Source organism: Saccostrea cucullata, unplaced genomic scaffold (assembly GCF_032062105.1).
Source record: "Saccostrea cucullata isolate Sc308-1 unplaced genomic scaffold, CSIRO_AGI_Scuc_v1 ctg969, whole genome shotgun sequence".
Classification (NCBI taxonomy): Eukaryota; Metazoa; Mollusca; class Bivalvia; order Ostreida; family Ostreidae; genus Saccostrea; species Saccostrea cuccullata.
The window spans coordinates 108,283-180,371 of record NW_026932596.1 but is presented as its reverse complement, the minus strand read 5'-3'; the positions used below and the strand labels follow the sequence as shown (position 1 = coordinate 180,371).

General features: G+C 32.3%; 3 protein-coding genes and 1 long non-coding RNA gene across 4 annotated transcripts in view; 3 read left to right on the top strand and 1 right to left on the bottom strand.

Annotated features, from left to right (window-relative positions):
• Window positions 1-2,604: 2,604 nt before the first annotated feature.
• LOC134235548 (uncharacterized) lies at window positions 2,605-3,736 on the bottom strand. The gene is made up of 3 exons (XR_009985428.1): window positions 3,239-3,736; window positions 2,997-3,098; window positions 2,605-2,894 (listed from the first exon to the last, which is right to left on the bottom strand). It is a non-coding gene; the product is annotated as an uncharacterized LOC134235548 (long non-coding RNA).
• A 34,647-nt stretch (window positions 3,737-38,383) lies between these two features.
• On the top strand, window positions 38,384-48,668 carry LOC134235556 (multiple epidermal growth factor-like domains protein 10). Its single transcript, XM_062717692.1, has 9 exons — window positions 38,384-38,567; window positions 41,870-42,109; window positions 42,191-42,274; window positions 42,391-42,546; window positions 46,667-46,807; window positions 46,990-47,130; window positions 47,728-47,859; window positions 48,347-48,408; window positions 48,600-48,668. Exons 1-9 carry the CDS (start codon window positions 38,384-38,386, stop codon window positions 48,666-48,668), a joined length of 1,209 nt encoding a protein of 402 aa, XP_062573676.1.
• LOC134235541 (receptor-type tyrosine-protein phosphatase alpha-like) lies at window positions 48,601-64,928 on the top strand. The gene is made up of 18 exons (XM_062717686.1): window positions 48,601-48,720; window positions 48,865-48,953; window positions 49,705-49,874; window positions 50,051-50,138; window positions 50,249-50,320; window positions 50,592-50,630; window positions 50,826-50,923; window positions 51,585-51,713; window positions 54,934-55,079; window positions 56,979-57,114; window positions 60,481-60,630; window positions 60,866-60,959; window positions 61,217-61,287; window positions 62,369-62,503; window positions 62,712-62,831; window positions 63,159-63,307; window positions 63,766-63,901; window positions 64,593-64,928. The coding sequence occupies exons 1-18, from the start codon at window positions 48,716-48,718 to the stop codon at window positions 64,662-64,664; spliced, it is 1,899 nt and encodes a 632-aa protein (XP_062573670.1). The 5' UTR covers window positions 48,601-48,715; the 3' UTR covers window positions 64,665-64,928.
• Window positions 64,929-71,445: 6,517 nt separating this feature from the next.
• LOC134235555 (multiple epidermal growth factor-like domains protein 10) overlaps window positions 71,446-72,089 on the top strand; it is a 6,454-nt gene continuing 5,810 nt past the window's right edge. Inside the window, exons 1-2 of the mRNA XM_062717691.1 lie at window positions 71,446-71,464; window positions 71,898-72,089. The exon at window positions 71,898-72,089 is cut by the window's right edge and continues 48 nt beyond it. Coding sequence (XP_062573675.1) covers window positions 71,446-71,464; window positions 71,898-72,089 — 211 coding nt within the window. The remainder of the gene's footprint in view (window positions 71,465-71,897) is intronic.

Genomic DNA, 72,089 nt, shown 5'->3' with positions numbered 1-72,089 from the left:
AGGTAGTGTAGATTCAAGTTTCTTCAAATTATGACCCCGGGGCCAAAATGGTGATCAAAGGTTTACGTAGGAATATAAAGGGGAATCTTTTAAAATACTTTTTCAAGTACTTCAAAGCTATTATTAGTGATATTTATATGGACTCATCCTCAGATATGTAGTGTAGATTTCAGTTTGTTCAAATCATGACCCTTAGGGATAGCGTGGGGCCACTGTGTGGGATCCAAGTTTTACCCTAAAATATAATTCAAAAATCTTCTTCCCAAAAAAAGCAAAGCCATGATTAGTGATACAAGTATTTATATGGGGGCATTTACAGGTAGTGTAGAATTAAATTTGTTCGAATCACAACTCTCAAGGGTAGGGTGAGGCCACAATAAGGAATCAAAGTTTTACATAGAAATATAAAGGGATAAATTCCAAGAACATGAAAGCTATGTTAAGTCAAATTGCCATGTAAGCATCCTTATGCATTGATCAGTCACGGTAGCCTAGTGGTAGAGCGTTCGCTTCGTGATCGGGAGGCCCGGGTTCGATTCTCGATCGCGGCGCCGCGTCATACCTAAGACGCAAACAAAGGTAGTGACTGTTCATTCGCCAAGCGCTCGGCACTAGAAGTGAAAGTCACGGGTCTTTCGGATATGACCTTAAAAACGTAGGTCCCGTGTCACGGTAGGCGTTGGCACGATAAAGAACCCTCACTGCTCAATGGCCCTGAGTGCCGAGTATAGGTCTAAATTTGAAGCCCTTCACCGGCATCAGTGACGTCTCCATATGAGTGAAAAATTCTCAAGAGGGGCGTAAAAACAATATACATACAATCCTTATGCATTGAAGATTTAAATTTGTTCAAATCATTGCCCTTTGTTGTAGAGAGGGAAACAATATAATTTGGAACCAAATTTAAATTATTACGAAGTAATATTTAGGAAGAAAATGTTTTAAAAGCATTCTTATCAAGAACAGCAAAGTCATATGCTGTATCGATATGAAGGCATTCTCAAGTAGTATTAAAATTGAAGCCCCCCCCCCCCCTCAATAACCTTTTCAATACTGATCTAATTTGTGCTTTTTCCTGCCCGATGTGCTCAGGTGAGCGATATGGACCCTGGGCCTCTTGTTTTTGTAATTCTATCTCACTTGTAATTTAGAATGAAAATGTATAGCGAAAAGAAGCTATCACGACCATAAGCTTATTTAGAATAAATGTGTGGTAAAGTCCCGAATAGCCAAATAAATCTTGTAAAAACGTTGCAATTTATCTTCAAAGTAGACTGCAGAATTATATCAAGATTAAAAAAAAGTTGAGCAAGGGCCGCTACTCTACTTTGTCTACGAAGCAGCAAAAAAATATTGTAATAAACAGTTTATATGGATAATGAAAAACCAGCTTCAATAATGTAGCCCTCTCCGATCTTTTTTAATCTGATGTTTTGCCTTTTTTTTTTTTTTTTTTTAAATCTGATTGGGCTACAATACCACAGCATCTCCGCAATGGTGCAAATATATATTTTAATAAGGGGCGACTACAGGCAAAATAAATTGTTTTTACATTCATTTTACTTCTGAAAAGGCGAAAGTTTTTTTTCACTATGAACAACATAGCCCGCTGCTTGTTTACCTGTCACTCTCATCAGAAGCCATGGCAGTTTTGCGCGATGCACTGAGACTTGCGCTTGAAAACAATAAAAACTGTAATACTTATAATCTAAGAATGCATAAATTATCATATGTCATATCTAGGCATTTTCTTCGATAACCGTTGGAAATGCAAAAAGGAAAAAAAATAAATAAATAAATTTCAGACACCAGAAATATGATTCTTCATAACTCGCTTACAAGTCAGACATAGAGTTTTAGACCAAGTAGATTTTCGGAGTTGCTAGATGATATTTCTGTATGGCATTCCTAAACATTATAAGATTAAACGTTCTTATTTAAGAATTTATCTATGTGTAAACTCTGCCATTTTACTCACAAACTGAATAAAAGTGCGAAGCGTTTATTTCTCATAATTCCAATTACGAATTTTTTTTAATTATTTCACTTTGAGGCCACCATACAATCCGTAATCTATGTATCACGTAGGAATAATTATGCCGTAAAGAAACTTAAACGAGATAAATATTGATAAAATTCAACTAAAATTGTCAAAATAATCAATAAATAAACTTTTAGAAACTTATCGAATGAAGTTTAAGTCAACAAATATCGTAAGTAAGAGTTTACTTCGAAAAAAAAAAAATCGTCTTTGACCATGACAATAACGACAACGCTAAGATCGAATTTTTGCATACCGAAGACGCCCTCAATTTGCACAGATTTGTTCGAAGATTGAGGAAGAATATAGGCCTTGGACTTAAAAATTTGAATTTGATGCTGATAAGACAAGAGACTGAGGAACGTTTCTTTCCCCTATCACGTACAACTATACATGTACCAACTGAACTCATTTGTTTCGAAATAGATCGAACGTCGAGCGATTTTTAAATTCACACTCATGATCCGACAGTGACATAAACATATTAGGCCATTTTTTTTTATTAGTTGTTTTACGGATTTTTTGGGGGAAAATGTCCATTGGGTGGCTACAAAAAAAAAAAAAAAAAAAAAAAAAAAAAAAAAAAAAAGAAGAAGAAGTGTTCAATGTTCAAAACTTTTAATATGCAGAATATAAAGCAGTTGGGGAAATCAACCTCAGAACATTGCACAGAAATGTCTTTCTTGGCATTCCTCACTAAAAGAGAACGATTCGAGCAGAGAGACATATTATGTGAACAATGCTAAACTTTTCTGTGTATGTCTATGACTGGATACAGGTGTCCTGTCACTGCTACGTCCACATTTCCACATTGCCACAGAAAGACACACTTCAGCAAATTTTACACAACCCCCTGTAAAATAATAAAAGTTTAATCAAATTCAGATAATACATTTTCTTAAACAGTATAAAACTTAAAATTCAGTGCACAATCAATGGACACAAATAAACTTACTAGAATGATAAGTCATCCCCATTGGGTTTCACATTCCTATGACTCTCATACAAACATTTTTTTGTCTAAGAACATCCTGATGAGTCAGTTCCTTTTCCAAATCTAAAATTTAAAACTTTAAGAAACATTTCTTTCACATCTTTTGTTTCTCTGACGACAACACGTCTTGCAGATTTTTAAAATACAGTCAAACATGTGCTTTTAAAAATGTCTTAAATAATATATGAACTGTTTTAACTAACCATTAGATATAACTGTTCAAAACTTCGCCAAACCCTCAAAGAAAAGTTATGGGTGTCGGATGGAGTGCAAGTGACGACATCAGATTTGTTGGTTTTGGCTGTAATTTCCTCAACCACCACACTCCATTCGCTGATCAGATAACATCATATGTAGAATCATCAGCAGCCTGATCAGCTCATAAAAACCGTCATACATTTATACATTTACTACTGTTCTTAAAACATTTATATTCTGTTTTGAAAAACCTAAAATGTTTCACATGGCCGTCACACTTTTTTCATCTCTGACAATAAAACGCTTGCAGAGATTTTTTAAAAGGGTCGATAGTAGAAGCGTTTACATGATTCTGATCACAACTTAGTAAAATTCAAACAATGTACGGTCATTTCCGGATTTTTTTAATATGTTTGAAGTAAAGTTCGATCGGCGATTATAAAAAAAGGATTGAATGGAATTTTTATTTTTTTTCCAAAACTTAGAAAAATGGGGTCGGCGGATCCGTAAAACAACTAATAAAAAAATTTGGCCTGAAGGGGATCGTCGTTCGGTCCCGTTTGTTGACTGTTTGACTGTTTGTTTTATTTTATTTCAAGTTTCTTGTAATCAAAATTTAGCTTAAACAGACTAGAAGTATAGCGAAGTAGTTTTCATTGATTTTACAATAGCTAGAATCTTGGTCAAGAAAGTAGTTCTGACTTTTAAAAAAAATATATCAATGTTTAAACATTTTGTTGAAGTTGCTCTCGTCAAATCAAAACTTTGGAAATCAATAAAGTCAAAATTGGTATAATTGATAAATTAAACTATTCCTTGTGACATTTTTCGTAAACAGCGATATTTAAGCTTAATATAAGGTAGTACTTAAAGGGTTCCGCTACCTAAAGATCACTTGTTACAGTGGCTGCAACTTTATTGTTGACAATTTACACGAAAGATCACGTTACAGGAAAGACTCCGCACGATTAATGAACGATTAAACACGAACGATCCTTCACGCACACGATTCTACACGTTGCACGATCTTACACGATTGCTAACGCAAAAACACGATTCTTTACTCAAAATAGTTCAAAATATTTAGGAATCGATATGTTCAAAACGGAATACGACTTAATACTAATTTTAGATTTCAAACAATTATCAATACTATTTCATTGACTTTTAAAAAAAAATGAAATGGATATTTCTGTAACTGAATATATGTAAGACTTAATATTTTAAATTATAAATAATTATTAAGGTAATTCTCCGACCTAAGAAAACGATTTTTTCGTTCTATCAGAAGATTAACCTGTACATGTATTTGGTCCGTGAAATTTTAATTGACTTGGATTTTATGATAAGCAGAAAGGGGGATACAATTTTTGTTTAAAAAGGGCAGTATGAAATAACTTAAATTATAATGTATATCCGTATGTTTCCTTTGATTCACTGTTTGTGAGTCTCTAAAAATCAACTTGCCAATTATTTAACTTTATTTATTTGCAGAAAATTAAAAATTAATTAAAAGTAACCTCCAGAGATAAACACAGATAATCAAAAACCCCAAAAATCATGCCGTGTGCATGTAAACTCATCGACTAAATATCTATGTAAGCTTTGAGAAATGTTTATTTATTTGTAAAAATATTTGTTTTTGATGTATTGATTTTAAAATTATCTAAACCACCATTAGCAGTAAACAAAAAAGAAAATCAGATTAGAATAAAAAAACGTTAAAGATCTAAGTTCAGTTTATCAAAATATTGATCACGCTGTTGGACGAGAACGTAATATTGTACGACATACTTTATTATTTTGTTAATTAGTTTGTTCTGTTTTCAATTTTTTTTTAAAATTGCGCTTCATTCATTTTATTTGAATTAACATAAATAAATAAAAAAAAAACAAACAAGGAAAATGCTTATTTTACAAATAACATTCCGATAAAAATTTACAAAAAGAAATTTACACGATACTAAACGCACGATCTCGCACGATTGAAACCGCTAACGATTGGGTCTGATACACGCACGATCTTGCACGATTCTACATGATTGGTTTGTCAACAATACCGTTGCAGCCACTGTAGCTGTCTGAAAATAAAATCCATCAAGGTTACACTTTATCATGGCGGATAAATTCAACTTGTGATGTTGACATGCACGAAAAATGAGCTATATTTGGATTGATTTGTACATTTATGTTCGGATTGATTTATGTTTTGCATAACTACATTTTTGAAGTTCAGGTAAGAAATGCTACAGATGTAATTGAATGGCCATTTACTGATAATTTAAGCCGAACTCCGTGTGGGAGTGAATCACTCCAACACTTGCACCATTATGGAAATCCTAAGGATGTACAACCCTCTCCCAAATCAAAGTACTGAAAGAACTCATGATAGTTGAACATGTTAAATAAAATCTTTGATCTGGAGGTCAAGTGAGTGAACAATATTATTATTACAGAGAAATGTTTCAGATTTTTGTGTTGCAACAATTTTGAGATACACATTCAGAGACATTGAATACCAAACATTCATTTGCCATAATGCTTGCCTGCCTTCATTAATTTAGTCATTTTTTATACCAGCTGCTTGAAAAGCGGGAGGGTATTTATTAATCGGTATGACCGTCCATCCGTTTGTTATCCGTTTAGGTATAAAAATCTTTTATCCGCAACTCCTCTTACACCACTGAATGAAATTATCAGAGAATCTTTATTGCCTTTGTGCACCTTCTATTACTTTTTCATCCCACTGTCCTTTCTGACATATTTTCTTTTATCAAATAAATTCTGCAATATGACTAAGGGGGATTATAGTCATTTTGCATAATTTATTTAATTTGCATAATTTATTTGATAAAATAAATTATGTCAGAAAGGACAGTTATGATTAAAGATAAAATTCAACTTTGAATTTTAGTCAATCAATTTTTCCATTTAATTTAACATATACAGTGTAATATGATATTTGATATTATCATTTTTATTGTTTCATAGGAATTAGACAATCTAGATTTTATTTCATGATACAATTTGAAATGTAAGTAAAGAAGTTGCTAATAAGTATTTAATTTCACAAAAAAGGAATGTCTTGAAGACAAAAATGAATACATGTAATTGTCTAAAATAAATAAACTGTGTGAATATTTGGCATGAGGGATTAGTAAACGATTGAAGCTTTTATACACACAATTAGGTAATTTTGTTGGAAAAAGAGTACAGCAGTAATTTGTAGATAGATGATGTGTTTGTTGTGCAATTCTTTATGGTTTCTTTTATCTCTTTTTGATCTATAGCTAGGTCAAATTGCTTTCACATAAAGTAGAATCCATTAACCTATTGTTAGGGATTAACTGGTTAAGTGACAGGTCAAATACTAAGGTAATGGTCATGTCGAGTGATTTTTTCAAAGTACGGGTTTTTCGCGATTATTAGAGAGGTTTAGCAAGCTCACTTGTACGTGTACATGTACGTATATACTACAAGTTAGAATTACACGTACACGTTAACATTTTTTTCTTGTTAAGCAAAGTATAACTTGTACTTGTAAGTCTTTAAATGTTAAAGTGGTTTACTTTTAAAAATCATCTAAAAAAGCAATGATTTTAATATGTATATCACCGTTTTACATAAATATATGCATGTACTTACATTGTATGACAAAAAGATTGTAAAGATTTCTTAAATTTTTGATCAGTTAAAGCCTATTTCGAAAATCTAGATGTTGTGATTTTAACTCCAAATAAACTAATAATTTGAAATTACTGATGTTAAGTTCTTTTTTTCAGCATTTGCATTAAGTATTCAGGTTTTAGAAAAACGCACAATTTTTGAAAAATAAACAGCAGTTAAAGAAATTAAGCCACAAGTTTTAACTTACGTGTACTTGGCAATCTACACGTTACCTGAGTAAGAGGATACGTGTAGAAATTCGTCATTAACAAAAGTGATGACGTAATGCACAGTTTGCTGGTGCTACACGTACACGTACGCGTACACGTTGGTTTGCTAAACCTCTCTTATAATACAATTTAACAAAGAAAAATAATTTGATTGGTTAAAAATAATTTACGGCAAGAGTGGGTCTCCGAATGGAATTGCACCCGTTCCTCAGCCATTCTTTTCGGAGACGTTGATAAAGTTGTATCGTTTTTAATATCTCATCCATGCTTTGCTTTTCCATTGTCACAAGTGACATTGTGTCAATGTTTAATATTAGCTATTGTCCAGGTTTTGGTAAGAGTTATCTGTATTTGGGCATTAGGAGTTATCGTTTATTTCATTTACGCACTATTGGTCACTGGGTTGTACTTGTTGCTATTTATATCAACGTATACTCGTCGAACCCGTTTGAGTAGTTTGGTCAGTTATTTATACTGGGTGTTGGCTAGTGTTTGTCAGAAGAGGTCTGGACGCCGTGAGTTACCCATGCTTAGTGATCTTGGGTGTGCCTTTTATATAACCCATGCTGTGTGAACTTGGGTGTGTTTTAGCTGTTTCCCCTGCTGTGTGATCTTGGGATTCAGGGATGTTTTGTAGCGGCGTTGAGAGCAAGACCTGGGGGCCGACAGTATAATTTTTATCTGTAAAATGCCACAGCTCAGTGACCAGAATTGTATATAATCTTTATTCGGACGGGAGGATTTGTTACGTAGTAAGGCTACTTAGGATATGGTGGACCGGACGGGACACTATGGTGGACAACATGGACAATATGGTGGACCATGGACGTGGTGTGGAGTGTGAATTTGTCCAGTGATGACCATGATTGAACTTTTGGCCGGTTTCATGTTTATTGTACATATGTAGATAAATTTATTGTTAATTTTTATAAATCTTGTTGTTTCTTGGTACACAGGAGGTCTTCCAAAATATTATTTATTTTGGTTAGTAAATTCTATAAAGAATCCATCACAACTTGAGGTCAGTTGTGACATTTTGGTGGCAGCGGTGGGATAGACTTCCTGTTACCAAATATACCTGCATTATTTTCACGTTTTGTAGAAAAAGCTTTGATTGAATATTATTTCTATTGTTTGAATTGTTTTTTTTTTGGCAGGTTTTGTACAAACTATTTTTTTCATATGCATTTTGTCATTTTCTTATTTTCACATTTGTTGTTTGTTGTTGTGTTGCATATTGTAACCATGGAGTATTTACAATTAGGAAAAGAGTTAGGTTTGCAAGGAACTGAGTTACAAGAGTTTGTTGACAGAAAAGAGAGAGAATATTTTGAAAGGGCGGAAAGGGCAGCAGAGAGAGAAGCGAGAAAGATTGAGAGCGAAATTGAATTAGAAAAACTTAAGAAGGAAACTGAATTACAAAAATTAAAAGCTGGAGAACTAGCTGTAGGTCCATTGGGTCTTGCTTCTCAATCGCTTGCTAAGTTGCCAAAGTTACCTCCATTTGATGAATCTAAAGATTGTATTGATTCATATTTACAGAGATTCGAAAGGTTTGCTTCGTGTGCTAAGTGGGAACAGTCTTCATGGGCGATTAATCTTAGTGCTCTCCTGAAAGGTAAAGCTCTTGAGGTTTATTCTAGACTTCCAGTTTCAGAGGCTTTGAACTATGGTTCCTTGAAACAATCGTTGTTAAGGCGTTTTCAACTGACGGAAGAAGGGTTTCGTGTCAAGTTCCGTTCCAGCAGACCAGAACAGGGTGAGAATCCTTCACAATTCTTTGCTAGGCTGAACAATTATGTAGAGAAATGGTTGTCTTTAGCAGATAGTCCTAAAACATATGACGGTCTTAAAGATTTGTGTTTAAGAGAACAGTTTTTGAACAGTTGTAGTAAGCAGTTGGGAATGTATCTTAAAGAAAGACATCTAAAAACCGTAGAAGAAATGTCAAATCTCGCAGACCAATTTATTGAAGCTCATGGTTATACTTCATTCACTAAAGACTTTCAAGTTTTTCAGAAGCAACCATCAAGCACTTCTAGCGTTCAGAGTAATAGCAATGGATCCATTCAAAAGCAACAGACGTACCAAGGATCACTACAGCAAAAAGGTGAACGGAAATGTTACATCTGTGGGAAAAGTGGACATTTGGCAAGAAATTGTTTCTCCAAGCAGAAGATTCCTCGAGCAGTACCTACTTCGCACAATACTCACAAGGCTGCGATGTTACAGAGTCAACATAACTGTGAGTTGAATTGCATAAAATCTAATAACAATTCTAGTTCCAACTTACAGAATTCTGCTGAAGTAAGGACGGACAACGCAATATCGCATCAAAATCAGCCTCACATAGGATCAGCATGCATCCCTCAACATAAACTGTTGCAGTGTTGTGTCACAGATGGACTTGTTAAACTTGCATGTGGACACGTATTACCTGTTATTGGAGGTGTCTGTAAGGTTTGTGAAAAGATGCCCGTTGCTATGGGTTATGTTGGTGAGAACTTTGTTAAAGTGTTAAGAGACTCAGGTTGTAGTGGTGTTGTTGTGAAGAGAGATTTGGTTACAGATGATCAGCTGACTGGACAAGTGCAGAAATGTGTTTTGATAGACGGCACAGTTCGTACAGTAGAGGAAGCTTCCATCTATGTCGACACTCCCTATTTCACAGGTAATATCAATGCTTTATGTATGAAAGAACCTGTTTACGATCTTATTATAGGTAACATCGATGGTGCCAGAAATCAGACGGATCCTGATCCACAGTGGTGTAGAAAGGACGAAAGCGAAGGGTGTAGTCAAATTCTTCAAGCTGTACAGACAAGAAATCAAAAGAAAAAAGAAGACAAAGGTATGAAAAAGCTAAAAGTTACAGATTTAGTGGATACTGATATGACAATTGATCAGATGAAGCAACTTCAGATGGACGATTCTTCCTTGAAAGTGTATCGTGAGCATGCAGCGACTGGCAGAAAGAAGAACATAGGTGAAAATATAGAGACATGGTTTAGTGTTGAAAGAGGACTGTTGTACAGACATTATCATTCAAAAAAGGTTAGTGATCAAAAACTGTATAAACAACTTGTTGTTCCAGAACCTTTGCGACAGAAAGTTATGAAGATTGCGCACGACAGTATCCTAGGCGGACATCTTGGTACAAAGAAGACTCTAGACCGTATCATGTCGAATTTCTATTGGCCTGGAATCCAGGGTGACGTGACGAGATATTGCCAATCATGTGACATATGCCAAAGAACATTTCCTAAGGGCAAAGTGACGAAGATTCCGTTGGAGAAAATGCCACTTATTGATACACCATTTGAACGGGTAGCCGTAGATTTGGTAGGTCCGCTTTCTCCAATTACTGACAAAGGCAATAGATACATTTTGACTGTTGTAGATTACAGTACTAGGTATCCAGAGGCGGTTGCATTGAAGAACATCGATACAGAGACGGTGGCAGAAGCGTTGGTAGAGATATTCAGCAGAGTTGGCATTCCAAAAGAAGTACTGTCAGACATGGGTACGCAATTTACCTCCAACATCATGAAAGAGGTGGGTCGACTTTTATCATTTAAGCAATTAGTAACAACTCCATACCATCCAGCATGTAATGGACTAGTAGAAAAGTTCAATGGTACTTTGAAGTCAATGTTAAGGAAAATGAGTTCTGAAAGACCAAAAGACTGGGATAGATATTTACCAGCATTGTTATTTGCTTATCGAGAAGTTCCACAAGAAAGCACTAAATTTTCTCCATTTGATCTTGTTTATGCACGTAATGTTAGGGGACCTATGGCAGTTTTAAAGGAACTGTGGACGAAGGAGGAGAAGGATCCGGAAGTGAAAACTACTTACCAGTATGTGCTTGACCTGAAGGAGCGATTGGCAAGAACGTGTGAGCTGGCTCAGAGAGAACTTCAGAAGTCCAAAGACCATTACAAGAAACATTATGATAAAAGGACAAAGCCGAGATCATTCAAGGTTGGTGATTTCGTTCTTCTTTTGCTTCCAACAGACCATAACAAACTTTTAATGCAGTGGAAAGGACCTTTCAAAGTAGTTGATAGAAAAGGACAAACTGATTACCAGATAGATATGAATGGACATATTCGTTTGTTTCATGCAAATTTATTGAAGAAATACAATGTTCGAGAGGAAAGGAATACAGACTCGCCAACAACTTTAGCATCTTGTGTCGTTTTGGAATCGGAAGAAACAGAGGACTCAAGTAATGAACATTTGTTACATCTTCTTCCAATGAAGGCAACAGAATCATTCACAGATGTCAAGGTAAATCATTCACTGTCATCAGATCAGCTTGAAAACATAAATGATGTTTTACATGAATTTCAGGAAGTTTTAACAGATCTACCTGGTAGAACGAATGTTATCCAGCATGAAGTTCATCTCACTACCAAAGAACCAATCAGAAACAGACCATATCAGATACCGTATGCAGTCAGAAGTGCAGTCCGAGAAGAAATACAGCATATGATTGACATGGATATCATCGAACCATCAGAATCACCGTATGCTAGTTCGATTGTCGTGGCAAAGAAGTCCGATGGTAGCCAGAGAATATGTGTGGATTTTCGTAACTTGAACAAGGTAACGATTTTTGATCCAGAACCAATGCCAGATCCAGATGAAATCATGACTAAAATAAGCAATAGTCGTTTCTTTTCTAAACTTGACTTATGTAAGGGATATTGGCAGATTCCAATGAGAGAAGAAGATAGAGACTTAACATCATTTTTAACACCAGATGGTTTGTACAGGTTTAAAGTAATGCCCTTCGGTATGAAGAACAGCCCAGCTACTTTTAATAGACTCATGCGGAGAATTCTAAAAGGTTTAGAGCATACTGATAGTTTTGTTGATGACATTCTTATTCATACAGAAACTTTTGAAGAACATATTACAGAACTGAGAAAAGTGCTGGAGAGACTACAGAGAGCGCAATTAACAGCAAAACCATCCAAATGTGAGCTAGCGCAGACGAGACTAGAGTACTTGGGTCATGTTATTGGAGGAGGTACCTTACAGCCAACCAACAAGAAGCTGAGAGCTATCCAAGAAGCACCAAGGCCAGAGACAAAGAAGCAGGTTAGATCTTTCCTTGGTTTGATTGGCTATTACAGAAAATTTGTGCCAAACTTTTCCACCATTGCTGCTCCTTTAACTGATTTAACCAAGAAAGGTGTTCCAAACAAATTTGACTGGAAACAAGAACATGATAATTCATTTAAGAGTTTAAAATCCATGTTGCTTTATAGTCCAATTCTCAGATTACCAGATTTGACGAAGCCATTCATCTTAAGAACTGATGCATCTAATCATGGAGTTGGTGCAGTACTGATGCAGAAGCATGATGGACGTACATTTCCTGTTGCGTACGCAAGCCGGAAGCTGCTAGACAGAGAACAACGTTATTCGGTGGTGGAGAAAGAGTGTCTTGCTGTCGTATGGGCTATACAGAAATTTCAGTCTTACTTGTATGGAAGAGCGTTTGTTGTGGAGACAGATCACAGACCACTACTTCATTTACAAAAGACTAAAGCTTCAAACGGCAGATTGATGAGATGGTCTCTTTTTCTACAAGCGTTCAACTTTAGAACTGAGGTTATTAGAGGTGTAGATAATATTGGAGCTGATTTTCTCAGTCGTGTTGTTCCTGAGTAAGTTCGTGTTCATAAAGACTTTGTTGTGTACATAGTTTTCCATTTTTGTCACAAAATTGCATTTTGTGTCTTAAGAAGGGAGGTATTGTCACAAGTGACATTGTGTCAATGTTTAATATTAGCTATTGTCCAGGTTTTGGTAAGAGTTATCTGTATTTGGGCATTAGGAGTTATCGTTTATTTCATTTACGCACTATTGGTCACTGGGTTGTACTTGTTGCTATTTATATCAACGTATACTCGTCGAACCCGTTTGAGTAGTTTGGTCAGTTATTTATACTGGGTGTTGGCTAGTGTTTGTCAGAAGAGGTCTGGACGCCGTGAGTTACCCATGCTTAGTGATCTTGGGTGTGCCTTTTATATAACCCATGCTGTGTGAACTTGGGTGTGTTTTAGCTGTTTCCCCTGCTGTGTGATCTTGGGATTCAGGGATGTTTTGTAGCGGCGTTGAGAGCAAGACCTGGGGGCCGACAGTATAATTTTTATCTGTAAAATGCCACAGCTCAGTGACCAGAATTGTATATAATCTTTATTCGGACGGGAGGATTTGTTACGTAATAAGGCTACTTAGGATATGGTGGACCGGACGGGACACTATGGTGGACAACATGGACAATATGGTGGACCATGGACGTGGTGTGGAGTGTGAATTTGTCCAGTGATGACCATGATTGAACTTTTGGCCGGTTTCATGTTTATTGTACATATGTAGATAAATTTATTGTTAATTTTTATAAATCTTGTTGTTTCTTGGTACACAGGAGGTCTTCCAAAATATTATTTATTTTGGTTAGTAAATTCTATAAAGAATCCATCACAACTTGAGGTCAGTTGTGACATCCATATTACAGATTTGAAAAAAATAATTAGAAATTGTTAATTAATAAATTATCAACATATTTCTTTAATTTCTGAAGTTTACAAAAATTGAGCTTTCATTAAATATCTATAGACAGAAAGTTACATTATTTTGAAAGTATTATATTGTGTTGAGATCAGGGCATTTATATTTGATATATAGTTGATTTTTTGTTTTTTTTTTTTTTTTGTTTTTTTTTTTTAGAGGTTTGATGTATTTCTGTAGTTTAGTTGTAAATAGACGTGTAGGTTTAAAATTCGGTATGTTTTACCGCACATTAGTTTTATGCCGGAAATATAATGTCTTAGTTTGTTTGACTCTACTATTATTATTGAACTCTCCAGTCGAGGGAGGTAAATTTTAATGTATCCAGTATGAACAGATGTTCCGAGTTTTAGTATTTCGGTTGGAAATAACATTGTTTAGATTTTTATAATACAGAGTGAGTATTTCTAATATTGTTTAATCACTCTATGAGTCACCAGATGTTAGGTAGGTTAGTGCACGCTTATTTGTAATGCCTCGAGCAACTAACAATCATTTATTTTATTGTGCCTGGTGACTATTTATTGTACATTCTATTCGGAGACGTTAATAAAGATGTATCGTTTTTAATTTCATCAACGCTTTGCTTTTCCAAATTACAGCGCAGCCAAGCTTTAACTGGACCTGATGGCTGAAAAGCAGAACCATATTATCTAAAGGTCTCTCACTACGCCAGCGAGTTTTATAAATTCCCAAAATAAGTGCGGTCACCCAAAAGGGAGACACGACACTACACATATCTTGGGTTTCCTTTTGCCAAACATTGACACTGTCATTATATTCATATTAGAGGCGGTGATCATTATATAATTCACTGCTCACAGTACCTCTAGTTCATCTTGAAAGTCCAATTTGTTATATATTTTTCCTTGGTACCTTTACCCATATGTTTTGAAAATTTCAGTTTCACAGGAATAATATCAATGTTGATAAAATTGTGATTTTCACACAGCATCCTTTTAAGAGATAACAGGTTTGTTAAATAAATCTTTTCTGTGAATATAAATGTATTTCAGTTAGACAAACATTATATATGTGGTACGTCAGAACTTAATTTTTTTTAATATTGTGAAGAAAAAAGCAAAACCAAGTTAAAAACACTTATTTTAGACAAACATAAGAACATTGGTATATGTGAGATTTTGTGTACATAGAAGTTATCTGGTAAATTTATCTGAGGTTTTTCTTTTATTAAAAAAAAAGATATACTTCATTTTGTTGTTTTTAATCGCGACTCTACGAAAACGTCGGTGTTCGTCTTTGGTTTTAACATTTATAACAGAATACTAGATTAACCATTTTTTTTGCAGGTGATACTGCTGATTTAGTAATAACTACGAATTGTTCTAAAGTTTTTATGCATTAATGAATTCATTTAAACCAAGAAAATGTTCATGAAAAGTTTGAATAAATTATGTGCACTGGTAAAAAAGAAATTGTAAAAAATCCAAAATCCGGGACCGTTGGGCGTCGGGAAGACTCGATTTACCGCTTGCCGTCGTATGTGGAGTTGTCGATCGTATCTCTTTCAGTGTTTATAGATGACGCTACACTAAAAATGAGTTCCATTACGAAAATAATTTTGAGGTTCATTATGATTTAGTTTTACTTTGAACGAAATTTAATAATCAAAATAAGATTACGTTATCATTGCATTAACTAACATTTCAAATTATAAAGATTAGATCAATTCAGGAGAAATTGACATGAACTATTTGTGGCGGATGTTTATGTAAATTACTGCGGATGTAAAATGCGTAATGACCAAGGGAGACTGAATATAGTTCAACTCCCAAATAGGGTGAAAGGGGTATTTTATTGCAACCAATGTTAAACCAATAAATGCTTATTTCTAGCTTTTGGTGTCTTTTTTCATGCAAGAGTTCATTCAGTGTATTCTTTTTCTCTCAACGTACAAGTTTAAAAATATCAATTCATACAATTCTGCATATCATATTTTTTAAAACAATTTTCAAAAAGACTTTTATCTGTTGATGCAACGAATCAAAGAGATTTAAATTAATCAAACAGTCCCTAATTGAGCTTAAGGATTTTTTTTTTTGAGTTTGACATTTGAGGCACAGTATTTCTTGTAAAATGCATTACTTTGCTAATAGCAAAATCCCTTAGTCTTTTTCTTAGCAGGTCGAAAGTGGATTTTAAATGTTCCTTTAAATAAATTGGATGTGAAGTGTCATATAACCGCTCCATACCTAGCACTTTTATGGTTCATTGATGTGTTACGTCCTAATCGAGACGATATTTCCTATGAAAAGTTCTAAGTTTTTCTTGATTGCTTCTTGATTGAAATGAAGACTTTATTGTTAATACATGTATTTTTTTAAATAAGAACCTTTTTAAAATTCATTATTCTAGAAAACGCATCGCCCAAGTCTGGAATGATATAAGAGGGAATTCGGAAACATACATGAACAGAATGAATAATAAATCAGTACCGGACGATGATGTACATAACTATCAAGAACTTGATATATCTGTAATAAAAGAAAAGGATTATATTAATTTCCAAATTAAAGGAGTCTAAATACATGTATGTTTTTGTGATATAAAATTCTTACATGTCGCTGTTTTTTTGTTTTTTTTTTTTTACGTAAAACCCTTTCCGAACTCATTGTCTTTTTCTCAGCTGATATATTTTGTTGCACAATATAATGTATTTTGTATTGTATTTTGTATTGTATAAAGGAGTCTAAATGTATGTTTTTGTGATATAACATTCTTACATGTCACTGTTTTTTTACGTAAAACCCTTTCCGAACTCATTGTCTTTTTCTCAGCTGATATATTTTGCTGCACAATATAATGTATTTTGTATTGTAAAGGTACAATGTACTTAGACACAAATACGAAGCTATTATTTTCTCTATAATCTGTATATTCTCTATAATTTTTGGTGGGTTTGATTGACACATCCTAGCTCTTTCACAAATTAATTCTATTCCCAATCCTTAGGAACAGTGGCAATCTCGTTGTCTATGAATGAAAATATTAATACTATAATCCAGAAAATTCAGAGTATGTTCGAAAGCGAAACACACACACAATATCATTGTCCGTCCGCAGTTGTGGTAAGCAGACTGTGACGATTGAACGCATCCGGTGAATTATAAACATCAACAGTAACAGAACTCGTGCCCTGTTTAAAAAAAAAACTGTGTACATAATACAAGTGTGCTCGATTTGCTAAACTCTGTACTCAACTCTTATTTCGGAATGACGATACTTGTGAATGAGTTTTGCTTTTTAACATTTCTACTCTGAATAAAATTATTTTTCTGGATAACAATTTTAATAGTTCTTATTAATACACAACAAGATTGCAACTTTTCGAAAGGATTAAGAATGAGGTTCGAATTTGTGAAAGTGCAAGGATGTGTCAATCAAACCCGCCCAAAAATTTGAAGTTTTTATAACTTTTAAATGAAATAAGATTTTTAATTAGTTTTTGTGTGAAACTCTGTACTCAACTCTTATTTCGGAATGACGATATTTTAGAATGAGTTTTGCTTTCTAACATTTCTACTCTGAATAAAATAAGATTTTTCATTAATTTTTGTGTGAAATGCTATTAAAATATGTAAGTTGTAATATTGACTTCAAATCTGTGTCCAAGTATCTTTAAAGGACTTGATTGTCTTTTGTGGTATAATAAGTATTAAATATTTTGTTTTAACAGTATAGTTTTATATCGATAGTTATGATGTTAAAATTTTGCTTATATGATATATCCTTTTTTTTTTTATTTTACTTCGATCTATTTTTATTATTCATTATTTGATATCACTTTTTCTTTTATGACTCATATCAGTGCATTTGTTATATTTAACTGTTGCTAAAGTCATCTGTACATGTTTTGTCAAAATGTCTTGTCTTGCAATTTGTACAATTCATATAAGTTGCCTGTAAGTGTTAATAAAATTTAACTTATTAAACAGCGCTACACGTTCTATGAAACATAAAGGACAACGACAAATTAGGGTTAAGTAATATCGATATCTTTCAAAACTGAGTGATTTCATGTGATAAACATGATGTATTTTATTTTTATATTGTCAAATTTCCTTACATATGAAGTTATAAATCTTCATTACTTGGACACGGGGTTTATATCTTTCAGTTATTTCGATACCAATAGCATGCTCAACGTGTGAACAACTTTCTTATATGACGTAAATTTTTGACAAAAAAGTTGTTGCAAGGATAAAGTTATATATTAAAGAATATCAGCAGTCCTGTAAAAAGTCATCATTTTGTTACTTCTACGATAGTAACAATGGCCTTGTAAGCATACTGAATTTATAATTTTGTCAAATACTGTCTGACGTTTTTTTTATACTAATTGTTAGGCAAGATATTATTTAAGAAATAAGGTATCATTTTTAAACATCTTTTGGGATATAAATACGGGTTGGTCACGAGATTAAATTCCATAAAGCCCTTCGGGCTTTATGATGAATTTAATCTCGTACCAACCCGTATTTATAGCTCGATAGATGTTTTGAAATGATACCTTATTACTTATATTTACATTTGTAACTTATTCATACTTTATATTTGCCTGATTGTGACTTTTAATGTGTGAAATGCATTATTTTGCAAACCCAACGGTATATATGTAATCAATTCAACGCACGTCGACCATTTATGACGTCACTGAGGAATGACGTCGAAAGTTTATCCATACGCACATCTATTACCTCTTGACCCCGTGCATGTAATTATACAGTTATAGATACGCATTGCTTTTGCTAGTGTTAAATAATGGAAAACATTTGCAAATGTATATATATATATACCGATCATGGCAATGAGCACACAGTGGGTGTGGCCAATAGGCACTGGATGCTCACTCCTCCATAGCACCTGGTCCTATCTCTGAGGTTTGGAGGACCATATTTGCCCTGCTCGGATTTTGCATAGTTTAATAGAGTTATGGGGCTCGTTTCTCAAAAAGTCGTAGATTTTGGCCTAAGTTAGTCCGACTAAGAAAGTTACGCCAAAATTTTGACGGGCCTAAATCACGTTTCAGAAAACGGCGTAAGACTAGGCCATAGCCTAAGACCTTTCCGCTAGGTGCTAAGTCAATCGCATCATCTCGGGTCTTCGAATGTATTAACATCACCGGATGTTAAAATTTACACATATCCCGTTTGTTCAAATATAGGATAGACTGAGTTAGAAGTCCCATCTATAGTATGTTTAAGGTAATATAAATACATTGAATAAAGTTAAACTCCATACGCCACAGATAAAATGTCTCCATGCATTTATTTTAAAGATCGTGAAAAGGGAGGGTTGTAATGGCGTCTACCATATACATTGTACATTCGAGGTCGTTTTTCCGCTAGTCGGAAAGACCCGAGAAGTTGCGATTGTGTACTCAGTATGCGCAGATCGTATTCTATTTGGTTTAGAGATAATAACATGTGGCGGATCACAGTTGAACCTGATTACAAAATATAAACGTGTATACCCGATATTATGGAATAAATAGAAATTTTCCTAGTAAAATCCAAACATAGCAAGGGGCTTGAACAGTCTCGCAGCAATATTTTCGAAAGTCAGGAGGGGGGGGGGGACCAGTATCTCAGGGAAGTTTTTCTCTAGTTAAGAGAGAGTGAAGTAACGGAGCCTCCGACCCATAGGCGTACATTTACTGTGAAAAAATTTAACAATTTTGAAATCTTATCAAAATGATAATTATCAAATCATGGATAAGAGAATTTTTAACAAAAATTATCAATTGTCTTAAATTTATAATAATAATCCATTTATTCAATACGAATTAGACATATACCTGTAGGCATTTCAGCTGAAACATGTACCTACAGTGTATATTTATAATACTAGTATTGTATTTTGGACACATAGTATTACATTGATATCGACATACATGTAATAATTTACATGGTCCAAGTAAAAACACTTACATGTACATAAAACACTTGCAGTATCAATGATGACTTGCAAATTTTTAAGTTTAATTGGATTTAAATCTATAATTCTTGTAAACCATATTACAGGCAAGGAATCTAGTAATTTTTATACATTTTCCTTTACAATATTTTCAAATCAGATTCATTTAGATCGGGAAAGGTACTAATTTCAACATCACCATCTTTTCCTTAAATATATCTATTCCTTTTCATTTTTTATTGAAGATATGTTCATACATTTTTTTTAAGATGAAGAATGTTTTTGAAGATGTAATCTAGACTTAAAGATATTAACAAGTTGCGATTAACATTCACAATAAAACATTTTAATACACTTTATTATTATCATTATTTTTTGAGTAGTTTTGTTTCAAATATAAAATAACTTATTTTTCTGTTAAAAAGTCTATCAGTAAAACCCCTTTAGGCAAAATTCGTCCGAGAAACGGGATAGATTATCAATTAATCAAAACCACCTTTACAAAAAAATAATAGACCCATCTAAGCATCTCACCTCCCGACAGTGACTCCAGTGAAATAGGAATGAACACGCTTAAGGACAGAATACTTAAATTATAATACTGGAACATTTTACAAATTCAAATTTTTATGTTCTATTAATATTGTATTTAATTAAATGCAATTAAAAGAGAGAATTAAAAATACATAAACTTAAGTAAAAGTACATTAACCTGGTTGATGGCATAGTTAATGAATATTTCTCATTATCTAAAATACTAGTATAAACAAAGAATATCGTTTGAGGGTTTTATTCAAACATTATCCATTTCAAACAACAACACTTATTCAGGACCTAAAGCATGTAGCATCGGTTTTTAAAATTGATGGGGAAGGGGAGGGGGGTGGTGGTAAGTACAAATAACAGAGTGATCAAAATATTCCGCCGAAAAGAGAAATGCTGAAAGTGAAAGTCCATAAATTTTACAGCTTTATTTAAACAGAAAACACATTACTGCAATAAAAACGGTAGGGTTGCTCCCCGCCCCCTCTGCTTGCCTGTATTTAAAATATAAATACCGGCACTTCTTTAAAAAATCTTTCCCAGAGTTGTATTCAAAGTAGTTACAAATTTCTAGCTCAATCCACCTTTTGTGCAAAAAATCTGCATCTTCAATGGATATCACTACCTTTCTAATTTCTTACATAAAACAGTATGCTGTATAATAATTTTCACGATTGTTTGCATGTCATATAATAATGTACATGTACATGTATATGAATGGGTATATATCGTATTTCCGGTTCCGGTTTTGGATGCACGGTTGATGAAAAAATAGCCAGCGTTGTTGTCCCTTTCTATGGAATAGAAGTGTATGAATGTAGACTGGTACAAAGGTATACAGATATTTTAGGCTGCAAATTAATTTACAAACAGTACATTGAAGTATAGAACATGGGTGAAAGTGACAAATTTATAAACAATATAGATGACAGGGATGGCACCAAAGTCAAAATGGCGGTGGTAGTGAGTTTACTATTCAAAATAGATCTAACGAAGGTGGATTTGTCAGTGAGTGTAATTTACAAGGAATACCCTCAAGAGTGCTTACCTGATAACTTCAAAAACCCATCAGGGCCTAAAGCAAAGAAACTAGAAATTGAAAAGATCGACAACTCGTTATATGATCAGGCGGCTCACATGGTAGCATTTCGTACATGTATCACTAGGGAGAGATTAGAAGCATGGATACGAGCTCTTGGAATATTCTATTATGAACATTATGGGAAGTTAGAGGCCTTATCATATCTAGTAGACTGCTATGACGAACCGAATGACTGGGTGGCTGAAAGTAACAAAGCAATTTGTATTGGTATAGTAAAGGACACACAACTTATGTACACGGTCACCCTATTTATTACAACTGGAGTGATACAAGCACAAGGGTTGCATTACGACATTTTCGCAAGAAAAGATTTCCCAATCCTTCTATCCCTTGTGAATGCCATTTGTCATTATGAAAAATCTGAGATATCAAACGAAGAAGCAGAGGACCCTGATCATGAAACCTTATTAAAAACTCTTGAACATGAACATATGCCGAAAGATCAGATAGAAGATTTGTCACAACCAGAAAAATACTGATAACTGTAGTCCAAAGTGACTTACAAAGATTTTGATAAATTACATGTACAATCTATTTTCGTCGAATCTTTGACCAAGTTAACTGAAACACAAGCAACACTAATGTCAAAAATTGAGAAAAACTTGTCCGACGCCTTACAGAAAGTGACCAGATCCGTAAATAATTTGCAGACAGAGTTAGATACAATTAAATCTCTGAAGTTGAAGGATCAAACAGTAGAAATCGCAAGATTGGAATCTCAGCTAAAAACAGAAAAAGCAAAAAACAACACAACAGATGAGACACTGAGAAGAGAACTCAAGAATTTGAAACATGAAAACGAATACCTGTCAGAAAAGCTTAACACAAAAAATGAAGAAAATGATCAGCTCATGGATGACAATAGATCACTCAGAAAAAAAACTGATGAACAATTCAATGAGATTTTGTCCCTAAAATCACAGCTATCCAGCATGTTTACAAGCAGCAGAAACAAAACCAAGGATGAGACGGGGAGAAAACTCAAGAATTTGGAGCATGAAAATGAACACCTATCAGAAAAGTTAAGCACGAAAAATGAAGAAAATGATCAGCTCATGGATGATAATAGATCACTCAGAAAAAAAGCTGACGACTACTGCAATGAAATTTTGTCCCTAAACTCGCAGCTCTCCAGAATGTTCACAAGCAACGAAAAGGACATTGAAATCAGCAGGGCGAAAGATTTGGAAACCAATGCCAAGAGGAATCGAAAACCAATGGCGTTATTGATAGGTACTTCCAATGTGAATGGCATTAAAGAGGATAAACTTACAGCATATACTCTGGATGAAACAAAGGATGTTATTATTAATTCTTTTTGCATACCTGATGTAGTAGTCCTCCATCCTTTAACAAACGATGTTAGGAATGTTAGTCCCGAAGAATGCGCTGAGAAACAGAAGGGTGTGGTTGAGGTCATTAAAAAGAAGTGGAAAGATGTCAACACCATCATATCTCTAACCACTCCAAGAGAAGACAACTCCTTGCACAAGGTAAACTGTGAGATTCTGGATGGAATCATAAAGAGGGACTACATGGAGTGTCCTGGAGTTCATATTTCTGACAACGAAAACATGTGGCACGGATATCTACCCACAATTCAGTTACTGAATCCCAAGGACAAATTTCACCTGTCTCCAAAGGGAACATCCATTCTAGCGTCCAACATGAAGAGAGCAATTCACACCGTATTAAAGATAAGCACCGTCTCTAAGGGACATGCGAATAAATATCAAAACAGATTCAACTACAACCAGGAAAAGCATTTCCAGTCGAATAACGGGGACCATTACTACAAGGGCAACCCGGGCTGGAATTATGGGTACCAGGGCAATAGTTATAACCGCAAATTTAAACAAAGTCCAAACTATTTTCGCTGAACATAGAAAGGGCCATCAACACAATGGTGATAAATATTTGAAATTGTAAATCAAAACTTGTTTTACATCTGAAACTAGAGAATCTTAGAATTTATATAACTTAGTTGATTTTCTTTATTTGTATAATTCTTTATTCAGTAGTATACAATTAAGAGTCCAATATGGACAAGTATATGTATAAACACAGCATAAAAATTTGTTACTGGAATGTTGGAGGAATTTTTACACAAGGTGAAAATAAGCTAAATGATGAATTATTTTTGAAGAAGGTAAAAAACTATGATCTTATTATATTAGGTGAAACACATGTTGGGTATAATACAAATCTTTTTATTGATGGTTTTTCATACTTCCCTGTATGTAGGGACACGTCTGCAAATGGAAGATTTTATGGGGGAATTGATATTTTTCGTAGAAATTGTATTAAGGAACATATCAAGTTGTTACCAGGTACCCAGAAAGATTTTCAATGGATAAAAATTGAAAACAGTTTTTTTAATCTTCAACAGGACATTTATCTTTGTGCATGTTATATTCCACCCTCAAATTCAACCTACTTTCAGAAATTAAATTATGATGTTATTGAAATTATTGAGAAAGATGTTAATAAGTTTAGGACTAAGGGGGAAATAATGATCTGTGGGGATATGAATGCACGCACTGCTGCATCAGATGAATTTATTGTACATGATGATGTAAGGTACCTTCCTCTGTATAAAACTTACAAGGTTGATAATGATTTTTGTAAACGTAGTAACCGTGATGTCATTTTAAATGAAAGAGGAAAAGAATTGATCGATTTTTGTATTAGTAATCAGATGAGAATTATAAATGGTAGATGCATTGGGGATTTTTTTGGTGATTACACATGTTTTAACACGCATGGTCAAAGCACAGTAGACTACCTTGTTGCAAGTGAAAACTTAGCTAAACAAATTTTATATTTCAGGGTATCTAGTTTTATTCCTACTCTTTCTGATTGTCACTGTAATATATCATGGGAAGTTCTAGCAAAGTTTCAGGAGAGTTCAAATGTTACTACATGTAATACCAAAACCTTGCACCCTGCCCCTCAAAATTTTAAATGGAATGATGATTCCCCTATTAAATTTCAATTAGCTCTAAATTCAGATAAGATACAAGAAAAAAGTCTTTTTTAGATTCCTTTATTACAGAAGCTACATCTACTAATATTGAGAAAAAGGCTGAAGAATTCAATGATATAATCATAACTGCTGCTAACATGTCATTAAATAGGACAAGTCATAACAGAAAGAATGTTAAAAAGCATAAAAATAGAAAGTGGTTTGATTCAGACTTGCAAACAATGCGCTGTAGACTGATTGCACATGGAAAAATTTATAGCATGTTTCCTAAGGATCCACTTGTTAAGAATCATCATTATAAACTTTATAGAGAGTACAATAAATTAAGAAAATTTAAGCGTAAAAATTTCCAAAACTCTATTCTAAATCAACTTGAAGCACTTCAAAATAAACAACCAAAACAATATTGGAAATTAATCAATGACCTAAAGGATGATAATAAAGATAATTCTGCAGCAAACATAGATCCTGAAACATGGGTTAATCATTTTCGCAATCTCCACTCTGTGTGTGATAACTCCTTTAATTCTAGGATACAAGAGATAGATTTAATTTTGGCTGACATGGAGAATAACCCATCCTTTAATGAATTAGATTATATGATTACAAATAAAGAAATTGTTGATGCAATAGCAAATTTAAAATATGGAAAAGCCAAGGGACTTGATTTGATATCTAATGAAATGTTGAAGCATAGTCAATCTTATTTACTTCCCTGTATACATAATCTTTTAAATAGCTGTTTCACATATGGTTTTTATCCTCAAGCTTGGAGTAATGGGTACATAAGTCCAATTTTTAAGTCAGATGATCCAAACAATCCTTCAAATTATAGGGGTATCACAATTACCAGCACTCTTGGCAAGTTATTCAACAGCGTTTTGAACTTTAGACTAGATAAATTTCTTCAAGAACATAATTTAACTCATCAATCTCAAATGGGTTTTACCAAAAATGCTCGAACATCTGATCACCTATTTGTTCTAAAATGTCTAATTGATAAATACTGTAGCACAAAAGAAGGAAGACTCTATGCATGTTTTGTTGACTTTCATAAAGCTTTTGACAGTGTTATACATACAGGATTAAAGCTAAAATTACTTAACATGAATGTTGGATCTAAATTTTATAATATCATTAGTAATATATATAAGAATAGTCAAGCATGTGTGAAAATTGGGAGATTCTTCTCAGATCCATTTCAAATAGCTATAGGCGTCCGTCAAGGGGATAATTTGAGCCCCTCCTTATTTAAAATATTTTTCAATGACTTTCCTTCATATTTAGATTCATGTATTGATGAAGTATCGCTTCAGACACAAACTGTTAATTGTTTAATGTATGCAGATGACATTGTTATTTTATCCTCATCAGCTAAAGGTATACAAGCAAGACTCGCTAAACTTGAAAAGTATTGCTCTGATTGGTGTTTAAAGGTAAACATTCAAAAAACAAAAGTCATGATCTTTAATAAGGCTGGTCGTAATATTACACAAAAACTAATGTTTCAAAATAATATGATAGAATGTGTGCACAGCTACAAATATCTTGGAGTCCACCTAAGTGTATCTGAAAGCTTTCATGTAGCAAGATTAGAGCTTTATAAAAAAGCATTAAAAGCATATTATAAATTAAGAAAGGATTTTATTGATTTGAACCCTGGGATTAAAACCAGTATACATGTATTTGACTCTACCATTAAACCAATTCTTTTGTATAATGCAGAGGTGTGGGATGCAAGTAATATAAATACTAAAAAATTCCTAAACTGCCAAAATTTAACAGTTGAAGACTGCTTTAAAAATCTACCCTGTGAAAGAATACACCTTAAATTCTATAAATATATTCTCGGCGTTCATAAGAAAAGCACAAATTTTGCAGTACTGTCTGAATTGGGAAGGTTCCCCCTGCATTATGATATTGCCAGGTTGTTGATTAAAAGTTGGTATAGATTTGAGAATTTGTCCATAGAATTTCCTTTACTTAAAGATGCATATGAATGTAATAAAAAGCTTTTTGTGAATGGAAAGAACTCATGGTTTGCATTTATACAGAAATTAAGAAAATTACTGAATATTAAAGATGAAGTTATTTGTTATGGGAAATATAAATCTAAGTCATTCTGTCCTAAAATTTTATTAGATTATTATGTGAAGAAATGGTATACAAGTTATAAAAGTAACACCGATGGCAAATTATCCACATATGTGAAACTCAAACAAAATTGGGGTTATGAGAATTATTTATCAGTTGTTAAAAATTTCCATCACAGAAAATCTTTATGTAAATTAAGAAATTCCTGTCACAGATTACAAATTGAAGTGGGAAATTTTACCAATATTCCTAGAGAAGATCGATTATGTAATAAGTGTAATTCTAACAACATAGATGATGAAACTCATTTTTTAATAACATGTAAAAAATTTGATCATCAAAGAAAAGAAATGTTTCAGTTAATTAATCATAAATTTCCACTATTTTCAGCTGATGAACAAAAACTTTATTGGTTACTCAATACAGAAGATAAGGAAACTCTTAATTTTGTGGGCAAATTTATAAATGATAACATGTTATAGTACCATTAGTCTTTTACACATACATGCATATTTGATGTATTCCTTTTAGACAGGATTATTGTTGAAATGATTTATGTCAACTGCTAATTGTATAATTGTTTTGCTATTCATTGGCTTATCTTTTCCTTATTATTGTAACAATTTCATACTTGTCTGTTATGGGCTCTAAATTAGAAATAAAATGTTCTGTTCTGTTCTGTTCTGTATACGTATAAAATAATAATTTTTTTAATTCTTTATGTTAAAAACATATGCCTTTTTTCCAAGTTGTGTACAGACTAAGAACTTATGCCTACTCACGAGCAGGCCTAGATTTAAACCCAAATTTATTCTCGACTAAGTCTCCGCCTTTTTGTGAAACGCTACTAGTCCGATTCTCGGGTCTAGTCACTGATTTAGTTCGGACTAAGCTTATGACTAGTCGTAGGCCTTGTTGCGAAATGAGCACCTAAGCTTGAATACTGATCGTTGTCTCCATTTTTTTTATGAAACCATGGTTTCTCAGCTCAGTTCTTCACTTACCACCATGCAAGTTCATTTCCAAGTGAACTTTTAAACCCTGTCATTTTTTTTAAAAAATTATCTAATATACTTATATTTACACTTTAAGCATGTATTCCAAGATAATTTGAATGACATTGTATTAAGTGAGAGACGATGTAAATATAAGTTCGTCTGGCGTCTGCATTTGAATGTTCAAAATCTGAATAGATCTGAAAAAAAAATTACGAATTCATTGACGTTTCATAAATAGCATGAATAAAGTATTTTGACCCCTGAGAAATTTGTATAAATTGCACTCCAGAAAAACGAAAATGGTATTTCAAGAGGAAAAGACTGTATGTCATTACATAACGTCAAAGGAAATTCAGAAAAAATGGGTGCCATTATTCACACAATTTTTCACACCAGAAACATATTTCATGGAAATTTATTTACAAAAATGACCGAGTGTTTTGATTTTGACTATGTAATTTATAAAGTAAGAAGTTCAGTTGTTGTTTCACTGTAACAGAAAGAATATTACATTTCCTGTCTTACAGTGTATTTCCATGATACATTAATTGAGAAATAGAAAATTATTGTGAATCACAATTTTTCGAGGGAGTTTAATTTTTGTTGTTTTCGAGGTATAATGAGAAACATGAATTCATGTGCACCACGAAATGTATAATGTTACTTAGTACATAATTACTTACAAAATCTTCATCTATGAATTTAAATCTTCACAAACCAAGAATGTTTACTCAACTTACGAAAATATGACCCCACAAAATTATGTATTCTACAGTATTTTACTGAATCATATAATCTACGGAAAATGATTGTAAATATAAATATACATGTAAGAATGGAATACACACATTTTTTAGCATAGGGCGGATGAAAAATTATTTGAGAAATCCACTGAAAAAAATATATCTCAAATTATTTTGAGACCCAGAAAATAACGAAACAATAAGGGGTATAAATAAATCCAGAAGGTATTATATTCTTGAAACATTGATGGCATATCCTGAAATTCATATATGGGTTTTTTTCAAATAACAAAAAAGCTTTTTTAGACAGAAGGTGGCAAACTCAGTGATATTCAACTAACTACTTATATAACTACTCTTAATAATTATAAACGGAGGTAAAACAACATGCATGTCAATTATGTTGACATACAAGTTACCAATCTAAAAAGAAATATAATTTAAATAATGTTAAATTTACTTACTAACGCTCGCATCTGACATATATTTAAATTAAATTTTCTTTTTAGATTGATAAATTGCATGTCACCATAATATATTAACTTGCATGCTGGCATAAATATGTTGCATGTCTACATAATTTATCTTGCATGTTGGGGGCAGAAATATGCCACCATATATTTGACTATTAAATTCATTATAGCGGATTAAAAATACTTGTATATGTAAGTAGAAGCTTCTTAGCATACTTAATTAAACACTTATTAAACTGACATTTCGTCCATGGCTTAACTTTAGAATTACCCATCCTTCAAATCTGCTGCTAGAATATCAATTTAGCGAACTCAATTTTGATATCCTCCTCCCACAAATAATAGATTTCATCGAATGCATATTAAAAGGAACATTTCTTATGTAAAATGTAGGACACATGTACATTCAATTTTTAGAAGAGGCCGTGTCAGTAGACTCTATACTAATTAATAAACAATTCAATAGTTATTGAAGAAGGCACCACCAGGACCAGAGCCACGACTACACTGTATCTGTTACAGGATTAAAACTTTCATTTGATAACCAAACTAGAGCATGGAAAGGGATTTGCCCATTGTTTGTCTCTAAAACGTCGATCGAAGCAATGTGTTTTGCAGTTTTGTGTCCAAATTAATCTTTAAAAATCTTATTGGCTATAGCTGCGCTGTAAAAAAAAAAAATTAGATGAATACCCTTCTTCCTGGTTAAGCTTTACCACAAAAATCAGTGACCCATGAAGATAATGTACATGCTTTAGGATAACCTCTTGAAATTGACAATAAATAGCAGAGCGAGTTTTTACTCTTTACAATTGTGATCTGGAATGAATATGGTTTGACTTGAGGGATACTTATTACCTAGACCAAAAATATTCAATGAGTGATTGTATCTTCAGTTTCATCTGAATTAATTCCTTTATCCTGACAAGTATGTTGAAATATTCTAGTTAGATTCTCACGACTGACAATCCATAAACATGTATATTAATTAGAATTTTTCATATGTGGCGCCTGCTATTGAACCGCCAAATGGTGTGCACTTATCTATATAGAATTTATCTTAAACACAAATACCTAAAAGACAAAAATACTGAGGAATGTACATGTACTGGCAAAAACCGAGAAGAACTTGACAAATCCATCCTACAGATCAAAGCATCTTTACCCAACTTTTGCATCATTTCAACAAACTGGGCAAAAATACATTTGATACACAGCATAATACAAGGTTAATAAAATCATTTACACTATATTCCCTCTAGGGGTTTAAAGATTTGTTATAGACCTACAATCCCCGTCTTTTTTGACTTGGGAAGGCTGATCAGACTGGATCTAATAAAATTTTTAAAATTTTGCCTACCACTTGATGACGTTGAGCTGTAATGTTTGAACAACAATGAATTCTGGGGTGATTCTTGTGACAATACATGCATGTATCCTTGTAGTTACATGTCTGTCTAGCACAATAGCATTTAAAATTATAATCAAAACTTTTAAGTGTAGAGTATATTTATTGAGTTTGTATGCATTTTGACATGTACAATAACTATAGCTCGGTATTTATAATAACCGAACTCCAAGATAAGGAAGTATTCTTTGACATTTTCAGCCTTAATTAACATTTTCTATCTAACCTAATATATCGAAAGGCCCCGAATCCAAATTATTTGCATGTTGTGGATGAATAAACAAATGGAGATAACGAACAGTATTCCAGATCAAAAGTCCGTAAAACAATTCAGAACAGGAGCAGAGCAAACAAGGACATGAAAAACATCAGAGGTCGAATCAGGTACCATAGAGGAGTAAGCATCCCTTGCCGACCAGTCACACCAGCTCTATACTCCTTGTATTTAATGCGTTGAATGTCGGCTGGGTGCCTTGTCAAATGGACGCTAGAGTATCGAGAATGCCTCAGACATCATTTGAATGGAAGTAGTTTTCTTTGTACTGTAATATGTTTTGGCTACATAACTAAGTTGTCATCAGCAATGGAGAATTTTTGTTCATTCACACGAGGGTCATTCAATAAGTAATGCAACCTGGAGTATATCATAGTAAATGGGGAGGCATTTAATTTTATTTTTCACAGTCGAAAAGATCTGATAAAGAGGTCTTAAATACAGAAAACCCCATGAATTTTCCTATCATCTTCGCAAAAAAAAATTATGTTAACTTTGTAATAGCATGGTCACTACACTGAGTGGAAAACTGTTTATTAATAAATTATCTCTGTCAAGAAAATAACAGCGTATGTAAAAACTTTGCATTTTACATAAATCGTTGTAGAAATCATATTTATGATATGATTTTATATGTGGAAAAAAGTTATTTTTAATGTTGTATACTTTTCGGATGGATACTATAAATCATAAGAAATAAAGGAGAGTTTAAATAATACAATTAATGTGGCAGATTGACATTCTTGGGGACACTATAAAATATCGACGTTATGTGCCACATACTATCTGAAATTACTTAATTTACATGGAAATACATCGTTAAGATACTAAGCATTAACTCATCTTAGCATTTTGTAGAATTTTGACAAAGAAAAAAGAATTAACAATATTTCTATCAGATATTTTCTTACAAAAGCCTTTGAGAAAACCACGAGATAAATGTGGTGACGGTCTATTTTTTTTTTAATAGAAGATTAAAGTGCTTGATAAATGAAAAAAAAAAACATAGATGCACTTTATTTATAACAGAAAATCAGATTTAATAATAAAAAATGTGGAATCAAAGAAAAGGTGTTATTTTATATATTACATGTATGACAAGTTAAATTGATGCAAAGCATCGAATCGGCCGCAAACAAATATATTTAGCATTTTAAAAAAATCGTTTACATGCAAGGAAAGCACGTCAAGATATTCAAAGTTGAAATAGTTGAATCATTTTTTTTTCATTTCATATGTCTTCAAAGCAAAAAAAAATTATTTAAAAATATGAAATAAATAGACATTTTACCGCATTTGCTCATAAAGAGATTTATAGATGTAAAAAAAAATATGTTCATTACGATGTAGGCCTGTGAAGATGAGCCACGTGCTGCTACCCGAGCCTCGATACCTTTGATCTTTATTACGTGATAATGCCTATGGTTTCTGCAGAGTAGGCTTTGCTGCAAGTCGCGCTGTAAAATGTCAAAAAAAAATCTTTGTGTCGTTTGAAGATGAAGAGTAAATTCAAAACAATTTTATTAGTAGTTGAAAAACTCCTCTATTTTATTCACCATGCACTTGAATCATATCATCATTATCCGGAAAATCATGACGATTTCTTTTCATAAATTACACACTCCCGGGCTGGGGAGTATCTAATGTAAACTCTTTTTATATGACCATAAATTATCAATAATCTGACGAGAAATTATAATGAAATTGAAATATAAAAACAAAATTTAATACTTTAAAGTTAGTTTAAGCAAAATTTTAAATTATCTTACTCATGATTTTTACTTGTTATTATTTACGAAATATTTTATTGAAGTAAAAAAACTTAATAAAGTCTCATTTCCCCATGTTCACTTCCTAACACAATCACAAATAGATCGGCCGCTGCTGCGGCCGATAATAAAGAGAATCAAGTGCTCTAAACATGTTTTATTAGTTTTCGAGTATTTAGAGAGATCCATTAGAACATGTACATATATCCAAATAAATGACTAGCAATGGTTATTGCACCAAGTAAAGTTAAGCAGATTTCTTTCAAGGGCAGTCCAAATTTTGGTGGCCAGGGTATTTTTTCTGTGCCTAACAACACAGTTGCATATAAGCGTAGAGAAATTAAAAAAAGATTTTGAAGAAAATAAAGAGAACGGAATTAATTTTTCCATCGGTCATATTTTAGAAAGATCTAAGACATTGTAAGAATTTTTAAGTCCAAAAACACATGAAAACAATGAAAGGAAGATTGTACAATGTCAAAAATATCATGGGATATGATATTCGTCAGTGATTTTGGGGCATCCCTAAAGATGAGTATGCTGAGGTTTTCTGTGCATGAATACAAAGACATTTTAAACATGTATGTTTAAAGGGTAATAAAGAATACCTTGAAGGATTGAAACTAGTAAGAATATGTTTTATGTACTTTTTCATATTTTTAGATGACATGTTGCATTATTTATTGAACGACCCTCTTTGGATCACTTTCTACATGTAACAACATAAGTTTGCCAATTCCATGTACTGTAAACCAACTTTTATTCGCGACGACTTTATTTCAGGTTTTAACGTGGGTACACTCGTTCGCGACGATTATTTTGCGCGATCAAACCTGTTCTGTATCTGTTGTTGATACAACTTTCAGGACCGGTTCGCGGCGAGAAATATTCGCAATGACGAGGCTCTCACTAACCTCGCGAAAATTTATCGCACGCGAATAAAAGTGGGTTTACAGTATTCCTTAGCTCATATCTTTTCTTTAATAGCGACATGGGCCGCCATATAATGAGTGATACTAAGTAGTGTTAGGGAGAGCTTGTATGGAATCATGAGTAATGCTATAGACGCATTTCACATTCGTAAGAGTTATCTCCAGTTGTCAGCAGAGCGCTCGTTTGTAACTTACCTGTAAATATTTACAACCTTTAAATTCTACCGGATACGATTGGTTCGTTCCAGCATTGCCAAAGTATGGATAATTTCATTGTAAGACATTGTCCCATAAAATTCATAATGTTATAAAGGGGAAAAAGCTTCTTGCGCTGGTTGACCCAGATTAACGGTGCAAAGAGATTTTTTTTTCGTAAATGTGAAAGTCTTTTACCGCACTGACTTGCAAAGGTTGACAAAAAGATTAAAGAGGAAGATTCAAAGAAAAGTCAAGACGCCTGCGTTGTGATAGGGAAAACATCTACTGCAATGGTTACTGTACACGTGGTTAATGTAGTTCTTTTTTTTGGGGAGGGGGTATAATGTTTATACTTTAGCTGTATATGTTCTGGTAAATCTCACAAAGAGTGTTAGAATAGGCCTGGATCTGTTACCTAGTGTCACAAATAGTGATGTATCCAGCGGGACTCAAGCACGTAGCAACAGCCCCCCCCCCCAGTTTTTTTCCCAACATTACTAATACATGTACTATAGAAAATGTTCATTGAAAGGTTGGTTGGCCCTTCCCCGACTTTCTATGTTGAGGAAATTGTAGTATTAAAAAAATGGTACTGAAAGAAGTTGGCATTGAAAAAAGTTTGCCTCTACAACTCCCCCCTCCCCACCACGAAATAGGATTTTCTTTCTCTGGCCCCTTCACTTTCAAAATCGATGTTACGTGGCTGGGACTATAGTTGTAAGATGAAGAACGCTGGAGGATAAGACTTTAGAAATTCTATATGTAGGCAAATAAAGTAAAGCATGTAACTGTAAGATATAAATAAATTCTACTCCCTAGCATATTAACAAACGAATCCTCTCAAAATACATCGACAATTCATCTCATCCGTTGAAAGGAATACTTCCCCCCCCCCACCCCCACCCCCCACCCAAAAAAAAAAGAAAAAAAAAACAAAAAAGAAAACAAAAAAAAACATCGATGTTGTTACTTTGAAGGCAAGAATGTTCTTCAGTAGATGTATTCAAATATAGTCTGCATATCAGTCATGTATAATCATGACCCTCAATAAATGATAGGTTTGAGTCCTTTTTTTTTTATTTGTGACAGAATTTTGGAAAACCTGGTTTCCACAGACATTACAGATTTCGTAAAATAAAGAGTTATAGATATTTAACACAAGAACATATTTCACAATCTGTCACCTTGCTCAATAGATCCACTTCGATTTAAACCGGCATATAACGTTTTTTTTCTGGATCACACTTCTTTCATGTACTTGTTCCCAATATTGTCCTCCATACATATTTTTTTTCCTTATAAGTGATTTCGTTTTTTCTTTATTTTTCTTTACATTTTTGCATGTCGGCGTGGAATATCAATATGATTTTATCAAACATGGTCAGTCTGTGGATGCTATGTGTTCTTATCGGAATTAATCATTCATATAGATACGGTTTGTGCTTATTTTTGTGTTTCATTTAATTAGCCTTACAATTAGGAAAATGAAAAATTATTGCATGAATTAAGGCAATCTTTTTTTTTTAATCTTATCATTAAACCATTATATTGGCACATGCGGCATGATAAGATACATGAATGCTGTTATAAAGCATTTTGTATATAGGACAAGTGGAACTTTTGTAAAGAATGGTATTTGAAAACGTATAAAACAAGACATTAAACCTGAATTATGCTCTGTTAATTATGGTTTTAAAAAAAATACATTTTTATTAGTCTATTCATTACATTCAGTCCTAAGAATAAATACAAATGTCACGTATTAACGCTTTTCAATGTAGTGATGGAAATTTCTTTTCAATCACTTTAAAGTAGAGCACTTATATTTAGTTAACATACCCATTAATTAAAAAGAAAAATATTCCTTTAAGAAATTACGGTCCATAAGATCATAAAAAAATCTTAGATTTGAGAGAGATATTAAGATTTTGATAAGATAAAAAGAAAAAATATTTCCAGAAATAAATAGAAATTAATAATTTTGATGAAAAAAGTTAGTAGACGATTTTAACGAGGCCGCTTTAATTTGAAGTTAAGAGAAATTACTACTTCCCTTTAGTTTTATTTTCGATATATATTTGTATAAACCATGCTAAAAAAAAAAAACGGGATTGAAACATCGTTACCTTAAAGTTGCCTTGCTTGTAGCGAAATAGGGGCAGTTTCAAAACATTGACATTTTTTGCGTTTTTACGCGAACGTATTGGCATTATAAATTTTATTTAAAAATGGAAGTGATAAAAATGAAAGGATTAAAGAATTTTAAACTGTTTTTCATTTTTCAGATATCACGCAATACCCTTTCCTCGTTAGCTATCCATTTTCATCCGTCGTTGTGCGTAGTGCTTTAACATTTGAACATTTGAAGCTTCTTCTCTGCAACCACTGAACCAATTTCAACCAAATTTTGCGCAAAGTATCTATAAGTAAGGGAGAACAAAAATTGTGAATTTTATGATCCCTGCCCCCTGGGGCCCGAGGGGTTTGGCCAAAACCACTAAAATATCTTCTTCTTTACTCCCGGACATCAAGCAGTCAAACTGTATGCATGATTGTAATCAGCATTGAGTCTTCTACAAAATTTGTGAATTTCATGACCCTGGGGTCAGGGGTTCTAGTGCTAGGGCGGGGTTTAATAAGTAAGAAGTGAAAATGCATTATCCCTTTGAAAATCTTTTTCTCTGCTCCTGGGTATTAAGTAAACAAACTAGGTACATAGTTATGATGAGCAAGAGTGCCTCTACCAGGGTAGGGAACAAAAAATGCATTTCAACTAATCAGTAATATTCAGCAATAATAGGTAGTGCCCCTACCACACATGAACCCCTGACCATTAGGCCAAGATCGACACATTGCACAATTTTTGAAAAGGCATCTTTGCTTTTCATACATATTTAGTTAATACCAAAAAGCATTTTTCTAATAATTCATTCATTTTCAGTATATTAGTACAGCCCCCCACCATGATACCCCTTGATTCCGGAGCCTTATTAGGGCTCTGTTCATCATAACTATATAGGTATTTCATCTGCTTAATACCCAGGAGCATAGAAGAAAATTTTCAAAGATTTAATGTATTTTCACTTTGTAATTAATAGAGCCCCGCCCTAACACCAGAACCCCTGACCCGGTGGCCATAAAATTCACAATTCTGGAAGAAGCATCCTTGGGCCTCTTGTTTTAAAAGACATGAAAAGTGAGGAGAGCCATTACTTTATTTAAATATGTTAAAAAGAAAGTAGATGGGTGGGTGGGTAAAAAGTCAATAAAAAAAAGAAAGACAAAATAAAAAAGACAATATTACTTAGTGATGGTATCAGTCTGATTAAATTTGACCGTTTTATATTAGAGGCAAGGTCACAGGTCAAGGTCATCATCTTTTCACTTAACATTTACCAATATTCGATGTCAACTTCTTTATCAAAAGATTGTTCTTTTTGCATAAAAAAGTTACTTTTATTTGGTAACTATGAGATGATTTAACTCATTGATATATAAAATAATTGTAAACTAACATGAATATTGGCTAACCCTAATTTTCTTTATTTTTTTAAGGATATATCAGTTATTTTTTATATGCTTCCTATATTTAATTTTTTTCCCTAATTTATGTTAACCCACTGACAATAGTTTAAAGCCGCTTCATCCGAAACAGGCACATATTATCTTTAACAATAAAAGTATGTCATTACATAGATAATATATAAAAATTAATTATAAGATTGATTTAATAGTTTATTACTACAATCCTTACATGGAAAACATAGACCAAAAACCTTGTTGACAAACAGCAGTTCCTGACGGGAAGTAAAGTTTAAAAAAAAAAACTTTCGGTTATTTCGGTTATTTAAGGAATGACTCTAATTCTTGGCCAAATTATTCGATGATAACCTGGTTTGGGTCAGTTTACGCTTTATAATCCGCGAAGCGGATTATAAAATAGCGTAAACTGACCCAAACCAGGTTATCATCGAATAATTTGGCCAAGAATTAGAGTCATTCCTTATAATTTAATTTTAAAATAATTAAACAACTGTGGGTGTAAAATTGTGTTGCTTTTTATGAGTTCAAATTTGCCGCTCAATAATACATCCCTAGTAACGGAAGTGATATGAAACAAGGGGAGGTAATAACCGATATACCGATCTAGCAGCCATGATGTTTATGTACACGAGGTAAGATCGAGCTACGTTTGAAGTTAAAGGTACTTTTAATAAATCTTGAAACTCCCATGAATTCCAAGGACTGGAAATGGGGGGATGGTATGGATACACTTGATTCAGCTGGTTGTCAAGGGGGTGTGTTCCCATACCAAACCAGGTTATTAAGAAATAATTTGCGTTCCTTTTTGGTGATCAACCAATGAGAGACCAGAATAAAAACAGAATTAAATTATTTCTTTTTATCACAAGCATATAAAACTTTTAAAAAACTTATTAAGGACTTCATCATTTTTTATAAAAAAGTATGATTATTTGTCATGTGACTACAGTTATATCTTCTGTAAAGAGAAATCAATGAGTTTTACTCATATGAAAGGACAGGTGATACAAAGAAAAAACGAGATGTTTGGATTGATATAATACCTTTTGAGCTTAATTCCGTGTAATGACGACGTACTTATTTCTAAAATACTGTGAGATTTCAATTTTTTTTTACCAGATTTTGTTGAATATGATGCGAAATTAATTTCTAAATATTGACTAAATGTAATCTTTCTTCGGTATTAAAGATTCCACCTTTCTCCAGCCGCCATTCCTTTTAATCGATTGATTATTTGTGTCACATTATATCGAGTAAATGTGAAATTTTGACAGAAAATGGAAACTTATACAGTTTATCTTATATATTTCATTCAAATAAACATGACAAGTTTTTCAAAACTTCTGATAAAAGGTCGTTTGTATCATTTGATTGGATGACCATATGTTTTGGCATGTAGAGTAAAAAAAAAACATCGTAGATGTATATATTTTATAGCCAATGAAGGCAATCAGTTTAGAATGACTTAGAATGAATTTATCAAAAAGGTAAAGCATATACATGCTGGCATATTTAAAGAATGTATCGTAATACTATTATTCAAAATAATTGAAAATGTATTAGGCATAATTAAATTTTAATTCTATAAATATACTTTAATATTCTTTACATCTTTAACAATCTAGATGTTTTATCTCACAATCAACCGGCATTTCAAAGTACAACTATGAGTAGGATTGGTTCTGAGGCAGCTATGGCTGTAGATGGGAATCCTGCAACTTGTGCGATGACTGATACATTTGGTTCTAGTAGTAGTAAAAGTGATAGGGCTTGGTGGTACGTGGATCTGGGTAATATCTCCAGTGTATACAGCATTAGGATACAGTTTCTGGACATGGGTGAAGTTTATGGCAAGTTTAAGTATTCAATTTAGTAATCATATCGCTAATTTGTTGAATTTTCTAGCATCATCCTGTTTATTCATTTTTTTAAATGTAGTAAAACAGAAAAAAAATGTCTCTATGTTCCACTTTTGACATTTCATTTAAAAGCACTATTTTTTGCTCAAGTATCATTATTTTGATAATATTATATCTAAGAGATTTTTTCCCACCTTACCATTTTTATACAATAACATAAAACAAAATTGCAGAATTATTATTATTTTTTAAAAGTATATTGTATTTACATTCGCTGTGTTTTTCTACTAAGCCTATTATGAAATTGATTTCAATACCATTTTCGTGTGTACTCATGGGTGGAAAGATACACGGAGAAACGCGCGTTAACGTGACGTCACAATGAGGCTACAGCAATGTTAGTAAAAGTATAACGATATTGGACTTCGAGAAATACAAATATTGACTATATTTTTCTGGTGAATTCAAGCATTGAAAATGTAAATATAAAGAATTCTAAGTTAAGTGTGAATAATTATTTTTAAGTTAACCTTTCCATGTGCAGATAACAACACTTTTTAGATAAAATATTGATATTCATTTTGATTTATGGGTGATTAAATTCTAGAACATTTTAAAACAGCATTTAAATCTTGATTTAAGCGTATCATTTTCCTTAATTCTAGAGCCAAGATTTAAAAAAAGAAAAGATACCAAACGGCAGTCTTTCAAGGAAAGAAAAAAACTTATAGATCTTGTGCATTTGTTAACTTATGCGTTATTTGTGTAGTTTTGAAAACTTAAATTTTGAAAAATATTAACATTTTTATAAAATTTCTGATAAATAATGAAATTTTTATTATTGATTTTGAAAAGTACAGGCGTGTTAATTTGTTAAACCATTCTTTACATAATTAAAATCCAATTAATCAATGAATACAACTTCATCCGATGAAAAGTAACAAGCTAAGATATCTATATGTTTCAACCAAGACTTGTAGTGTTCCTCCATAGATCTTGGTACAGTTAACATACGATAAAATATTGGCGATAAATTGTAATGGAAAAAAATATTAAAACTGGTGAATCTTTTTACGCAAATCAAGTTTACATGTAGTTTACACATGCCATTTATTAATAGAAACAGTTCACGCAACTTGAAATTCACTGAATTATCCAATTTCAGTCTATGAAGCAAATTTAATTTTTTTTTATACTATGTGTTTATGAAAAAGGTACGGTTCTAGTTTTATTGTGCTTAGTAGTTTTCTGTTTATAAGAAAATACAACAAAATGCACACAGCATTTTTAGTTTCGCAATTAGCTTTCAAAAATGCATGTAGGAAAATGATTTGCATGATTTCTCTATGAGCAATTCAATGATTCAGATTTAGATTTTTCACATCAGATGCATTTTTTTAAGAATATCAAAGGGCAGGATTTGTACTCTAACCCACCTTTTTCCTTAAAAAGATGTCACTAAATTTTATTCGTAAAAATTAAGCTAAATTCTGCTTCATGCATGGTAATCTTTCAACCAGGCTTTATGGAAAACATGCTGACTTTAACTTATCAATCTTCAACTTCCCTTACTTATGCAACAATTTTCCTTCGTCCCTTGTATACGGGGTACATATCTCTCAGTTGAATAAATACGCAGAAGCATGATCTTTATGTGCACAATATCTGAAAACGAGGTTAACTTTTGAAAAATAAGTTGATGAAACAGGAATATCAGCAGTCTCATTACGCAGCACTGTTAAGGCTTACTAAGAGAAATTAAAAAAAAGTAGAAGTGCAAAATCGGGAATGTTTATTAAAACTGAATTTATTTTTATATAGCTGATATATTATCACAAAACTCAAATACTTATAAAAATAGCATAGTATTACCCACTCTGTATTGTATAAAGTTTGATCCCATCGATGAACATTCACGTAATGAATGCATAGTATGTGTACTGAATGTAGGTCATTAAAAAAAATTCAATATCGCAGGGCATACCCTAGTTGAAATTAAAAATTCAGCTGTTAATTGTTTATGCATACTTATTACTTTTTGGAAAGTGCTGCTGCTTTGAACAAAATTCGCATATTAATAGTTTTAATAGTTCAAATTCAGGTAAATAGGCCCATGTCGAAACATGCCTGACTTTTACCAAATACTTTGTGTACTTATCAAGTCACGCTCTCGTTGAAAGAAAGCAGCAGCACCTTTCAAGTTAAGGAAAGGAAAATGTCCTTTATTTATATTCAAAAAAGGGTTTAGATCTATATAGTGTATGCTCTTGCGAAAGAACGATTTAATGAGGCATCTTGATGTAAAATATACCTAACCTGTACATAAAAACATGACAAAATTAATTAAATACATTCTCTCGAACTTACTGAATAATCCCACTAAACAAAGGATAAGCATTGGTATTAATAGCCTAATAAACATTGATATTAAGGTTCAAAAACCCTCTGCTCACTTATATAAAATGTTGCGTGAACCATAATGATTTTCCAAAAGAAATGTATTTTATAAGTTAAATGCAAACAATTATAACATAGCTTGCGGTATTTAATTTGACAAAAAAGGCAATTCAACTTGGCAAATTTATAAAGGAATAATAGATATTTATGTCATTAAGAGTTATCCCTCTTGTCAGAGTATCAATGAACCTTAATAGTCTATTTAAAACCTATAAATAATATTCTGTTTAATAATAAAACGCAATTTTCATTGTTAAAAAATCCCTCAATCTGCCTCTCACAGCATATGAAATGTCATTGTACGCAAAATGACGTCGTGTTGACAAGTTCATCGCGATCAATGATTTGTTTATTACCAGCTGCATTGGATTTAATCTGTAACTTTTTTAAATGCATTAATACGTTTTGTTGTTGTTTATTATGCTAATACAGTTGAAAGCTGCACATTATTTCATTCTCTGGTATTATGAGGAATACATAAAAGTAATATTTTTGTGTGACGTCACAGTGACGTCACAGTAGACTTTTCCCGTATAAATAAGGCTCAGTCCTCTTTTTATCAGCCTGAACAATGCTGCGTAATAGTTATCATTTTGTAAATGTAAGTTCTATGTTCCTTGTGAGAAAATACAATTTATTATTGAGTCAAATGATGACTGGAGTTTTTGTAAGACCAATATTTACTAACTGAATTGTCAAAAGAGTTTTTATTTATTTCCCGATTATGACAAGGAACACACAGTGTGTGTGACCGATCGTCTGGGGATGCTCACTCCTTATTGCACCTGATCGCTTAATATAAGTTTAATAATTTTCCACACACCATCTTTGTCTAGTCCTGAGGCAAAGGGGAAGATTTGCTGGATTTTCTCTCTATCTCTCAAATTCAACTATAAAAGAGGACGGATTTTTGTGCTACGAAGACGGACCAGAGTTACCTCCCTTAAATTTCACGACCAACTGTTCAGGATATGGCCGATATGTCATCTACTACAATGAAAGGCTTAGTGGAATAAAGTATCCAACAGGATATGAAGCTATGTCTATCTCCCAGTTGTGTGAGGTGATAGTGAGAGGTAATTTTGCAGAGGTCATTTTTTATTTTATTTTATTTCTTCGTTGCTTTCTAATTTAATAAAAAAATATTTCTTTTACAGGATGCTCTTCAGGATGGTATGGGGAAAGTTGTACAATGAATTGTCCTACTAATTGCTTTGGAAAACTATGTGATATTATCAATGGTAAATGTATGAAATGCAAGCCGGGATGGGAGGGAGAAAAGTGTCAATCACGTAAGTTGACTTTACATTTAATTAATTGATGTTCCATACATTAAACTGTACTCGATTTCTAAATGTTTCTCGTCAAATAGCTTGCCTTAACGGATCGTACGGTCAGGAGTGTAACTTTCGATGTTCAGAACATTGCAAAGGTGGAAGGTCATGTGATCACGTGACGGGTAAATGTGTCGAAGGATGTGTTTCGGGATGGACAGGATTGATGTGTAATAAAGGTGAGGTAGAATATGTAAATTAAATCTCTTTTTAAGAATGTACGCAGCATAACTTGCTTAGTTGTATTTTTTCCTGGATATAAGGAGTATTACATGTATAATATTTGAAGTGTGTGCTTCTTTCTAATGCTCTTGTTCACTTCTCCCAAACAAGTTTGAGTAAGGAAAAAAAATAAATAGAATCTATAGATTAATGCTAATAAAATATTCAATATTTGCAATGTTTTATTATCCAAATTAATAATCGTCAATGAAAAAAGTATATCTTGAGAAAGAGTACTTAATCGTAAATGACACACAGTAAGAGCGAATTCTATTAAGTAAAACATTTTCAATGTTTTAATGTTAATGACAACTTACATGTACATGTAAACAAATGCCATTTTATTCTGATGCTAATTAGTTCAATGGAAATTTAACAACCAAGCTCTATGATAAACCTGATGATTTTAACAGTTATTTTTCTGTCGTTACATTTATAACATCCGTTACTTATGCATCAATATACCTTCATCACCTGCATACGGAGTTTATGTATCTCAGTTGATTCGATACGCAAGAGCACTCTCTAAGTATGAACAATTTCTAAAACAATGTAAATTATTGAAATCGAGTTGAATAAACATAAATATCAGCAATCTCGTTCAAAGTCATAATTTCGTAAGTTATATAGTCGATACAATGACCTTGTCAGCAAATACAGTTTATCATTGAGTCTAATGCTGACAAACGTTTTTCAATTTACTAATTGTTAGTCCATCACTTATTAACTAAATTGACCAAGGATTTTTAGCTCTTCTGGTCTTAGACCAGAAGAGCTTATTCGATAGTAATGCATCCGTTGTCAATAAGTAAGAGCGATATATGGTGTCTCAATTGGCCCCTTAAAATGAATATCTTAATTTTACTTTATTTGTAGCTTTAATTTGTACATCTATATATGCAACCTTTATTGGTTATTTCCATTTTGATCAAAATGCTGTTATTTCAGAAATATTACATCATAAAAATAACGTTTTCCCGCCATTTTAGCATATTTTGCATAAAACTGCTTATTTTCAAGCAGTTTTTTTTCCAGAAAATATAGAGCACAGCCTAGAACAAGATTTATATTTTCACCAAAAATGTATCTATCCAATACTAATTAGTGACAAAAAAATTGTGTATGTTCTACACTGCGCTCTATGTTTTCCATAGGAAAAAACATCAAGAAAAAGGCATATTTTTGGCTTTTTTGTTAGATACGCAAGTGAGTTAAGGCTAAATATGGATATTTCTATGCAAATGAGCTGATAAAAAATCATAAGTTGTATATTTTATGTACAGAGAAAGTTCAAAATAATTTTTTTATACATACCAAGTACCCACAGTTTATTAATGCAAGTGCTCATTGTGACGTCATATTATGACGTCATTGTTCTCCCATTCAAGGTAATAAATCATATCAAGAAAATCACTTTGGCGCAAGGGCATGTCCTATATAATTTAAAATGAACAATGTATAATATTAAGGAAAAAATTATAAAAAATAATAAAATTGCTGCACAAATCCTTTGAAATTTCTCAATCGATAAAAAGTTTAGGAAACTTACACTGGACTGTGAATTTATACCCTGTTTAAACTTAAAACTGCACGGATAGTAACTAAATAATTGCAGTGCCAACATTTGTGCAGCAATATCGTATATCCATGGAATATCCTGCGTCTTTTTATATATTGCTTCTTTAAAACAAAATAAGGTATGCCCTTGCGCCGAAGCGATTTTGTTGATATTTCTTATAAACTTGTGTAGTAGAGCTTGATGACGTCATTATATGACGTCATAATGTGTACTGGCTATTGCATGTTGTAGGTGCCTAGAATGTATAAGAAATCAAGTCTTGACATTTTCTATGCAGTAGGTAGAGCAATTATGGAATTTAATTAGATATTTTGCATAGAAACCTCCATATGTAGCCTTAACTCACTTGCGTAGCAAAAATAGCATTATTTCTCATGTTATTTACAGCTAGTGAGTGCATTTAAATGTGAAAAATGTATTGGAAATATTTCTAATATAATCTCTTCTACAAAATAAATATCAATTAAACATATTTGAATGTCATTATAAAATGTTGATTTTTCGGGGGCCAAAATTGGCTCTTATCATATATACTCCTTTCTGTGAAATACTTTTAAAATGCTACTCCTCCTACAGTTTTGGTCTGTTTTCAATATAACTTGGCACACAAGTTGAATTCACTAAAAAAAAAAAATCTTTTTCGGTTTTTTTATTTCAATGAACGGTGTTGCCGTGGTTACTATGAATAGACATTTCTGAAATATACTTTTAAAATGCTACTCCTCCTACATATTTGGTCTGCTTTCAATATAACTGGGTACAAAAGTAGGCTACACTAAGATATATAACTCTTTTTGTAAATTTTTTATTTCGATGAATGGTTTTGCTGTGGTTACTAAAATAGAAATTTCTGTGAAATACTTTTAAAATGCTACTTCTCCTTGATTTTCGTCTGATTTCAATATAAAATTGCACACAAATAGACTACACTAAGATACATCTTTCTGTATATCGGTTTTTAATTCGATGAACGATGTTGCTGTGGTTACTAAAAACAGTTATTTCTGTGAAAAACTTTTAAAATGCTACTCTTACAGTTTTGGTCTGATTTCAATATAATTTGGCACACAAGTAGACTACACAAAGGCACATAATTATGTGTATCAATTTCTTTTATTTTCACGAACGATGTTGCCGTCATATAATTTGATATGCAAGTATTCTACACTTAGATACATTATTATCAATTATGTATTTTTTTATTTTGATGAACAATGTTGCCATGGTAACTAAATTGAGAATTCTGTAAAATTTGATTAAAAGCTTCTTCTACATTCGTCGTGTTATCGTAATCTTGCCAAAAAGAGACCTAATCAAGAATAAGTATTCTCTAATTGTTGCTTTTGTAATGTTTATGTCCCAACTACTACTTTTTTCTTCCTTTTTTGTAAGTTTAAACCAGTAGAGTTACAGTCTCGACAGAGACCTCTGGTTCAATTATTTCCCGATCATGACAAGGAGCACACGGCGGGTGCGACCGTCGGCAGGGGATGCTCACTCTCCACTGCACTTGATTCTACATCTGATGTTTTGGTGGTGCGTGTTTGCTCCTCTCCTGTTTTGTATTGTTTAATGGACTTTGGATCTTGAATACTGTTCGTTATTTCCATATGTTTTATGTACATGTATTATCAAATACATGGTAAAGACACTCTAAAATAGTTTCAATTTTGTTGAATTTATTTGATATCTTGGAATAAAATCACGAATTTTTTTTTTTAACATATTGATTCATTGAACCATCGTATTTACGTGTAACTAACGAAAGCACGTCCCATCTGCTTACTAGCAGACATTGACTCCAACATATTAGAATAATTCCACAGTAACTAATCTAAATCTTTAATTTAAGAATCACATGATTTTTTTAAGTGATACTAATGTAAAAAATGTATTCTGCAAGAAAAGTTCATTTAGATGTTTTAATATAAAAACCATTTATGCATAGAATCATTTTTTTTTCACAGTATGAATTCTCCATAACTGCAACGGTGTGAAAAAACAAATTGCAAAAAATTGCGCGTTAGTGCGTAATAAAACTTTGTTTGCTCATTCCGTTGAAGTTATGTGACAATATATTGCAAGAAAAGATAATGATTCAATGCTTTTATTTACATTAGTTTTGTTAATTCTTTCCTTGACTGGAAGTAAGCTTTACCATTTAAAATCAGTGTATTATTCCTTGGTTAAGGTATAATTAATGGAAGAGTAGTTGAAACATCCTATGTCCAATGCGCGCATGGATTTTGATTTGGCTTACACATTTTATGACGTTGCACTTCCAACGGCATTTAACGTTTACAACGTCAAAGTTAAATACCTACTTAAGCCTTTTGATCCCTTGTCTGTGTTATGTTGTTTTGAATGCCGTAGCTATCCTAACACTTTTTAAGCAAAATATATATTGAATGTAAATATATACATATATAAATATATTATTAACATATAAAATTAAATGTTATGACAAGATTTAGCTGCACCATATTTTTCAAAAACAGCTTGTGACAAGGGACGGTATGGCTTGAATTGTTCTTCCACCTGCAGTGGACATTGCTTATATGACAAACCTTGTAACAAGGAAACTGGGCACTGTGACTCCGGATGTAGTGTTGGATATACTGGGGATTTATGTCAAAATGGTAAGTTTTAACAATAACTTTCATAGAGTGTACAAAATAGAACTGTGATGCTCATGAATTAAAACTTGTATGTGTCGTTTTTTAAAACTCTGAAAAGTTGAACCATGATGTGTAGAAATTATTATGAACTACCGGTATATACCAGAATGCATTTGTCTCTCATTTTTTGCTTACATACACAGAATGTACACCTGGGTGGTTTGGAGAGGGCTGTAAAGAGAGCTGTAGTGGACACTGTGCTGATAAGGCTGTTTGTAATTACCTAAACGGAATTTGTCCTCATGGATGTGCCAACGGGTATACCGGACAAAATTGTACCACACGTAATCTATGGCAACTCTAATAATCAAACTATATTAAGGGTGTTAAGAAAGTCTGTCACATGATAAATATTTTCAAAACTTTCAAAGTAGTGCTAAACTATAGAGGTGAATTTTAAAATCTTTTTTCTTCATAGTTTATATTGCATCGTACAAGCTGCTGAACGTAGGTATAAGAACAACAGATCACTTATTAGAAGAATAGGTTCGCCCTTTAGAAATTTTTCACCGACTTGATAAATTTTGCAAGTATTTGAAGGAATGTTTCGACCTGTGTGCTTTATACGTATCACTCATATATGCGTCATTTCTAATATATTCTGCATAGACAGCATAAGTTTTAACATTTGCCTCCCCTTTATTGATTCAACAAAAGGCAATTAAAACCTTATCAGTAGCAAAAATGAATTCTGTAAACATGAAATATCACGAAATGTGAACATCTTCTCATCGTATTTCTTTTTGAAAATATAAGAAAAATGTGGAATGAAGTCTCTTAACACCCTTTAGAAAACAAATGTTCACTTTTAATTATTTAGAAATATTTACAAATGCTGATTCAATACAGAGAGACATTTTCAATTTTATCCTATATTTTAGCCTGTTCTCTCAAACACTACGGTAAAAATTGTTCCAGTTTATGTTCTTTAAAATGCGCGGGTACATGCAGACATACTGATGGTTTTTGTACATGCAGTCTTGGTTGGATGGATTCTCCTAATTGCAACACAAGTATATTTACATACTTATTTCTGGTACATTTAACACTGTTTTATAATGCAATGTTGTGAATTTCGAAAAATACCTAAACATATTCCTCTAGATTGTCTTTCTAACTTATTTTGCGAAAACACTAGCAGAACAGTTTGTTTCAATACCTTCTGTACAATAATATGTATTTTCCACTTATATTTAAAAAAAAACAGTCATAAAATTAAGTTTTTTTGAACACAGAATCGGAAGCTTTATTTTTTTCATATCTTCTATGGGATAAATATGCTGGTTTTAAAGATATTTCACAAACAGCTTAACATATCTGAAATGATAATAATTGATTGTTGTTATGCAAGTACTGTATTCAGTTGATGACTTATTACATTATGGTTCATTAAAAAAAAATAAAACGAAACATTATAACATTAGAATGCCCTGACAACAAATATGGAGAAGATTGCATTCATTCATGTAGTTCAAATTGTGTGAACGGGACCTGCGATAGATTTAACGGTAGCTGTACTCAGGGATGTAAAGGAACATTCTACGGTGATATTTGTGATCAAGGTGAGTCAAAACACAGGAATTTATCTCTGGTAATTAGCAAAAAAAAAAGATTATTCATGTGCATATGAATTCTTAAGACTACACCACAGAAACTTGGCATATATTTTGCAAATTATTATCGATTTGTAAAATGATTTTCCATTGCATTTCATTCATTAGCATTGTTTCATATCTTTCATATCATTTTCAAGGAGGTGGAACTTTTCGTCTTCAATCTCAAAGTTCGTCTGCTCAACCACTTACAATTGGCGCAGTTTTAGGTGCATTTACCTTTGTGATTATCCTTCTGGCATTGCTTGCTCTATTTATGCGGTAATTTATTTTTTCTCTGGAATCTTCATGGATTTTTCTAAAGAGTAATTCAAAATTTGCAAGACAAAAATGATACAAATTAAATGCAATTTATCTAAAATTTATGATTTTAAAGATGGGACATTCTGTGACCAATTATTATAGATTACGACGAAGAATACACAAGGAAACAAGTAGAGCCTCTGTATCTATACAAATGTCACCTGTAGCATCCCAGAAACAACAAGCGGAAGGTAAAGGTTTAACTTTGTATATATTCATAGAAATACTTTTTTTTCATATGTTTCTTTTTTAAGATAAATGAATAAAACTTCTTTTTAAAAATGTTTTGATTTTGACTTTCCGTCCCTCTAACATTCGGCTTGAAAAAGAATAAAATAGCAAAATCCTTGAAAAAAAAATAAATGTAGGCAAAAAAATCACGGTTCTTGCCCAATAACAATGCGTTTTGCAATTGAAATGTAAGACAAAGGTATTTCCTTTTAACTTTTGATTTATGAATCCCTTAAAATGTTGATTTGGGTGCAAAAGTATGCACACTTTTTACACCAATTAAAAAAAAACCACAAACCGTAACAAAAATACCTTAGTTCACTTGTGCTCAATACTGTGCAAAACTCACCGTGAAATTTTGCTCTAGATTTTTTTTTGAAGATTTATAACCGTAATATGACCTAAATTACATCTTAATGATTATTATTTTTTTTTTTTTTGGGGGGGGGGGGGATACCTAAACTTTAATGTACAGGTTATTTTAGACATCAGGAAATAGCTTTAAGGATTTCAAAAAATTAAATATATCTGAATTTCATAATGAATATACTACGATTTACTATAATGAAAAGTTTGATCTACTGTAGTTAACTACTGTTTACTGTAAAAGTGAATTATAGTTACATGTAAGCACGATACTTTTTATTTAGGAAAGGTTCGTTTTCCTTCAGTGCAAGCTAAATTTATTTATTAAAATTACAATTTTTTTAGCACTTCCGTCAAAGAAAAGAAAAGAACAAAATAATCATCAATTACATAATGTTGAAGAGAAAGCTAAGAGAGGTCCCCCTACAAACAAAACCGTTCTTACAAGAAATCTACAGGCAATCATAGCCAAAATGTCTGCTGCTGAAAACGCTGGATTCAAACACGAATATCATGTATGATACATAAAATAATGCAATATCTAATCATTTAAATTTGGTAAGTTAAATATATCTTTGGTATGTATATGTCATTCAATGAATCAAATGAGTGAATGACATTTTTGAGCATATCTTATGACAGAAATTAAGACACTCTTTGACATGCCTTAACACTTTCTTGAATTTAATAGGAAATTCCTAGAGGAGAATTGTTTCCCTGTGACGAAGCTAAGAAGCCTGAAAATAAACCTAAAAATAGATATACAACAACATTTCCGTGTAAGAATAACATTTAAAACACATTGTGCATCTGTAAAAAAAATTCTGATGTTTTGTTAGTTAAATGTTTATTGAAAGATAAATTAACTTCTTTATATATATATTCATAGATAACCACTCTCGAGCTGTACTGAAAACCAATTCTCCTAATGAAAATGACTACATCAATGCAAATTATATCGAGGGAAGTATCATTAGATTCAATGCTACTTTAAGTTCGATATCAAACTGTTAAAAAAGAAAAAAGAATCATTTTTTAAATGGTTCAATCTAGCAATCCAACATTGTTTTACCACGAAACATTATAACCAATCAATCTTTTCATTTTCCTATTCACAATGCTTTTACCGTATATCTCAATAAATCCTAAAAAGTATCTACTTGAGATGATTTGACTTTAATAACTTTAGACGTTTTAGTTAATTTTGTATATTTATTGATTTCTACGTCCATAGGACACTCAGAGTAATCGAAAGTATATTGCAACTCAAGGTAACTTTATTTCCTTGTGCGATTATATTTGTTTATTCACAATCTAATCTAAATATATTGATAAATCACAAAATAAAAACTAATAAATGTTTTTTTTTTCTAAAATCACAGTTTAAAAACAAAGATTACATTTTGTTCTACTTGTGAGAGATTTTTGTGATGTTGCTATTTCAAATAGACTAATTAATGTTCTAGGCCCAAAACCAAAAACAGTGGTGGACTTTTGGAGAATGATTTGGCAAGAATGTGTGAACACTATTGTCTGTCTGACCAATCTTAAAGAAGGGACAAAGGTTTGCTGATAAATAAAAATGAATGCACAAATATTCACAGTTCATAGTATATACTGCTTTTGTTGAAGTAATCTAGATAACTTCCGGTTCTGTGTGTGAATACAAAACTCTGCCTTATGACTGTCACTTCAATTTTGGTAAAAAAGAAAAATACTTTTCCATGTCATTTATCCGTAACAGTATTTTAAGTGGTTTGATGTTTAAGGTGCTAGTACAAAAACGTTTCGGTGTGCACCTCAAGACAGAGTGTCATTGGCTAACCTATAATTAGATAATGCGTTTTAACAATGAAAACTGTCAATGGAGAATTCATTCAAAAAAGATAAGGAGGAATCTTTTACAAAGAAAAAAAATCATACACGCAATATAGAAATGTAGTCAAAGAAAACAACATGTAAATTTAAGTGATATGTATTTCTCATATCACATCCTTGAAGTAAAGTTTTGGTAACAACTTATCCATCATTTTAAACATAATTGAAAAACAACTATGCATATGTGTAGTAGGAATGATTTTGATTTATGTTTAGCTACAATTTACCTCATAATTTATTTTTACAGCATCAATATACTCTTTGATTCAGAGTCATCGTCATTTTTCCATGGTAGTTTAAGGGAAATGGTTGTAGTTAAGTACATGTATAATATTATTATTTTGTAGATTAAATGTACTCAATATTGGCCAAATCTTAACGACAAAATGCAGCATGGTAATTTTATAATCAGAAATCTTGGAGAAAAGGTATACGCCAATTACACATCAAGACGATTTAAAGTGTACAACAACATGGTAAGAAGGAGTCGTGTATCATGATAGCCAATAACCAATTTAAATTATGAAGTGGGGGCATCAAATATTATTGAGAACATGTCCTTTTTCTTGAGTATCCCTTTCTTATCCCTTGACATTGGAGTTTGACTTTTACTTTGAAATTTCAATCTTCCAAAAAATCAAACATTTGGGGTTTAAGTGTTTTGCAAAACAACTTGTGCTTTTATTCATTGCTGTGCTATATATATTTTTGTGTTAATTCAAAAAATAGTCTCGAAGTATAATCAAATAAAATCCCCCCCCCTAAAAAAAAACAAACAAACAAACAAACACACACACAAAAATACATACAAATGGTTCGATCAAATATAAATGTACTTTGTACAATATTGTGAGCCATATAAGCAGTGTATTTCTGAATTTTCTTTCATCGAGGAACTGATTTTTACTGAAAATGTAGCTAATGCATCCTTATAAACAGGTCTGTGAAACAGTATCATTCCTGGCCAGATCAAAAGTACTACTTTTGCTGTAACACACCATGAACATCTAAAAATAATATCAAAGTTCATTTCGAAATACAAATATTCTGATTATAAGGAACACACACACAAAAGAAGAAATTTGGATGACATTTTATGTTTAAAGCAAGGAGATAAAATAAAAAAAAAGTATGATCTTTCTCGAGCAAAACTAGAATCAAGATACTTATCTGGAATATTTTCAATCTTTGAACAATGTAAGTCCTCCATAAAGATTGTTTATAATATCCGTAGATTTTTAATTGGATTTCATTGTACCTATTATAACGTTGAGAAATGCATCAAGACAAATTTCCACTTTTTCCCCCCAAAATCCGTTATGTTTATATAACTTGTTGCGATGACTTTAGCACAATAAGAATATAAGAAAGCGATTAATTGAATTATCGACATTACGCCGTAAAAGACCGGTCCAAAAATGATATCCACGCGGGCACAGGTCTTATATACTCCATTTGGAAGGGAAGATGCCATTTTACAATAAATGCGCATGCTCATGTTTATTTTTTATTTGATGAAATGTTAATCGATCAGTGTATGCATACATTTTTTTCTCCAAATATTAGCGATTCCAATAAGACAACTATAGATAATAAAACAATGCTTATATTTTATTTGCTTTTAATAAATGATACATATCAGTTCCAAAAGGTGAATTTAACGTTTGTTTAATGCAGTCGTAATTTTAGGCACATGTATGGAAGATCCTAAGGATGCAAAAAGTTAAATTATTGACTTTATTTATTAATTTTTTCTGACTTCTACGTCGGAGCAGCTAGGGGTATCTAAATCTATAAACTCATAGAATTGACCAATATTTAGGATTTTAAGCAGCTAGTCTAGCATATTTTTCAATATTTAATCTTTATTCAGCACTACAAGTGATTGAACCTTGAAAGCACAATAAATACAAGCATTAAACCTCTAAATTGAATGCTTAATTGTATGATTGATTGTTTGATTGACTTATGTTGATTAACATGTCATTTGAGAATAATGAAACTTTCAATTACGAAACATATTGTTAAAATACTTTATAAAATACATGTATGTGTGTTTTGAAAAATGAATCCCTTCTTTATATAGGCTAAATACAGCTGTATGCAACGCGTAAGAGATTAAATAGAAATGTGTTTATTTTAAGTTAAAAAGACCTTACATAACAGTACTACTGTAGATTCCAATATAAACGCGTGAAATGAATTATATCGTGATTTCGCAAGAAGCGCAACACGCGAAATAACATTACCCGCCTTTATTTTTATGATGCTGAAATATATGTAAAATCTCTTGATCAACCATTCATTCGCGATTATTATTCGCGCGATTTGCCGTAAAAGAGCCCATTCGCGATAATAAGTAGTTGCGAAAAATAAGGAATCAACAGTAATTTTTAGGGACTGCATTGAAGAAAATGTCATTATTTTCTGTTTCTTAATTAAACGATATCATAAAAATCTTTTCTTTTTGAGTAACCCCTCTTTAAAAAAAAGAATTGTTACGTCATACTCATTAAGACATCACTCTTAAATATGATTTGATAAAAACATTCAATCAATATTTATTTGGGTCAACATGAATGTTGTTCAATGTCACAAAAAGTGAAATAACATTTCAAAATCAAATTTTCCTGATCTAAGAATGACATTCATGCCAGTATCTAGTTAGCTAAAGTATTTTATTTTCAAACAATCAACCATGGCTAAGAAACACGAAGAGTTTGAAGTGTTTAGACATATTTCTGATACTAAAAGTCTGAATAAAAGTTTTTGATAATGAACTGTCAGATGTATACTACTCTACCTGAAGCCGACTCTTTTCTTTTTTTAAGGACATACGCAACATACATGTACCTTACCTACTGATAATTTTTAAAGATATTCTTAATTTAAGATTATAGTGTCATCAGATGTTCATAGACAAAAAATCAGCCTGCATAACCAGGGGTTTTGAAAGATATTATTTAATGAAAATTTTTGGATAATAAAAGGAAAAATATATAAAAAAAAAAATACTAAACATATATTCAAGATGTTTCTTTTATCCAAAATTGTTATAGAAGTAGTGTACAACACCATATATAGAAGTTAAAATATAACACACAGTTCTTTCAAGATTTGGAACTCTTCAACTCCATGGAAAAGGACAACAAAATTCAAACTACGTTGCGTTTGACCTTAAGACCTTTTTCAATCTCAATGAGAATAATATGAAATATCGTATCTGTTCTGTTCTGGTTGTATATACATGTATTTTTTAGTAATACAAAAAATCCCAGACTTTCCCTTCCACCAAGAGAAAGACAAAAACCTGTTTTGATGAAATTTGAAAATTTGTAATAAACATCTATGAAGGATTTAAAAAAAATAATTTATAATTGAATATCACCAACTGGGAGAAAGAAAAAAATATCACGAATACTTGGATTGTTAGGGGATAAATATTTTCTTTAAATGACATTCATAGTCTTTTTAGTTTTCTTTATGTTCGCTTTTGAATTGCATTTTTAAATATATACATAAAAAAAGCGTTTTTTAAAATCATTTTATCACAGTTATCAATGTATATAAAGCTAGCAAACTGAATTAGATTAAAGGTACCATTTGTATGCAATAACAAAAAGAATGCAATTATGATCCACACAAATGAACCAGCAAAAAGAAAAAAAAAATAACATTTTTATTTCTTGATTAAAGGAACGAAAAGACCGTGAGGTGTTGATGTTTCATTACACAAGATGGCCAGACCATGGGGTTCCTGATCCACTCAATCTTGTTGTGTTCCATCGTCACGTAATGAAAACGTCACCCCAAACTGGAAAATATACATTGGTGCACTGCAGGTTATATTGTGATATCAAATTTACTGAATTCCCGTTCAAATTTAGAACCTCCTCCCCCCCCCCACTCTCTCTCTCTCTCTCTGATTATAAAATTGTTATATTGATATGTTCTTGTGCTCCTTATCCATCGGATGACATAAACATGATATGGTATTTAAATATTAGATCAGGAAAAAATAATGAGCATCTCCTGCCGACCGGTAACACCCGCTATGTGCTTCTTGTTATGATCGGGATATAACGAAAAAAATCGTTGTCAATTCAGTGTATAAATATTGGAGTAACAATAATCAGCATTTTACGCTCTTGCGTGCGTCGAATGAACCGAGATATAAAATTCCGTATGAGGTTATAAATTTCTACAAAATGAAAAGTTTACAGTAGAAAAATGAATCACGTTTATTATAGAGATTGGTTGATACCAAAAACGTTTTTTAAGTAAAATATCGAAATATGAATAAGATGTGTCAGACTCTGCGGTATCCTTTATCTCAACTTCACTGGGAAATATCTTATTGATATAAGAATGGAAATTACCATTGTTATTTGACAATACAGTCGTCGATATTTCTAAGTGTCGAGTTCAAGGCCACATCAAGTGTTTTCTTCTTTTATCACATAGGTTTTGCATTTATTATATTAATTCTTCTAAATATAAATAAAAAAAATAGTCTGCAGGTCGTAATTGGTACCCATTGGAACTCCAATAATATTTTATATATCTTGTTGATATAATTATGTAATTGTGTTAGATATTGTTCTGAAAGGCTTCTTCGGAAAAAATGAAATACTACATGTATACACAATGTTGTTGCATAACTCAAAACCTTTACAATATTCTTAAACAACAAATGATCATGTTTTGTTTTTCTTAAAGATAAAGACATCATACTGAATCATTTATTTATTTTTTTTTTTAATTTTGCAGAATATTATTTACAGCATGAAGAGTATGGTCGATTTTAGAAATATTCTTAAATTTCATTATATGAGGAATTGTATTCTTTGTTTTAAATTTTCCCGAGGTAAATACTACGCGTTGCGAAATCAGATCAAATAAGATTCTTAAAAACCGACGATTTTCAACAAAATGTAGAAAGCAGTGGATAATATTGCTTTTAAATTGAATACTGAAATCCTAGGATTGATTGATTGATTGTATATTGTTTAACGTCCCTCTCGAGAATTTTTCACTCTTATGGAGACGTCACCGTATGCCGGTGAAGGGCTTCAAATCTTGGAAATTCTAGGAAGGTATGTACCCATGTCCTAAATAGCCTTATCCGAACTGTATGCTTTCAACAAAAAATGTATTTAGTTTTTTTTCATACATTTAACGTTTTCCTTACCTATATTTGCGTTTAACACCAGATTAAGCTACGATATAGATTGACATAAAAGGCAACAATTAAATCAAAAAGCTTAAATTTAATATAAAACAGTATTGGACTAGTTTTGCTTGCAAAACCACAATTGTGGCTAGGAGAGAAAAAAACATTTAGTTGAAATAACTATCAGCTATAACTATTTTCCCCTGTCAAACTTGCAGCTTATATTGCTTTAAGAATACTAGTACATGTAGTTACAGTTAAGTGATCATAATAATTTGCAAATATATCCTGTCTCTGGCTTTCGTATGGTTTCAATTGTTTGTCATTTTTTCAAAGCTAAATGGGACCATGACCACATTTTAATGCATTCAATACAAGGGACTCACGGAGGATGACTCACATTCCCAGCCCTTGTATTTCCGAGTCTATATTTTACCCTTTCTCGTGTCGTTGTCTAAATGATTTTTTATAATGATATTGTTCAGCTTTATCATATAAAAAAAAAAATTAAAAATGATAATGAAGTAGTCTTTATACTATTTATTAAAATGAGACATTTCTTTTTCAGTGCTGGGATTGGGAGAACCGGGACATACATTGCTCTAGACGCCCTCTACCGGGAAGGGGAGAGAAATGGTAGAGTAAATGTACCGATGTACGTCAGAACAATGAGAAAAGACAGAATGAACATGATACAAGGGGAAGTAGGTTAAGATTTCTATCTTATTTGATTTTAACACGAACGTCTCTGAAGAATCAGTGATAATTGGCATTTTTCAATTTGTAACCATAATAATTGGTATACATTTATATTTTTTTTTTAATTCCCCCAGTCGTTACTGTTGTTTCTTTCATTTGAATTTTTTTTAGATATGTTGATTGATAAAGTAGTGTACATGTATGCGAAAAAAGGTTTTATAAATAAATAGACTCTTTTATGGATGTTTTTCTTCCTGGATATACAAGAATATGCACAATACTTTCCGCATTATATTTATTCTCGCAAAAGGGAGGAATTATTTTTTTATTGCATAATATGATTAAGTCCCTTGTAAACAAAAAGCTTTTGTAACATAAAAGTATGATTGTTTGTTCTCTTTCACTCAGTAAATGAAATGAAAGAAATATTTCCCTATAGATCACCTATCTGGAGGAGATAAAAAGTGATAAGTTGTAAAAGTTTCCTTACTCTACCCTTCTATTATAATTTTGTTGTATTTCTGGCGAAACCCTTCCTTAATTTAAGAAGAAAAAGTTAAAGGTTAATTATCTTTTCCAATCACCTCACTGTTGGCATGCAAGGTACCTTCCCTATATTTTATGTTCAAACATTTCCTTTTTAGTTAAGATCTTTCAAAAGAAGAATTAAATCATTTGGAATCTCATTTATTTTTAGAAAAGTTTCATATTTCAACTTGTATTAATTTTTAGATATTCTATTCAAGCCTTTACAGCAATGACGAATTAAATTTAATCCTGAGAAAAAAAAATCAATTTTACACTTTTTACTATCGTGTCTACATACGAACGCGGAGTAAAGAAACTACGCCCCTTTTGGTGATATGAAATGTACATGTTTTTCAAAGCGAGGTATAATGCTGGACAAATTGACCGAAGTGTATATTTTCTATACTATAACAATTCATTTTGATTGATGAATGTTACAATCAAAATACCACAGATATTACATCAAGCTAAATGAACATGAGGACCATCTAGTCGCAAGATAAAAACTTGCAAATAATTAAAAGTTTGACAAATCATTATGTCATTGATCTTTTTCCCCATATTGATTTTCTCTCTCCTTGAAAATAAAAACCTTATTTTCTCGCGGAGTATAGTGGCTTTGAGTTTTTTTTAATTTTTATTTCGCCTTCCAAGACGTTGTGCATATTCCCGTTAAATTCATATACAAGCAAATTCTAAGAAATATGTTCCCTCGCTTTCGATGTCTTTGTGGGTGAGATGTCATTTTTTATGACATATTGTGTCAAATACGAACGTCCTCTGTCATTAAAAAAATTATAATTGAAGTTGATTTCTTTTAAAATAATGTCAATCATGAAGGTCAGGGGGTCGGAAGTCATAGCATGCTCGGAAATATCTCTCAAAGGTAATGCATATGTCGAATGTGAAAAACCTATCTCTACTCAATCAAAAACAAGAAGGAAAAAAATATGCATTTCTGAAACACTGATGACCCTGTATGGGAACATAGCGATTGATTGATTGATTGTATATTGTTTAACGTCCCTCTTGAGAATTTTTCACTCATATGGAGACGTCACCGAATGCCGGTGAAGGGCTTCAAATTTAGACCTATACTCGGCACTTAGGGCCATTGAGCAGTGAGGGTTCTTTATCGTGCCAGCGCCTACCGTGACACGGGACCTACGTTTTTAAGGTCATATCCGAAAGACCCGTGACTTTCACTTCTAGTGCCGAGCGCTTGGCGAAGGAACAGTCACTACCTTTGTTTACGTCTTAGGTATGACGCGGCGCCGCGAACGAGAATCGAACCCGGGCCTCCCGATCACGAAGCGAACACTCTACCACTAGGCTACCGTGACCGGTAGGGAACATAGCAAAATATATTTTTTAAGGACAGATGATAAAAACAAATCTTATCTTTGGAGGAGACTTAATATAATGTCACAAATTTGTAAAAGTGGATAATTCTTAGATTTGCTTTCTCCGAAGAATTGGAAAATGAAATAGACTTGGAAAATATCAGTAATATTTCAATAAAATTACAAAAATGGATAGAACACACTCAATAAAGGTTTACAGATGAAAATAAACCTCAGAATATGTTTGCTTGGTGCTAAAAGAGTAATATAAACTTAAGAAAAATATACCAAGCCAGGTGAATTTTATGAGTAAAAGCAAAATGATAAAAATCAGCCCATATTATATAGGGTGATTTATACTATTTTGCTTCTCCTTATAAAATTCACCTGGCTTGGTATATTTTTTCTAATGTGTTTATAAAATTTTTAGCACCAAGGTAACATATTCTGAAATTTGTTTTTCACCAGTAATCCTTTACTGAGTGTGATTTATCAATATTTATTTTTTATTGAAATATTAGTAATATTTTACAAGTCGATTTCATTTTCCAGTTCGTAGGAGAAAAAAATTTAAGACTTATCCACTTTTCTTAACTTGTGACATAATACTAAGTCTCCTCCGAACAAAAAAATTGTTTGTATCATCTGTTCTTAAATGCAAATCAAATACATTGATACCCAAAGTAGGCTTTTCTCACAATAAATACGATTGCGAAATATGAAAGCCCTAGCACCACATATTCAAAAGTTATCGGCAAGGAGGAGCTTCTGAATGTAGGTCAAACGTGTTGGTTTCTAAAGAAAGGTCTTTTCACAAATGTAACATATGTGAAGTATGAAAGCCCTAGCACTAACCTTTGTTTTTAAAAAGTACGTCAAACTCAAAGATCAAAGAGTCAAAGTTCATGGTATCTTAAGAAAAGTCCTCTCAGAAGGATTACATATATGAGGTATAAAAACTCTAGCTATTACCGTTCAAAAAGTGTATTCAAGTTTAAAGTTTTTGCATAAGTGCCGAAATTTCCAATGTTCAAAAGGTCACGTTGTTAGTACATATATTTAGTGAAAGGTTTTTCCACAAAAAATACATATGTGAAATACGAGAGTCCTTGAATCTATTGTTAAAAAGTTATGGTCAAGTAAAAGTTTGAAATTCTTGTGTAAAAGTGGGTCAAACTCCAAGGTCAAGGTTAAATGTTCAAATCGGATGGTGCACAAAGAAAGGTCTTAACACAAAGAATACACCTGGGAAATATGAAATTCATAGGTCAACTCAATCAAAAGTTCTGGGCAACATTAAAGTTTTTGTGATGGACGGACAGACTGACAGACGAATGAGATTTGATTTCCCCTCTTTTTTGCGAAGGCGGGGGAAAGATGCATGTGACTGTAAATTTAAAAAAAAAACTCTATTCTAGGCATATTTTATACACTGTAGATGCATAAGATATTGCACTCGATTCTGAATTTTAAATCTTTTAACTTTTTTTCGTTCATTAGGACCAGTACAAAGTTATATATCTCGCCCTCTGTGAGTCGTTCAGTGGGAGATCCAGATGTTTGACAGCTGAAAAACTTTCTCAAGGTGAAAATTGCTACTCAAGTTGTGGGGAAGCTACAAATTCAAATCCCTTGGCTTCAGAGTTCCAGGTAGAATAGATTTATTTCACTGTAAGAAACACGATGCAAATATTTAATTTCGTAATAAAATTCACAACAATAGATTTAATTCGTCTACAGAAATGATTATTTTAATACATTTGATAATGATACTATTGTCTCATATAATTTAGATGATACATGTATTTGTCCACTTATAATAAAATACAAATATCCATCAAAAATCAAAAATGAATTTCATTGTAGTGAATTTGATTTCTTGTAGAGTCTACAGTCTCTTCAGATAAAATATACAGAGAAAGATTACGAACCTGGACAAACAAACATATCGGCAAACTACACTGAGAGTGTTCTGCCGGGTAATCTTGAATTTTGTGTTCATAAATTTTGAGTTTCATGTATTAAGGTCAAATTCTAATTTTTAGTTGCGACATTTTTTCTAGAAAAAATAATATAATAAGTGACTTGATTTTCTAATTAATATTTAGTCATTAAATGCATCCTCAAATGTCAATAGAAATTACTTGGGAAAAATGGCAGCAAATAACATGTGATTGTTAGTTTTTTCATACAGCTTCTCTCAAATATATTGATCCTTTGTAAACATACATTTCAGTGGAAAAATTCATGTGCTATCTGTCCTATACAAAGGGAAGGAACAACTATTACAACGCTGTTCTACTACAGGTCAGATTCCTTTAACATATCGTGAAATGCTTGCTTCCTTATTGATTTTATTTAAAATTATGTCTTTCACTTTGTTAAAATAACCAAAGGTTCAAAGGTTATTATAAGTTATCATTTCTCAGATAAAGAGGAAAATAATAATGTTTGCTTATGAGGCCAGGAAATTGAAAATATAAATAAAATATATATGTAAGACTCCAAAGTGCGATGGTGACGCCAAAGTCCGATGGTCTCGCCAAACCCCGATGGCCTACGCCAAACCCCGACGGCACGCTGTCTTTACGGACCCCAAAATCCGATGGTTTCGCCAAAGTCCGATGGCCCGTTTCCTATGAGACACGAGACGCTAAAATGCGATGGTCTGACACGCCAAAGTACGATGGTGCGAAGGAACAATCAACGTTTATGACGTCACGATAGTCCGACGTTATGACGTTGTCCTGCATTCAAAATCCATTGATTAAGTATTTGTCCCGCTTACAATTTTACTGATTTTGCTTATTGTTTTCGCTCACCGGAGCTATTAGGGTTAGTCCTTGAACACCATTTCACTGATTGGGTTCGTTCTTGAACACTAATGTGTGCCATAAAATAATCCAAGTGATTTAATGGTTAGTCCTAGTATGCTATTGGACTGATCTGGATTAGTCCTGCACCCATCCAAGATACCTAGCTTAAAGTTGTCACACATTTCTCGACTGATAAGTGTTAGTCTTGCACCTATATCCAAAAGATTAGGGTCAGTCTTCAAATTTGATTTTTATTTGTATTTATTTTGAACAATCGGGCCTAGGCAAGGCGCGGCATCGCATTTTTGCGCAATAGTACTATGACGTCATAAACGTTAATTGATTTCCGCACCATCGGCGTGTCAAACCAATAGGGTTTGGCGCAGACCATCGGACTTTGGCGTGACCATCGGTCTTTGGAGTCCCTTCGCACTTTGGAGTCCTACATATACATTTTTAATTTTTTGTTACATGATACATTCATTTGATTTTCTATATTAAGACTACTCGTTTATCATGTTTTCGTGCTTAATACAGAGAAAAATGAATTAAATAACATCTTAATATTCCAGTCCTTCACAGAGAACGACAGTCTGATCAGCGCCCAGTACCCACTTCCTGACTTCACTGAAGACTTCCTCAGACTCATCAGAGACTTTGATGCCCGTGTTGTGGTTTTCCTTGGTCCTTTGAAGGAAATAAAATCTGTAAGACACCCAAGTATATCATTTAAAGATGCAGAAAGAAACTGTCAGTCGATTTTGATGTAAAGCAAATAGCATAAACAGAAGAAAATTTGTAAATGACAATTATCTTGTCGTGAAAGAATGGTTTCTGTCGTTTACGAATTTTAATAAAAAATTATGAAAGTTTTGTGTAAAATAATAACAAAAAAAATTTTCTTATTTTTTATAGTCTTCCCTTTGGGTTCCAACAAAATCCGAAAATAAAATATTGGGCAGTTTTGTTCTTAATCTTGCAACATCAACCAATTCCGTCAACTTTACAACCAGGAATATTGTTCTGCAACCAAGGGTTTGTTTGATTTATATGTCATTTGAACTGTAAATACTGTGAAATAAGAATTTCTGTTGGGGGGAGGGGGGTGGGTGGGTAATTTTCATTGTTTTCAAAATATATGAAGAGATCCACGAATTAATGCCTCATACCTACCACAAAATGTAAAATGTAACATTGATACAGTAACTACTTTACACCTCTTCATCCACATCCTAATGAAGTAATAGTTTCTCCTTTAACCACAAAAATTGTACCCCACGACTATATATGAATTCACAGTAGTTGTTTCTCTCTTTGTACGAAAGGCCATGTGCTTTATAAAACAAGAGTTTTATATTGTAGGGAAGCAGCGACATAAAAATGAAGGTCATGGAATGTAAGACTTGGAAAGAAGGAAGGTTCCTTACCGACAAAAGAGTTCTGCTTGACGTGGTGAAGGAGGCAAAAGCAGAGAAAGACAAGGAAGAGGGGAAAATATTGGTATTGTCCAGGTATGTGTCTGCTCTGTGTAACGACGGGCGATTGTTTCACATTCGATATCAGTAACAAATTATCAATTAAATAATAAATCGAAGTTTGTTTTTATGCACTTCAAATTTTCAATATGCCAAATCTAACTGCACATGAGATGAATTAATATATATAACATTTATTTAAAAAAAACGTTTAAAGTACACAGGAATTTCGTACAAATAATTAATTAAATTTCAATAATTAAATGCGTTTGATAGTGACGGAGCCAAGCGATGTGGATCATTCCGTATGGTTCATAACGCACTAGAGCAACTATATAATTACAATAACTATAATTTTAATCAGTTTATAGAAATAATCTAATTTTTATTTTGATAGTGATGGCACCACACGTTGCGGACCCTTCTGTTTGGTTTATAACGCTCTAGAATAACTCTATAATTACAATAACAATAATCTTATTATATCTTTACAGTGATGGCGCCACACGGTGTGGAGCATTCTGTGTGGTATATAACGCTCTAGAACAACTCTCAATGGATCAGGAAGCGGACATCTTCACCATCACACGACAACTTCAGATCCGTAGACCGGAGTTTGTTTCTACTTTGGTAAGAAGCTCAGTCTTTTCTGTAACTGAAATAAATGTTGTCTGTAGTAACCATTTAATCAGTTTTGGCAAATTTAATTACGCATGCGCAACAAGTGGTAAGAAGTTTTATCTTTTCAGTTTTTGTAATAGTGTTGTCTGTTGTAACCATTTAATCAGGGTTTTTTTGTAATTTTAATTGCATTTGTGATATTTGCATGAAGATGAAATAATTTAAGTGATTGTTCCATGAAATATTAATTGTATTTCAGTTTTCATGCGAAAAAGTGTATATAAATTTTGCTTATCTTGATATGGTCCGATTTAGACAAATAGTCAGTCCCGAGTAACCGTTTTATTAACATTTCTGGAAGATCCGCTCACATTAAAGTTCAGAAACATTATATCCATGTGAAATCGCTAATATTTTCACCAGAAATTGCATGTATATATACAATGCTATATTTTTTTGATATTCATTAATAACTGAGATCAAGATGTATGTTGGTTGCTTAGGAGTGTTCAAGTATTCTTTGAAAGTGAAATTAAAAAGAATTATTGCATATATTATTTTTAATGCAAAAGCCATCCTGTCATTTCATAGCAATCAGTCTTAAGTTGGTTTTTATTATCATATCAAATGTTTGGTTGCTTTGGACTATCTTAATATGTACTAAGAGAACTGTATTTTCATTTCTTTTTTCATTTTTCAGGAGGAATACCAGCTTTGTTATGACGTCGTTTCTGAATATATGCAGAATGACAGTGTGTATGCAAACTGTTGACCAAAGGGAGGAAACTCTAATAGCTGTGAAAAGTCTAATGTGAAAACTAGCTAATAACAATAATGGACTTTCCCCTTTCACGTACAATAACTGTGCAAATTTTACAAATATTTTCTACATGTATTATGACCATTTCTTTTTCTTTTTCTTTTTTTTTTTTTTGCATTTACAGTCGATCCCCTATAAAGAAGAGTGAAGACTTTTTTTTCTGAGATGAAATTTCATTTATACTACTAGTACTTACATGTATCTTTAGATTGTATCAAAACCTTTTAATTTTTTTTCTATTATTTTTAGGTTATAAATCAAATGATTTTTTTTATAAACAAATTTTGCTTTAATGCTTTTCTAATTCCACAATTTTGTATTTAAGAAAGATTGTTTTATAAGAAAATAGTTAATACTGTAGTGAAATGACAATTTTATTCCTCTGATCTTACAAATTAAATGCACTTGTATATTATATAGATATATTTGATACCCGCTTTTTCTTATTGCATAACTTTATATTTGTTAATTAAAACATAAATATAATGAACTATACATTTTTCATTGATTTGATATCCCCCCTCAAACTTGGAAACAATTTCACTTAAAGCTAATTTTAATTTTATTGTAAAACTCTTTCACGATAAAAACAATTTATTGAAAATCATCTCTTCACTAATCATCTCCTTTTAGCTCACAGAGCCGAAGGCCGAAAGTGGGGCTTTGATTGATGATCGAAGATTTAAGAAGGATTACATAGAAAAATTCCTTAAAAATCTTCTTTTCAAGAACAGCAAAGTTCTGATTGTTTATATATTATTTATATGGAATCATCCTCGGGTAGTGTAGATTCATGCTTGTTTAAATCATGACCTGCAGGGGTTGAGTGAGTCACAATGAGTGATTAAGGTTTTATGAAAGAATACATAGGAAAAATTGTGAAAATTCTTCAAAAGAACAACAAAGCCATTATTGATCATCAATATAAGAGCATCCAAAAAGTTTATGTAGATTTAAATGTGGTCAAATCATTGACCAACCAGGAGAATGGAGGAGCCATTAAAGTGGATCATAGTTATACAAAAGTATATAAAGGCTATATAATACATTTTCATCTATAAACAACAAAGCCATTATTGTAACTTTAAAAGAATCCATAAGAAGAGTAGATTTAAGTTTGTTCAAATACTCTCCCCCTCCCCTGAACCCACTTTTACTAGTACATGTATATATTTAAACTTTTGAATACTGAACTGATTTTTGCTTTTACCTATAGCTATTCAGTTACTCAGATGGTCAATGCGGCCCTGGGCCTCTTGTATTGTATTGCTTTCAATCTGATGTTGGACTTTAGAATGCCTAATTTTACAAGAAATACTAATATTTTGTTTCTTTAGTTGTTTTTTTTTTTCATTTTCATTGCTTGTAATTATCCTTTACACATAACACATGTTTTATACCTTTTTATTTCTTCGTTTTATTTTTTATTGACAAGAAATCTTTAAGTATAAGTAGGAATAAGTAGAATAAGTAAAAACATTTATTACTCAAGAAGAGCAAAGCCATTTTTTTATTGATATAGAAGAATCATTAGGTAGTTTAAAGTTTAAAATTCAACTCCCTAGCTAGCCAGTGTGCTCAGGTGTGCGAGCTGTCCCATGGTCCTCTTGTTACTTTGTTATTGAGATCTGAGCAAAGAGCAAGAAGACTTTTACATGTACATGTAGGATTTTACATATAAGTAACAGATGTTTGTAAAACAATTCTACCTCCCTCCCCCAAATAACAAGAATTTGTGTAAGTCGGAATGGCGTGTCTCTGTCAAAAATGGCCCCATCGTACCCAGAACCAAGCTTGACATATATTTAAATGATATATCTGTATACCAAATTTCATTTCAACATGTTCAAACTCTGAGAGAAGAAAATGAACGGAAACGAGTGGTGGACCAATAGACAGACAGATCGACAGACAGACAGACAGAAGCAAAGTAATATGCCTTCCATTCTTCGAAGGGGGGACATAATTAAATTACAGGAGACATAAGAGAAAAATGAAAAAAATAATATTAAGTTGAATTGGACTTGGACACACCTGCATTGACATTTCGTTCACATTTTTTTCAATTTTATTCAAAATAATTCTCCAGTTTACATAAAATTTCTTTGAAAATCTATTTCCATATAATATTATAGATCACAACACTGCATATGCTTACGTCAGCAATCTTTAATTTTACCATGGACACACGCTTAGTTATTATTAAAATTTAAGTCAATTTGATAACGCTGCTGATATTATATTCAACTCAAAAACTGACAAAATTATGTATTAGTTATGCTTCTTTTCATTTGTATTCTGATATTTAAAATTGATGTTCTTAATTTATTTCATTTACACAAAAAGAAAATTTCTATTTAAAAAAAGGATAATTCCTTTCAGTTATGAAAATTATCCTGAAAAAAATTCTTAATCTATACCGATTTGAGATGCATATCAATAAGTACATGTAATATGTTAGCCTTCATAATTCTGCTATTACATAACTTCTAGGAAAACTTCTAATTGCTGTCTACGCCATTTTTACCAACGGCCATCTGATTTATATCACTTTTAACAAAAGACCCGTGGGCCACAAGCCTCCCTTGAGTAACTTTGGCATGTTGTTCTTTACCAGATTCACTCCTTTGTAATACCTATTGCAGCCCCAACGCATCTTCAGGGGTCAAAAAGTGAAGAACTGATAATTGGAACCTCATGATACTTCTTAATCAGTTTCAGCTATTTTGGTCCAGCGACTCTTGAGTAGAAAACTTTTAAAAAATCAAATATCTTTTAATGTAAAAGTTTAATTTTCCTATTGCTACCTAGTCCTATACCCAGTGATCATGATTTGAACAAATTTAAAATCTACACTACCCGAAGATTCAGTTTTTTCTTACCACCTTTCTTACAGTGTAAAAAGAAAATGTATATAGATTTTTACGAATACGAGGGTTGTCCCAAAATTCCGTAGACAAGCGTTGTTTTGTAGGAACCCTATGTCATACATTAATGAAACTTCGTATATAGATTAAACCAACACTATCTAATAAATTTATGGACAAATATGAAGTAACTACACAAATTATTCCAATTTAAAAGACACATTTCATTGTCTGGTGTAGGAGGGCGGCGCAATACCCAAATGTTGCAATTAAAATTTGGTATATTATATTTAAAATCCTACGGAACAGTAATTACTACCCGTATTTTTCTAATGGAAATAAAAATTCTTAATATTGTTTAATTAACTATATTTCCTTAAATTTTGGTGTTTATGCTTTGATAAATATGAATTTTATAACGTTTTATATACATGGGGTTGAAATCCAAATTTTTTAAAAATGGAGGCTGCGTTGGCCCAGGCGGCGCACTGGACTATAATCAAGTATTTTGATCCTGAATTCACTCTTACAGAAATGTACCAGTCATAAATGTTTGGTAGATTAGGAAACTTCTTCTCATCCTTTGTATTTAAAATGACTAAAACGGTTTCTCTATGTATATGTGCTAAAATAAAAGACAGGGCTAAGAAATGGGCAAGAGTTCGATAGTGCAACTCCATTAGAGAAAACAGACGCAAAGACAGAAGATATATAACGTTTTCAAATTATTATTATTTCATACCTGTACATGCATATACTTTGTTTACATATTTTAATAATTGATCATATCATAGTAATTAAGATATTTTAAATTTAAAACTATAACCGTTTCGTTTAATCTAAGAATTTGATTCTGGTAATTGAAATATTTTTTCCAAAAATGTGAACCGTTGTCATTTGTATTTTTTGACGTTGCAGATTGCTCCGGGTGTAAGAGAACGATATCACTTTCAATGTTATTACTCGAAAAGTTTTCAAGTAAACATGATAAAACTTCGTAATTTATCTACCAAGAACACGCTTTATCCACCCTAAAAATTTTATAAAGATACATTAATTTCTTTTAAAGATATGAGCCCAGTCTACGAAATTTTGGGACAACCCTCGTATATTTCAATGTAATACCCTATTTTGTCCCCGTCCTACCCCTGGGTATTCATGAATAATCTAGAATCTGCATTACCCCAGGATGCTTCCACATCAGTTTCAACTTTTTGCCAGGAGTTCTTGAGAAGATTTTTTAAAGAATATTGTACAATTATTGCATGATTGTGAGGGAAATATGAAGAACCAAAGAATATCATATTCCCCGAGGATGTCGACCGAGGGGAATATTATATTTCTTGGCTGAAGATATCTTCATGTTTCCCGAACATTTATGAATGAATTGTTTATTATACCGAAACAAGCAAACATGCTTAAATAAAGAAAAAATGTCATATTCGACACGGCTCTCTTATTCACCTTTATTTTTAACGTAAAATTACTAAGTCCCTTTGACACATCACACTCCGATCAAATAATCAGCATTCTGTAACGTGAACAGGCTAATGTGACGCCAACTACTCTCAGAAGTTTTCGTTCAACGACAGCATTTGTGGGAAAATGCAATTTTGGTTTCCAAAGAGGTGGAATATGATGAAAAGCGTGACAATTACCGTGAAATATGAACGTTTTATGGCCCGGTCACCAATCAGATAACGCGATGTATAGAATAATTATAATAAGGTATAATAATACCGTATTTTTCAATTTTAAACTAGCATTCTCTTCTCTGACCAAACCCTACCAACTGGGGTCAGGAAAAATTTAGAATCTTTACTACACGAGGATGCTTCCATATCAGTTTCAGCTTTTCAATGGTTCTTGAGAAGATTTTTGGAATCATTTCACCCTTTTTCTGCTCTCTTGATTATCTCCCCATTGAAGACTGCTTGGTCCTGTATTTTAACAATTCCAACTTCCCTTTATTCTTTAGCAGAAGTTGAAAATGCAATCAGGAAAGCTCATTTGAGCTTTCATCTCAGATGAACTAAAACGGTAAAAAGGTGTTTTGTACGTAATAATTCTTTTGGTCAATCTCTTAAATAATTCCGCAATGTAAATGGGAAAAGCTTCCTGTTGATATTGGCAATTTTATTTTTGTGTGTGTGTGTGTGTGTGTGTGTGTGTGTGTTTTTCACATATGAAGGTTTTTAGTTTTATGCAAAAAAGGAAACAAAATAGAATTTTAAGAATATAAATTGTGCAAACACAAAAATAAAAAAAGTGAACCTTTTCAATTACACAAAGCGTATGTGTACAGATTGATGTAAATTTTAGTGTTTGAATATTGAAGACTATGGTAAATGAGATTGGCTATGGATAGATTCTCAGTATTACATGTATTTATCGTAACAATGAGACAGATATTTTGCTATGGTAAGTTTTTAAATTTTCCTTCATGTGCATAAAATTATGTATCCGGTTTCATCATTATTTTGCTTAATATGAAACAATATACAATACTAGAGTTACTATGAGCAATAAGCTCACTAAATGATACCCCCGCCACCCATATGAATATAATGGCAGTGTCCATGTTTTGCTCTGGAAAATCCAAAATATATGTCAGATCAAAAAGTAAAATAAGAGGTGCACAATGGCAATATGTAATGAAGAATCTGTGAAAGTTTCATTAAATTTCCTTCAGTGGCATGAGATCTAGAGTAGTTGTGGATAAGAGATGGGTACCCCAAAGCGTAACATACGGACGGACGGACGGACATACCGATTACTATGTACCCTCCCGCTTTTCAAGCGGGGGTATAAAAAAGGTCCCCGTTTTGCAGGTTAGGATGAAGCAGTAAGTTACTCAAATACAATTAAAAATATAAAGTTTATGGGAAGGGAACAAAAATGTAGTACTCGTTGAAAGATTTTGACTTAGAAAAATAAATATGTAAGCCCCACCAGTTTTATTAATTGACAAGAGTAAAATTTTTAAAATGCAGGTAAAACTCCTGGCCATGTTAAAGGGGTCAGAGTGAGTAATGACTTAGGATATACATTCTCTTCAATATGATAACCAATGTGCGAACCATTTAGAAACAAATGACCAAATTTAAAAAAAAAAAAGATCTTCAGGATTTTGGAACACAAAGGATCATATAGGAAAAATACGTAATATGAAATTCCTATCTCCAAACATTTAACACTTATGTCCAACGGTTATTTTATTTGATCAAGGTCTAGGATGCTCCTTTACATGGTAAGGCTATATCACAAGTAATATAAATGTTAATTTCGTAAGATTTATCTCCGACAGCTTCAGTCCTTCTTTTACACTGTTCTAGTGTGTAATATGTCAAGGTCAAGGTCGAGGTCAAAATAACAAAACTGTTGGTGACTTTGTATTTTAATTGACACTGCCTTTATGTTTAAAAATTTAAGATTAAAAACCAGTGCCATTTACGAAAAATATTAATTGAAACCAGAATAAAACATCAATGGATTTACTTGAAATTGTCGCCAGATTTTGGCAAATCAATTGTACCGACTAATAAGGAGGTCAATAGCAAATCCCACAAAAATAACGTCCAAAAAACCGACTTATGGGCGGAGTGATTTATAGGCGAGTATATACGGTAGTTTATGTTTTTTTTATGTTTTGATTCAATCTACAAAGTCAATATCAGAAATATACCTATCAGAGAAAAGTTAAAATTCCAGGAAAGACTTATGTTGAATTTAGAAGCCTTATATTAATTTAGCTCTAAACGTAAAAGTAATGGCCAAGTCTAAAATGCTAAAAAGTCTCTAATATTCAGTTGATAGTTCTTGCTCTCACAGAAAACGAGACGTGTTTTGAAACACTGATGCACCCAATGGCAGCTGATGATGACGGTTGAATTTTCTTTGAAAAATGAAAGTTAAAGCTCCACCCATTCAAAATTTATGTTTAAGCTTAAGGATTTTGCAGACTAACAGACCTACAGACAGACGAATGGACAGGACAAAAGAATCTGCCCACGAAACTCTTACGGGGCATACAAATTTCACTTTATTTGTAAATTAGTAATTATGGACACAATTTGTAAATCTGAAAAGTTCATCAATATAACTGCTAAATGAACCATTAATTAAATGCCATTAAGAATACTGTTTGTAATACGTATAGTAAACCAAACAAGACTTAACCTTTTACTCTTTTTCAATGCCTTAACTATTTTCAAATAGATTAATTGAGAAAAGTATAGTCGTATTTATAAGCAATAATAAACAATTATTGTGCATATTTTTATAGTCAATCATGCATTATATACCCGAATATTTACAGACGAATTGGCAACAGGTCACAACGCAGAGCAGGGTACCGTTTGGGTTTGTTCTTCAAATCTAGAGTACTGTAATCTTAAATATGTAGCCAAGAATGCTGTAGATGGAGATAATAGCACATGTATGAGGGGCGAAAGGATTTACCGTTCTTCTGATTGGTGGCGAGTGGATCTAGGAGATATTCATAGTGTTT

Coding starts and splice junctions, on each gene's coding strand:
- LOC134235556 (XM_062717692.1), top strand. CDS start 38,384: ATGAGTAGGATTGGTTCTGAGGCAGCTATGGCTGTAGATGGGAATCCT. Junction 38,568..41,869: donor GGACATGGGTGAAGTTTATG/GCAAGTTTAAGT, acceptor ATCTTTGTCTAG/TCCTGAGGCAAAGGGGAAGA. Junction 48,409..48,599: donor CGGTGATATTTGTGATCAAG/GTGAGTCAAAAC, acceptor ATCATTTTCAAG/GAGGTGGAACTTTTCGTCTT.
- LOC134235541 (XM_062717686.1), top strand. Junction 49,875..50,050: donor GATTCAAACACGAATATCAT/GTATGATACATA, acceptor TGAATTTAATAG/GAAATTCCTAGAGGAGAATT. Junction 50,631..50,825: donor AAAGTATATTGCAACTCAAG/GTAACTTTATTT, acceptor TTAATGTTCTAG/GCCCAAAACCAAAAACAGTG.